General features: G+C 37.7%; 3 protein-coding genes and 2 long non-coding RNA genes across 8 annotated transcripts; 2 read left to right on the top strand and 3 right to left on the bottom strand.

Moving 5' to 3' along the window:
* Positions 1–22,893: 22,893 nt before the first annotated feature.
* On the bottom strand, positions 22,894–24,116 carry LOC131026189 (uncharacterized). The gene is made up of 2 exons (XR_009102209.1): positions 23,510–24,116; positions 22,894–23,211 (listed from the first exon to the last, which is right to left on the bottom strand). It is a non-coding gene; the product is annotated as an uncharacterized LOC131026189 (long non-coding RNA).
* Positions 24,117–30,739: 6,623 nt separating this feature from the next.
* LOC131024828 (uncharacterized) lies at positions 30,740–33,409 on the bottom strand. The gene is made up of 2 exons (XR_009101988.1): positions 32,972–33,409; positions 30,740–31,957 (listed from the first exon to the last, which is right to left on the bottom strand). It is a non-coding gene; the product is annotated as an uncharacterized LOC131024828 (long non-coding RNA).
* A 1,700-nt stretch (positions 33,410–35,109) lies between these two features.
* On the top strand, positions 35,110–40,069 carry LOC131024817 (uncharacterized). Of its 2 annotated transcripts, XM_057954354.1 has the most exons (8): positions 35,110–36,391; positions 36,504–36,569; positions 37,476–37,620; positions 37,716–37,934; positions 38,042–38,240; positions 38,365–38,560; positions 38,683–38,801; positions 39,497–40,069. In XM_057954354.1, the coding sequence occupies exons 1-7, from the start codon at positions 35,235–35,237 to the stop codon at positions 38,795–38,797; spliced, it is 2,097 nt and encodes a 698-aa protein (XP_057810337.1). In that variant the 5' UTR covers positions 35,110–35,234; the 3' UTR covers positions 38,798–38,801; positions 39,497–40,069. The 2 variants fall into 2 exon arrangements, with proteins under 2 accessions (XP_057810337.1, XP_057810338.1); XM_057954355.1 differs by lacking the exons at positions 38,042–38,240; positions 38,365–38,560; positions 38,683–38,801; positions 39,497–40,069 and having other exon boundaries at positions 37,772–37,928.
* Positions 39,233–44,835, bottom strand: LOC131024815 (leucine-rich repeat receptor protein kinase HPCA1-like). 3 transcript variants are annotated; one of them, XM_057954351.1, is made up of 20 exons: positions 44,595–44,835; positions 44,246–44,462; positions 43,543–43,666; positions 43,399–43,470; positions 43,243–43,317; positions 43,088–43,159; positions 42,846–43,007; positions 42,676–42,750; positions 42,502–42,573; positions 42,310–42,381; positions 42,159–42,227; positions 42,005–42,079; positions 41,863–41,934; positions 41,655–41,789; positions 41,086–41,573; positions 40,846–41,007; positions 40,622–40,758; positions 40,309–40,528; positions 39,942–40,183; positions 39,233–39,851 (listed from the first exon to the last, which is right to left on the bottom strand). In XM_057954351.1, exons 2-20 carry the CDS (start codon positions 44,328–44,330, stop codon positions 39,378–39,380), a joined length of 2,883 nt encoding a protein of 960 aa, XP_057810334.1. In that variant the 5' UTR covers positions 44,331–44,462; positions 44,595–44,835; the 3' UTR covers positions 39,233–39,377. The 3 variants fall into 3 exon arrangements, with proteins under 3 accessions (XP_057810334.1, XP_057810335.1, XP_057810336.1); XM_057954352.1 differs by having other exon boundaries at positions 44,246–44,485; positions 44,595–44,783; XM_057954353.1 differs by having other exon boundaries at positions 40,622–40,737; positions 44,246–44,634.
* Positions 44,836–65,566: 20,731 nt separating this feature from the next.
* LOC131026187 (uncharacterized) lies at positions 65,567–69,179 on the top strand. The gene is made up of 2 exons (XM_057955966.1): positions 65,567–66,670; positions 68,559–69,179. The coding sequence occupies exons 1-2, from the start codon at positions 65,884–65,886 to the stop codon at positions 68,981–68,983; spliced, it is 1,212 nt and encodes a 403-aa protein (XP_057811949.1). The 5' UTR covers positions 65,567–65,883; the 3' UTR covers positions 68,984–69,179.
* The last annotated feature ends 2,910 nt before the right edge of the window (positions 69,180–72,089 follow it).

Genomic DNA, 72,089 nt, shown 5'->3' with positions numbered 1-72,089 from the left:
ACACATGTCTAGAATTTGGGCATGTTCATCCTCAGGTATGCATCCCCGTATGACTTGGTCTGCTCCAGTCCTCCAAAGATATGGATCCTCCCAGTAATAGAATCGTGCTTGCACAAGCAACTTCCTTTGCTCGAACCTTGTCAACCCTGGGGGCAACTCTTTAGTGATCAGATAGTTAGCTATATCGGCATACCATGGCTCTTGGTTGGTTAGAGCATACAGTTCTTCTCCTTCCACTCGGGTGCATACAGAGTATAACTTTTAGTCTGGAAAAGTATCAGTAATGGGCATACAATCATCCTCTTCCAGTTGCAACCTGCTCAAATGATCCGCCACAAGATTGGCAGCTCCATTTTTGTCCCTTATTTCGATGTTGAACTCTTGCAAAAGTAGAATCCACCTGATGAGCCGAGGTTTGGACTCCTTTTTGGCCATCAAAGACTTCAACGTTGCATGATCCGTGTAGACCACCGCCTTTGTTCCCAAAAGGTAGGAACGAAATTTCTCTATGGCAAACACCACTGCTAAGAGTTCTTTCTCGGTAGTGGTATAGCTGCATTGTGATGGATTGAGAGTCTTAGATGCGTAGTAGATCACATAACTCTCTTTGCCTTTCTTCTGCCCCAGTACTGCCCCAGTTGCTGGCATCACACATAATTTCGAACGGTAAGTCCCATACCGGAGGTTGAATAATGGGGGCTGACACCAACTTGTTTCTCAAAATTGTGAATGCCTCCTTGCAATCGTCATCAAACTCGAACGGCACATCCTGTTGAAGAAGTCTGGTCATGGGCTGAGCAATCTTGGCGAAATCTTTAATGAATCGCCGGTAGAACCCTGCATGACCAAGGAACGCCCGTATGTGCTTTACTGTTGTCGGGTAGGGCAATTTGGCGATGGAATCAACCTTCGCCTTATCCACTTCGATTCCTCTTTCCGAAATCACGTGCCCCAACACTATTCCTTCCCTCACCATAAAATGACATTTCTCATAGTTAAGGACCATGCTCTTCTCCACACACCTTTTCAACACAAGCTCTAGATGCTTCAAACATGTGTCGAAAGAGTTACCATATACGATGAAGTCATCCATGAAAACTTCAATGCAATTCTCAAGTAGGTCGGAGAAAATGCTCATCATGCACAGTTGAAAGGTTCCCGGTGCATTGCATAATCCGAACGGCATCCGTCGATATGCAAATGTTCCAAATACACAGGTGAAAGTGGTTTTCTCCTGGTCTTCATGTGCCACAAAGATTTGCATGTACCCGGAATATCCGTCGAGAAAACAGTAATAGGCATTACCAGCTAGTCTTTCCAGCATTTGGTCGATAAAGGGCAATGGGAAGTGATCCTTCCTGGTTGCCTCATTCAGCTTCATGTAGTCAATACAAACTCTCCATCCTGTTTGGAAACGGGTGGGTACAAGCTCGCCTTGATCATTCTCCACAACATGTATTCCTGACTTCTTCGGTACGACATGGACTGGACTCACCCATTGGCTGTCGGATATGGGATAGATGATTCCCAATTCCAACAGCTTGAGGATTTCTTTCAGTACCACTTCCTTCATGACTGGGTTCATCTTCCTTTGAGAATCTCGAACAGGTTTGGCTTTCTCCTCAAGGTAAATGTGATGCATGCATTCCGTAGGACTGATGCCTTTAATATCCGCTAAGGTCCAACCAATGGCTTCCCTGTTCTCCCGTAATACTCTGACTAACCGATCTTACTGCACACGGGTTAGGTCAGCACTGATGATAACTGGGAGCGTTTCTTCTGGACCCAAATAAGCATACTACAAATGCTTAGGCAACTTCTTGAGTTCTAGTGTGGGTGCTTTCTGGATTGATGGCAACAGCTTCTCGTTCTGCCCATACTGAGCCAATAACTCTGGTTTGCTTGTCTCCGCTCCTCTAGCTAAGTAGACCTCCTGGATTAGCTCCTTGATCTTCTGGTCTACCTCCAACTCAGCTTCCATGGTATTTTCTCGAAGAGAGTAAAGTTCCATGATGGCTTCCTTCATCTCATCATCCTCCATATGCTCTGCATCTCGATCAGTCAGACCATACTGGATCACTTTCTCTGTGGTATCCCCGGAACCAAAAGCAATTCCATGTTCTTGCACCAAAGGTTCAAACACATCGATCATGTCCACCGTTTCCATTGCTTGCTTTCTCTTCATGGTCTCATAGATGTTGAATTCTTCTTGAACTCCATCGAACTCACATGTTAAAATTCCAGTTTTCATATCGATCTTGGTTCCAGCGGTCATCATGAACGGCCTTCCCAGTAATATGGCATTCTCCCCTGTTTTGGGTCCGGTGTCCAGAACATAGAAGTCTGCTGGGAAAATCAAATCCCCAACCTTGATCAGTACGTCCTCCACCACTCCTTTGGGGTAAGCGTTGGATCTGTCAGCCAACTGTATGACCACACGGATGTTCCTCATCTCACCAATATTCAATCTCTTGTATACAGCCAATGGCATCACATTAATGGAAGCTCCCAAGTCCATCATTGCCTTATCCATGTTTGTTCCGCCTATATTGCATGGAATGGTGAACATCCCTGGATCTTTCCGCTTCGTGGGCAGCTTTCGTTGGATCACAGCCGAGACACTCTCTCCCATCATGTAACGGACTTCTTCCTCCATCTTGACTTTTCTTGAACAAAGGTCTTTCAAGAATTTGGCATACTTCAGAATTTGCCTGATAGCATCGAGTAGGGGTATGCTTAGTTCAACTTTTTGAAACATCTTCATCATTTCACTTGCTTCCTTCTCTTTAGCTTTCTGTCTCAGGCACCCTGGGTAGGGTGCGTCGGTTGGGTTGCTACCTCCAGCTTGTTAATCAGTTGGACCCTTACCATTTTTATTCCAGCTTCCTTGAAGCAGTTCAGCCTCAGCTAACAACTCTTCTTCCTTTTCCTCTCCTTCTGGAAACTCAGTTAACACAACTTGGGCGTGTTCTCTGGGGTTGATTCCTATGGCTGGGAGCTTACCAGCGTTCTCTTCCAATTTGGCCACTGCCTTAGTCAAGTGACTAATTTGCTGGTTGGTTTGGTTCATGCCGGCACGAATTTCATTGCAAAATTTCTCGCTCTCTTTAGCCATGTTTTCGATGGCTTCTTCCCAAGGTGCTCTCCGGTGTGGTGGCTGGTAAGAAAGTTGTTGTTGATTCTGGTTGTGGTGTTGAGGTAGCCCCAGCTGGTACTGTTGTTGATGTTGGTTCGGATTATACTGAGGACGTTGCATCTGTGCTCCCATATTGTTCTGCTGTTGGGGCTGACCATCTTGCTTCCACCGAAAGTTAGGATGATCCCTCCATCCTGGATTGTAAGTGTTTGCAAAAGGATCATACTTCCGTGGATTCCCATAATGTCCTCCAATGGCATTAACATCAACAATATCCTCGCCAAAATTGGGACAGTTCTTGGACTGATGTCCGGTGGCATCGCAAAGGCCACACTGACGAATCTTCTTCGGTATAGTCAGGCCCGACAGAAGTTCCTTGAGTTCATTCATGCTCTTTTCCATAGTTTTCTCCAGCTTGGACATCTCCTCCTTCTCTTCAGTTTTTCTCGGTTTTTCCAGATTTCTTTCATGCCCCTCATCGCGTGATTCTTCTGCCATGGTGCCCAACAATTGAAAGATCTCCAATGGAGTCTTACTCATCAATGATCCATTACAGGCTGCTAGGACCAAACTGCGATCATTTCTCCGCATGCCCTTTACAAAACTCTCCACTTGATCTTTTGGAGATATTTGGTGATGAGGGCAGTTGCTTAGCATTCTCTTGAATCTCGTCCAATATTCATAGAAGGATTCTAGCCCATCTTGTCTTATGCTGCGGATATTCCATCTCATCCGCTCTACTCTTGATGCTGGGAAGAATTCTTCCAAGAAAGCCTGTTGCAGTTGTGCCCATGTGGTGACACTCCCCGCAGGTAGGTCATACAGCCATCTTCTCGCGTTGTCCACCAAGGTAAAAGGAAAGAGTATCAGCTTGACATACTCTTGCTGTTCATCACTGGATTGATGCATGATTGTCATTTCAAAATCTTGGAGATGAGTGTGAGGATCATCTCCTTGGTATCCATTGAACTTCGGTAAAATCTGAAGTAGTAAAGGCTTCAGGTCATACCGACGAGGTGCGAACGGGTTTGCAGGTAAGGTGATTCCGTTCGGTCTCAAATTGAGATTAGTTAGGTATGCCAACTATCTGAGGATCTGCGCCTGCTCGGCTGCTGCTTGCTCTGCTTCTGCTTCTGCCATAGCTTCGCGTCTCTCTATTCGTGCTTCTGCGTGTAGTCGCCTTTCGGTGCGATCAATATCAGGGTCAAACACCAATGCTCTTACAGCTCTACGAGTTCCACGCATACACCAGTAGCGGAAAATGGAATGAGGAGAGAACAAAATTGCTGCGTGTCACTCCCCGGCAACGGCGCCAATTTTGACACACACCCGTCGTGCGGTGCGGGCAAAATACTTGTGTATGCCCAGTACAGACAATACACGCTCCTACGTCCCACAACAAGAACTCAGTCTTAGTGGCAAGTGTAGGGTCGAATCCCGCAGGGAGTGAGGAACCACTTTGTTCTCCAACGACAAACTGAGGTGTCACAAGTCTCAATCTGTATACTCTGCACAAGAATTTAACAAGATCAATAATAACAAAGGGGTGAGGTTATTCGGTTAGGTCATAACTTTTGTTAACATTCGTTTCGGTCATAGGCATACTGATAATCCGTCCGTGATCCATATAAACTCAAGGCGTGGCCCAAAGACATTGGGGCGTTTCAAGGGGTTATACTTCACATTTAGGATGGTTGATCCCATTGTGGTCACTTGGTCCGAAGGTCACACATTCCCCGGTCACAAGGGAGTGCTTCACTCCTCCTTAGATAGTAGTCATACCCGTTACTCACCAAGTATGACCCTCACCAACCTTCTCTCCCGAGGTCCCCAACTCCGCACTTTGAGTGACACATGCCTCCTGGACACAACCATTTCTGGATTGTCAGCCGACCAGTCATAGACATGCTACGGCGCAGAGATTGCTTTCCTCGTTTGATAACTATGGCTTTATGCCTCGTCACAGTTGATGGATAGTCTCTAGAGAAGCCCAAGACTGAGGAAGGACAGTGTATCCCATCAATCCTTTCCCCTCCTTCTGGATCTACAACGCCTTTTGTTGACGCTGCTCAGCCACTCGGTCTTGGGTATACTAGTTGTCAGAGTTCGAGGGTTTTTTAGGACAGTAACTTAGATTGATTAGGAAATTAGGACAATAACTTTCGAACTTGTAAAAATAGGACACTAATTTTTTTTAGAGTAAAATAGGACACTAATTAATAAGTGTTACATCCGCAGGACATTTTTTAGCCAATTATCGGCTGAGAAATGTCCTATTTTTACGACGCTTATTTATTAGTGTCCTATTTTACTCTAAAAAAATAATTAGTGTCCTATTTTTACAAGTCCGAAAGTTATTGTCCTAATTTTCAAATCAATCTAAGTTAATGTCCTAAAAAAATCTCTGACTCCTAGTTGTCACGCCCTGGTATACCCTGGCCTTTGCTTGACACGGACAGCGTTTTACCGAACGGAGATCACCCGTTAGGCCCCTACTGCCCATGGTTTTGAACAGATCCTTCTGGAACCACGAGATTCAACCGAAAGAACAAATGCCTCACGAATGTTTACATGTTAACAACAATTATTTCCACCCCTAAAACCTCACCTAAGGAACTACTCACACGTAACAGAATTCATAAATGCGAAATGAATTAAACACATCATGAAACAAAAGGAAATACTTTAAATAAGATGAAAGTAATACCTAAGGCTACGAGCCTTGAATCTTGTTCGAATGAAAACACAACGGAAATAGGAAATAGAACTGGAATGTAAATTGTTTTGGATGCCACACACGGCGAATTAAAGTAGTAAACTAAAATAAAAACGGAGTTCTAAAGGGTGCCAAGAGCTTCTTCACGTTGCACATCTTCAACCTTTTATACTACCAATCGGTGAAGGTCTAACCCTAGCTGCGCCAGCTTCATATCTTCATCGAGATCTTCTTTCCTTTTTTAGCTCAATCCTTGATTGATCCGATTGAAGATAGCTTCCAGCTGCATGCTGTAGTCAAACTTCCCCTTCTTCCAGATTCTTCCAGCTCCTTCTTCGTTCTTCTCCATCCTTCCTCCAAATCTTCGGGATTTACTTTCCTTTCTTGGCTTTGGCTGTCTGTTTCTCGTTGTAGTGGTCAGACGGATTGCTTTCTTCGGTTTGATTCATACCAGGTGGGTTGCTTCAGGTTCCCAGGCCCCAAGTTAGACTGGAGAGGTACTGCGGCAGAAGCTCCATGCTGGTAAACATGACATAGCAATCTGGGCTTGGTAATGCCCATTCCAACCACATTCTTTTCGTTTCCGCTCCACTGGACCTTCCTTCCTCAACAACTTCATTTTCCCCTGGACAGACCTGAACTGACACAAATAAAGAGAAAAATAGGGCCAAATGGCCCAAAAGTCGAAGACGCATCAGAGGCGAACGAGTCAGTGGAGGATTACGTGCACTCTTACTACTGGTGCAGTTTACTAGTTGACACATACTCTGGTGACGTTAATCACTAATCCACACGACTACATATTGGTGGCGGCTAATTAGTTTATTCATCTTATTTTACAGGTTTATATATTTAACAAGTCATCATGGCATTAAATATAGATAAAACGATACTCAAATGTAATGTCAAAATGTTGGTAAGCAAAACAGTTATAAGGATGAAAATACAATATCAAAGTGCATTCGGGGTCGTGCAAAACTCGTATATGGCACTGCCTATCTTGTGCCTATAGTGCTGAACATGCTCATTGCCCCACGACAGGCTCGACGAGTCTGCGATCAAACGCTCCACGTTCATGCACGCAAAAACACCAAAGCTACATCGGTCGGTCTACGAGAACTGCTCGGCAGGATCGGCATACTCGATCTGCAGCTGACGCCATTGGAGATTCTATATCGGGTTCTCCATAATGCGGGTCCTTTCTAACCAACAGGACACCTCAAGCACCTGGTAGAAAAGGCAGCACAAAGGATACATAGCGAGCATCAGGTCGTGGCGTGGCTGTCCCTATAGCAGATACAAGTTCGGATCGAAGACACGACATTTACCCGTGAGCATATCAATGCTACAGATAACGAAACGGCCCGTGACAAATACAGGAACAATGACCTGTACATGAAACAATAATTGATCAACAATCTTTTTTATTTTGAATCAAAATTATTTATGTTGTATGTATAATTGTGTACCGTAATGACATCCAACCAAGCTCCCCGAGTCGATGAGGTACCCTCGCCATACACTGAATACATCTTGCTGGCGTGCGGCTGCCACGACATATAAGGAGGTTCAGAGCGTAGAATACGCTTCTCTGAAGAAGAGCTAAACATACGGCGCGCATTCTCCATGAGCATATTGTATTCTCGTTCCAAATAACTCTACAAAGAAGAAAAACATTATTTTCAAACAATATTTGATTATAAACGCAAAATATGATAATGCTTACGAAGAATTCCGTATCCAATATGATATGCGTCCTGTGATCGATGTCCTGAAGCAAGTCAGTACCGGTCACCAGCCTATGCCTCAGCGTCATCATGTATGCATCTACATGTTGCACATACTTTAATGTTAATATTAAGTAAACAATCAATACTCATGTAACAAATGCATCAAAAATATTACAAACCTCGGGCTGGAGGTCTTTCTTCCTGTTTACGAGATCGATCCAAAACTCTCTCTTGATCGGGTGCCCACTCTCTGCCACCACCAACTTCCTGTAGCTCCCAGTACGGATACGCTCCACCATACGAGTAAATCCGTCAGTATACTTCTCCTCGATGGGTTTCGGCTCGTGGCTGTGAACGTATGGTGATCTCAGCGCAGCCGAAGGCTGCCGCTCACGATGGCTTCTACGCAGTTGCGCATCCTCTGGTTGTGGTGGACAAATACTGAGGGGAACGACAGGTGTTGCCTTAGAAATTTCCTATATTTCAAATAAAACAACACAAGTTAAAAATTTAAACAGAAGTTAAATGACATGTAATTTAATGCAAAGAGCTTTTACCCCACTATACTGCTGCCAGAACTGATGCATCTCTTCATGAGAATATCCAGCCTCTCTAAGAATCGGCAGGGAAGAACGACGCGGCTCGATCGGGTGTGATGAACTAGAGGGCTGCTCAGTGTACGAGTAGCGTGGCCCCATATACGAACTCGACTCATCGGCAGGGGTCAAGTGTAGGCCAGCCCCAAAAGTCGTAGGCACACCAAAACCAGTATGCGGGCCCGGTGGGGTTTGCCAATCATCACCGGCGGAATGACCCGCGTCCCATGCAGGGGACCTCTGCTGCGATGGGGCATCTGAGGATGCACGCCGCGATGGACGAACTGGGGTCGTGCTCGGGCTTCGCCTCGGGCTCGGGCTCACGTCGCCTCTCCGAGTGAGGTCTTGGAGCAGGTCTGGGCTGTTGTACATCGGTGCTATGCGAGCATCGGCAACGCATACACCCAAATGTCTCCTCGGCCCAATTCTTCAGCCTCGTGAATAGGCCCTCCTCCACACGCCTCGCCACCCTGCCCTCACTCTCGCGCACCATGTGTTCCATGCGCTGCCAATCCTGCTCGCTCAAACCAGAAGGCCCATGAGCACTGCTCTCTCCCCCGTACCTGGGCCTCCTGTGACTCTGTGACCTCTGGCCGGAAGTCATGGGGTGCTCGCCGCTGCCACTCTGATCCTGGTGGCCACTACTCGATGAGGACGAAACCACCAGTGGTCTCTGTTGCTTTCCCCGATCTTCGCGCCTCGAACTGCGACGTCGTGGTTCTGTCTGAATAGATGCCTCGGAGCGGTCCCCACCGCTCAGGTCCGGTCGAGGCTGCCTCTGGCCGAAGACGCCCGGACCTGGAAACTGGACACCTCCCTCATACGCGATCGATAGCCAATAACGCGTCGTCACCTCGTGCTCATCGGGTTGCAACTCATAAATGCCGTTGTCCTACAATTAAAAATATATGTACTTGATGATTAATATTCATAACATAAAATATACTCCCTCCGTCCCAGGCCAATAGGCCCAGTTGATTTCGGCACGGAGATTAAGAAAGTCACTTTTTAGTAGGTAAATGGTGTGGTCCACCAACAATTAATGTTTTAAGTGTTCTCTTATTTTCCTTAATCACATTTGTTCACTTAAACGAATTCAGCAACAATCAAATGCTTCACAGAAATTTAACAGCCACTGCGTATGATTCACACAAATTGAACACAGTAAGAAGCAAAGCAAGATAGATAACAGATCCAAAACCAAATCCATGAGAAACTATAGCTACTGCAGAAATTGAAGAGTAAGAACTGAGAATGAAGAACCCTAAATCAAGAACTGAGAAATCAAACTTTCTACCAAATCAAGAACCCTAAATCAAGCTTAGAGGCGGTGGCAGAGACGGAGAATGGCGGCGGTGGGGGCTCTGAACCGTCCACTGACAAAGGAGAGGCGGCGACGGCACAGCAGGGACTGTAGTCTTGAGGCGGCGGCGGATCTGTGTGGCCTGAGCTCTGGAGAGTCAGTGGCGCCGCTCGTCGTTGAAAGAGAGAGAAGGGGGAGGGGGCGGCGGCACATCAGGGGCTGTAGTCTTGAGGCGGCGGCGGATCTGTGTGGCCGGAGCTTTGGAGAGTCAGCGGCGCCGCTCGTCGTTGAGAGAGAGAGAAGGGGGAGGGGGCGGCGGCACAGCAGGGGCTGTAGTCTTGAGGCGGCGGCGGATCTGTGTGGCCGGAGCTCTGGAGAGTCAGCGGCACCGCTCGTCGTTGAGAGAGAGAAGGGGGAGGGGGCGGCGGCACAGCAGGGGCTGTAGTCTTGAGGCAACGGCAGATCTGTGTGGCCGGAGCTCTGGAGAGGCAGCGGCGGCGCTCGTCTTTGAGAGAGAGAGAAGGGGGAGGGCACGGTGGTGATTGAAATGGCGAAAGGGAAGGGGAAGGCTTCCTGGAGAGAGAGAGAGAGAGAGGGGAAAAATCTGGGATGAATTTTTTTTGAATGAGTAGATTAGGGTTCATTAAGGGGGTATATCTCCTTTAATTAAGTAACTATTGATTTTATTAAAGTCCTAATTATTTCCAATTTTAGACTGGGCCTATTGGAGTGGGACGTCCCAAAAAGGAAAGCGAGCCTATTGGAGTGGGACGGAGGGAGTAATTAACAAATAAACACTTAAATTATTACCTCTGTCTCAAATAGGGGCTGCAAATCTTCAATGTTGTGCTTCAAGAAGGTCCACCTCTTGAATCTAGGGTATATCCCGTCATTACATATAGCAACGGCTCTGCCCAAGCCGTGAATAACCTCAAGACCCCAAGTATATAGAGCCCAAGAAGGCCCATAGAAGTGGTACTTCAACCCTTCTGCGACCCGCTGGAGCCTGAAGTTCAAGCGATCATATGCACATGCACCCCAAGAAAATGTGGAGAACTCCGACAAGTCCTCCACCAAAGCCCACGTCCAGGGCTCCATGGGTCGTGGCAAATCCACTCCCAAAACAAATGCGTGTAGCACCAACAGGTGGGCCACACGCAGTGCTATCCCGCCGTCGGGGTCGACAACATGCACCATCCGGTCAAAAAAAAGTTGCTCAACTCCTGAACTAACATGTGTTGCCCGCCAGAAACTCGTCTGAAGGCTACAACCCTGCTCAAATCGTGCCTGGCTGTTGGATCGAAAGGATGTTGCTCAAATGGCAATCCGGTCACAAGAGCGAAAGCGGCGTGAGAAAGGCAAACCCTCTTCTCGTTGATGTAGAACCACATCACATCATCCTCGCCTTCGTCACTAATCCGCAGATGACGAGAGAAAATATGGTGCAATGCCATGTTGCACCTGTGGCCCGGGTCCCAATCCAACAAATGTCCAAAGCAACCCTGCCTGAACGTATTCTCCAGTGCTTCACCCCCAATGTCCCTCAGTTTCTCTGCTACCGTGGACAAATAACGGGTCTTATAGTAAGAACTGATCTGCGTCCTGGGACGATTGAGTGTACCGGGCCTCCGATAACGAATCTATTCAATACCAAAAATATATCAATTAAAAAGCCAAAATATAATTAATTAAGAAACACCAACTAAAAATAACACAAAATTTAATAATAAGCTACTAGAAACATAATTTAAAAATTATACACACATTCTGACTTTAACAGTAATATGTAATAAATTTTAACATTATGAAAAACATGAAAAAATGTTATTATTCAAATAAATACTTATTCAACATGTTTACTTACAATATACAATAGAAAAATAACATAAAAATTATATAATCATAATTAAATATTTAGCCGCCAGTAATTACGGTTTTTAAGCAGTAGCCGCTGCTTTCGTAAATCCGGCGGCTACTGCTAAAAAACGGGAATTTTATGGCGGCTATAATACTAATTAGTATTATATAATTTTTAATAATATAAAATATATTTTTAAATTCAGAAAAAATTAAAAAAAGGTTACTATTTTATGGCTAAGACAGTAAAAAAACACCTAATTATCTAAATCTACGATTAATTCTATACTAAATCTTTTCGATATAACATATATCAAGATAATATTATACAATATTATTTTCGAAATAACATATTATCTAAATGAATTCTAGCTAATAATCTAAACATATAGAATTAATATATTATTAATTCAACCAAATAGACAATATTATTTTAGAAATAACATATATCAAGATAAATCCACCATTGTTACTTTCGGCTCTCCAAATTCCAAGGCATTCATATCACCACTAATTCAAGTATAGCATGCTTCAAATAATTCGAATTTCAGTAACGTGAAAAACTAATATCCTTGTTCACGAAAATAATTAAACACAAGTAATTCGAATTAAACAATGTCAACAAAATGACTACACGAAAATAACATGCTTCAAACTAATATCCTTATTCACGAAAATAATTAAACACAAGTAATTCGAATTAAACAATGTCACCAAAATGACTACACGAAAATAACATGCTTCAAACTAATATCCTTATTCACGAAAATAATTAAACACAAGTAATTCGAATTAAACAATGTCACCAAAATAATTCACGAAAATAACATGCTTCAACTTGTTGTGGAAAATAACATGCTTCAAAGAATTAAACACAACTAATCCGAATTTAAAATCAACGAAATAGGATACTTACTTGGTTTGAAGAAGAAGCCATGGTGTATGCCTTCAAGTTGAGAAAATTCGTGCCACGAGGGAACCTAGTGAAGTATATGTGAATTTATCAAATAATGTTCTATATAGTTTGATTTTCATTCAAACATGGGACAAACACAAACAAAGCAAAAAAAAAAAAATTATTCCAATTTACCTTCAGTTGTATGGTAGCTGTGAATGTTCTCCTCTGTCTAAAAAATAAACCGATGCTCTTTCTCCTCTCTCTTTCTTTCTCGACTCCCTCTCTCTCTCACTCTCTCTCAAAAAAGAGTTCTTCCGTGAGTGAATGCGGCTAGGTTAAAACTTCCAATTCTTATACATGTAAATGGGCCCCAATTCAAATTCCTTGGTCAAACATGCCTTCAATTGCCTTGTGAATTTGCGATAAAGCTGTGTATATCCCCCCAATAAAGCTTCCGCGATTCTCGCCTATTGTATAGCCGTATGAATTGTCCAATTACCCTTTAAGTTTATAATTAAAAAAAATATAGGTCTTCATGTATAAATAGAAGAAATAGTAGTAAATTAAGGCTAAAAAATACCAATATTCTATAAAATGATATTAAATTTTTTTAAAAAAACATTAAACACATTACCCGCCAGTACTATGTAGCCGTACAATTGATCACTAAATTATTAGCAACAAATTACCGCAACTAACACGGTGCAATTGCAGCACAAAATCAGTAACCGAGTATCGTATCCACAGAGACTATTATAACGAATTACTCTAAGTAATCCTAATTAAACTATAGTAATATTCAGGCAACGAAAGGTAGAGATTGGTTGACGTAAATTAAAACGCAAATAGAAACTAATAAAAATACGTAGATAAATTCAAATATGGAAAACTCTGACCCTAGGGATGTATTTTCACCAATCAACTACATGCATTCAACCTATTGATTCAATTACCAATTTTAATCCAACCCTGATGAAAGATCACTATATTATCCACAAGCGTCTCTAACGACCACCTATGAACGTAGATTAATTAATCCCTTTTCACATTCAAGACTCCAAGGAATAAATTAACTCCCAATAGCACATAAAGAATAGCTTCCTATAGCTTCACCTATCGCATTCAAGACTCAAGGCTAACACTATATCATGCATTCCTGAATCGGCTGAACAATTATCGCATTCAAGACTCAAACTGAACAGCTAAACATGTAAATCATTGATCAGATAATTCACAAGAGATTAAGCACCAGGAATCATGAATCATAAGTTGGAGGGCAAATTGATATCAATAAATCAAAAACACATAATCAATCAGCTATATACAAACTCTAGGTTCAGATTAAAAGACTAGCCAGACATAATATAATCAAACATAAACATAATTAAATTGAACGCAATTGTAAAAACAAATTGTATAAAACCGAATTAAAACGATTGTAGCGGCTTGAATCTTCAATCTTGATCCAAGCCTTGAAAACTGGAAAGCTAAAAAGTTCTAAAGCTATAAAACTGAAATATGAAAATTGAGAACTGAAAAACTAAAGCTGGGAACCCTCAATAGGTACAAAGAAGACCTATATATAGTTCCAGGGTAAAACTAAAGAGTTTGAGCTCGAAAAGGACTTTAAAAACAAAATAAAACGTAAAAAGACGGGCTGACGGCGACCCCGCGGCGGGCAGGCGGCGGTCGCCGCCTTCTTCACACTTTCTCCACTGCGCGCGGCGGGCACCCGGCGGGCGCCGCCTGATCGCCAGCCACGCCGATTTCTCGGCGGGCTGAGCGGTGGGCACCGGCTGGGTCGCCGGCTGCTGCACAATAATTCTTCACAGGCCGGCGGTCGTCGGCTGGGTCGCCGGTTGATCGCCGGCAGCTCCGGTTTTTCCTTTTCTCGAGCTCCTCAAGCTCGTTTCGTCGATTTTCGCATCCGGAACACTTGTAACTTGATATTTGGATCTTCAACATCCATATGTAGCTTTCAAAACACTCAAACCTAAAGCAAAATAACCAAAACCATACCCAAAAGCAATATCACAAAAGAATATGAAACTTAAACCAAATGATATCACAACCAAGCATAATTCTAGCACTTTGAACACTTAAACACTCCTAAAAACAATGCAAAATGAGTGTTTATCAACAATGTAGCCGTGAGGGGTTTCTTACCCACGGCTATTTCAGCCAGCTACACAGTTCTAGCGGGTAATTGTTTTAAGCTTTAATATGTTTTATTGATTCATAATATATGATTCTATAATTTTTTTTATCCAAAAATTGCTATTATTTTATGTGTTACAATATTAATTCATATTCAATCAAATAAACTAAATAAATTTAGACTTATTGAGTTTATTTGTCAATCTCCTTCTCGTGAATTTACTGCAAAGGCATGAGATTCCCACCCTATAAGGCTGCATTGTAGCCGTATGAATTGTCCAATCACTAGTGTTTGTGTATATTATAAAACAAAAATACGAAGGCTTAAAAATTCCAAATTAAGCGTAGTATGAAACCAAATTTTTTTTTGAAGCTAATGCAACATTTTGCCGCCAGTTAATCCTAGCTGCTCACAGTAGCCGGCGGGATCCATTTTCAGGCGGCTACTGTGAGCGGCTAGTATTAACCGGCGGCAAAATGTTGCATTAGCTTCAAAAAAAAATTTATTTCATACTACGCTTAATTTGGAATTTTTTCATATTTCTTATAGATGTTTTATAACACGAAAACGTGTCCTTATTTTTTCAAACTTAAGGCATTTTAGGGTTACAAAGTGACGTAAAGTTGCAAATAATGCAATTTTCTCAGATTTTGAGTCATATTTAAGTACCTCTCTTACACATTATCTTACACAATTGTACTTGCGTAAGAAAAGTGTAAGAACTTTTACAAAAAAACTATGCAAACCTATCACCATCAATTGTGCTTTGGGTAGATTTATAAGACATCTTATATGAGTGAGTAATTTTATAAGATAACTTATCAAAGTGGGTACCTTAAATTCCCACCCAATAACTATTACTCCCTCCGTCCACTAATTCAAGGCCTAGGAGGCAAAACACGGATTTAAAAAAAAAGTGTATTTTTATTAGTTGAGTGGAGAAAGGGACCCACAAAGTGTATTGTTTATTAGTTGAGTGAAGAATAAATATATTGTTTATTGGGACACACCAATTAAAAAATGAATAAAAAGTTACTAAAAATTAATATATAGGCCTTGAGTTGGTGGACGGACTAAAAATGCAAGTAGGCCTTGAATTAGTGGACGGAGGGAGTACTATAATACTTCCTCGTTTTCATAAAAATATACATAATTTTTTCCTTTTCGTTTGTCCCATAAAAATATGTAATTCATTTATAGTAATAATTCTCCCACTAAACATCACAATCAATATGGAACCCTTTCTCTACTCACGCTATACTTTATATGATTTCTTAAAACTCGTGTCGTCCCATACTATACATATTTTTATGGAACGAATGGAATATAATAACATTAAAATTTAACTTTTAATATTTATAATTTTGTACTTTTTTCACAACATAATATGAAATATATATTATCTAATAAATAATATATATATATATATATATAGGGAGAAGATCCATAGAGAATGATAAAATTTTTGAGAATGAAGAATGCATGTAATCCGTTGGATTTCCTAAATCTAACGGTGATTAGTAATTGATTTAAGTGATCCGTCAATATTAATAAAGGCTAATTAGGTAATTAACCTTTTTTTTATAACCGCCCCATTTCCATATTGTGTTGACCATATCTCTTTAGTTCCGGAAGATATGCTCCACATATTTATTCTTGTTGATTTTTTTTCCTTTTATATTACATTTAATGTTATAAACTAGAGAGAAGCGAGAGAATAGAGAAGAGAATACGAATGAAGTGTATTCAATATGGAGGCTAAAGGCCTCTATTTATACAAGTAGGAAGCTAGGGTTTTAGGGATATTTCTTGGTCAACACACATAAGATATATCTTATAGATATATTTACAACACTTCCCCTTGATTGACCAATTCCTAAAACAAAAAATGTTGCCTCATTAAAACCTTGCTAGGAAAACCCAATGGGACAAAACCTAGTCGAAGGAAAAAGAGTACAACTGCTTCCCCTGAACTTGATATCATAGAAGATCTTTGAGTCAACGCATGCCGATCTCATGTACCAACTTTCTGAATGTCGATGTTGGTAATGCCTTGGTGAATAAGTCCGCCAGATTATCACTCGAGCGAATTTGTTGAACGTCGATATCGCCATTCTTTTGAAGGTCGTGTGTGTAGAAGAGCTGGGGAGAAATATGATTCGTCCGATTGCCTTTGATGTATCCTTCCTTGAGTTGCGCGATGCAAGCAATATTGTCTTCATATAAAATAGTTGGTTTGGCCTTTGATGAAGCTAACCCGCACTACTCTTGGATATGACTCGTCACATTTCTCAACCATACACATTCTCGACTTGTTTCGTGGATTGCAATGATTTCAGAATGATTTGAGGATGTTGCAGTCAAGGTTTGCTTCACAGATTTCCATGATGTAGCAGTTCCACCACATGTGAAACGTATCTAGTTTGTGACTTAGCTTCATGTGGATCGGATAAAAATCCTGCATCCGAGTACCCCACTAGAGTATTATCAGATTTTTCTTGATAATATAATTCAAGGTCAATGGTACCCCTTTAGATAATGTAGAATGTGCTTAACACCATTCCAATGTCTCAAAGTGGGTGCAGCGCTAAATCTTGCTAGAAGATTGACAGAAAAAGCTATATCTGGTTTAGTATTATTAGCCAGATAAGTCAACGCTCCAATTGCACTTAGATATGGTACTTCAGGACCATATATTGTTTCACCCTCTTCAATTGGTCGAAATGGATATTTCTTAGTATCAATAGATCTAACGACCATTGGTGATGAATGTGCATTATCCATGTAAAAGCGTTTTAACACTTTTTCTGTATATGTGGATTGATGGATAAACGTTCCTCCACGGATACGTTCCATTTGCAAACCAAGACAAAACTTTGTCTTTCCCAAATCTTTCATCTCAATTCTTTCTTCAAATATTCAGCAGTTTTATTGAGCTGTTCAGGAGTCCCAATTAAATTTAAATCATCAACATAAACTGCTATGATTGCAAATCCACTTTCTGTTTTCTTAATGAAAACACAAAGGCAGATATCTTTATTCTTGTATCCTCTTTTAAAAGATACTCGCTCAGTCTATTATACCACATACGACTAGACTGTTTCAGCCCATACAACGATTTTTGTAGTTTAATTGAATACATGCTTTTGGGTTTTGACTGCAATCCTTCAGACATTTGTTAAATCCTTCAGGAATTTTCATATATATGTCATTATGTAATGACCCATATAGATAAGCAGTTACTACATCCATAAGGCGCATATCAAGCCTTTGTGACACAGCCAAACTAATCAAAATCTAAAAGTAATAGCGTTCATTACGGGAGAGTATATTTTCTCATAATCAATTCCTGGTTTTTGTGAGAAACCTTGTGCTACGAGTTTTGCTCTATATCTCGTAACTTCATTTTTCTCGGTTCTCTTTTTAACAAAGATCCACCTCTATTCAACATGGATTTTAGATTCCGGAGTTAGAGCTATATATTCAAATACTTTCCGGTTATCACAGGAATTTAATTCCCTTTCTATAGCTTCTTTTCACTTTGGCCAATCAAGTCTCTGTTTGCATTCTGCAACAGATTTTAGTTGAGGATCCTCATTTAAAACATGAAGAGCTATATGAAAGGCAAATATATCATCAACAATGATATTTTCTCTCTCTAGTATCTGATGTAAATAATTTATTGAGATAATTCTTTGGGAATTACATCGCTTTCATTGGTTGATTAGTCATTTTCGTCATTGTTTGGTTTCCATCTTGCCCTTTTCTTTTTCTAGGCATAGAATTTTTGGAACCAATTGGTCGACCATATTTTTGACGAATTTTAGATTCATTTGCTGCCAAAGCTATATGTCCTTCAGGGACATCAATTTTAGTTGGAGTATTTGCAGCATGTATGTGAGATTGTGTCACTTTTCTTGTATCTACAAAAGCATCATGAATTTGATTTGCAATCTTTTGCAAATGAATGATCTTTTCAATTTCTTGTTCAATTTCTAGAATCAAAATGTGATAAGTTTTTCTCATTCCAAGAGAGTTCCTTGTACTTTTCTGGATGTAGATTTGTTTATCCTCATGTTGGAAATGTCATTTCGTCAAAATGACAATCTGCAAAACATGCAGTAAATAAATCACCTATTAAAGGTTCTATATACCTTATAATCGAGGGTGAATCAAATCCAACATATATTCCAAGTCTTTGTTGGGGACCCATTTTTTGTTCGTTGTGGGGGGGTGCAATTGGGACTTAAACCGCGCAACCAAAAGTTCTTAAGTGAGAAACATCAGGTTCTCGGCCAAAGATAATTTGTATTGGGGAGTATTCATGATTGGCTTATGTCGAACTAATGTTGCAGCATGTAATATGGCATGACCCCAAACAATAGTTGGGAGTTTTGATTTCATAAGTAATGGTCTAGCAATAATTTGAAGACGTTTAACCAATGATTCTGCTAAACCATTTTGAGTATGGACACAAGCTACTGGATGTTCAATCTCAATTTCAATAGCCATACAATAGTTTTCAAAATGCTTGAGACGTAAACTCACTAGCATTATCAAGACGAATTCTTTTAATTGAATTGTCTGTGAATTGAGCTCTTAATTTTATGATTTGAGCAAGTAGTCTAGCAAATGTTGCATTTCTAGTAGAAAGCAAGCATACATGTGACCATCTATAAAAGGCATTAATTAATACCATAAAATATCGAAAAGGTCCACAAGGTGGATGTATAGGTCCATAGATGTCTCCTTTAATTCTTTCTAAGAAATATGGAGATTCAGTAATATCCTTCATATATGAAGGTCTAATGACTAACTTGCCTTGCGCACAAGCATCACATGGGAATTCATTTGTAGAAATGAACCTTTTGATTCTTATGTTGTGCCCATATGAATTATTGATTATTCGGCGCATTATAATTTCTCCAGGATGTCCAAACCTATCATGCCAAAGCTTAAAGCTTTTGTGTCATTGAACTTCACGTTCATGACATGGTTTGTCTCAATTGCTTTTATAAATGTGTAATACGTTCTAGAAGGTAGTGTTGCTAATTTTTCTTTTTGTCAGCTTATAGCCTGAAACAAAAGAATTTATGTAAAGATATTCATTGCTACCTTCCGCAATTGTCTCGATGTGGTATCCATTATTGCGGATATCCTTGAAACTTATTAAGTTCCTTTTAGACTTACTAGAGTATAGGGCATTTTCAACATCTAATTTAGTATCATTTGGCAAAATGATACAAGCTCTTCCGGAGCCTTCAATGATGTTTGATGCACCTGATATTGTGTTAACATTATTCTCATCTAATGTCAACTTAAGGAAATACTACTTCTTCTTTTGAAGAATAATATGTGTAGTTATTTCACCAAGACAAATATCAGAGGATTCCATATGATGTTAGTGTATAGATGTTCATGCCTTGTTAAAAACCTCTCCGTAAAAACCCCATGGGAAAAATTCGGTAGAGGAAAAGAGTACACGACATATATATTTACTCATATATTACACTAGTTGCCTCGTTAAAAACCTTAACTAAGAAAACCTCGTAGGAAAAAACTTAGTAAGGGAAAAAGAGTACAACCATTCGGCCTTTAGGGCCATTTGACCTTCACGGTTTAATTTTCGAGAGCATGTAATATATATTTCTCTTCAAGAGCATGTAATATTCTTCAGGAATATTACTTGTGCTACTTTAATAGCATCAATTTAAGATCTTGAATGTAATATTATTCATAAATGCTACTTGTGCTCAAGGTCTAATTTTCGAGAGCATGTAATATGAATTTTGCATGTAATATTCTTTAGTAATATTACTTGTGCTACTTTGATAGCATCAATTTTTAAGATCTTGAATGTAATATTCTTCAGGAATACTACTTGTGCTATTTAAATAGCATCAAATAATTTTCAAGATTATTTAGAGAAAAAAAATATATAGATTGCATATACATAGTGTATATTTCATAATATAACATATCAAATCTTGAAATAAAAGCACAAAAATCATAGAATTTGGCATGAAAAAAAAAATAATATCTCAAAAGCATTTTTACAACAATTGACATAAAATCAATTAATGGCATAACATAAAATATCAAAGTATGAATGGTTCTGACGGCAAAATATTTTAATTTGTTATATAAAAGTCACCAAATTAAACCAATTTCAATGCACCTAAAATTCTATTTTTTACAGTGCATCAATTTCTCACAATATGTGTGAAATTATAGTTGATTAAAAAGACAAATGGAGCAACATATTGAAACGCATTTTGTGGATATGCACAAACAAAATATACAATAATCTAAGATGTGAAAACAGAATTAGATTATGCATATATTGACACTGGTGGATAGAGGAAATAGCATTCGTTTTCTCGATATTTTGAAAACCATCAGGATCTTCCAACATGCAAAATTTCTTTTCTCGGTTTAATTTAGAACACATAACATGATATTAGATACACAGAGATAGAAGTGATCGACACATGATAAATAAATAATGATCCACATAATCATATATATTTATGAGATCACTGGGCATTTTAATTCAATATTACAAAAAATAGCTATAATATATATAGCCTAACTAAGTTATTCTGTTTCCGTTTTTCGAAACCAATTGATTGGTATAATCATGTTTTTAAATAAATTGATATGATCACATTAAATATATATATAATATTCTAATACTTCAAAATTTCTCTCATTTAATTGAGATTTTGACGACAATCGAAATATAAAGATAATTTGATTAAACATTAAGCAAATGGTATAAGTTAATGTAATCAAATACATGCAATTAAAATAGTAAGATTTATTGAATGGGTCTGTTGCGAGATTACTAATCATTTGGAGTGAAAAACTAAAATCTCATATATATAAAAATAATGGAGCAACTTTAAATAATTTTTTCAAATTCCATTACTATTCAGAGTAAGAAACAAGGTCTTGTCTTGCAACCAATTGGGGAAAATTCATAATGCAATCATTCGAACTTAAAACATGAGTGAATCAAGCGGTTGATTTTTTTTTTGATAATTATTAAAAGTTTGACGATACAGTTGAGAAATTTATTAGTAAGGCAATAATTTTAAAATCTATTCAGATCTTAAAATTTAAATACGAAAGTAATAAGAGGTTAAAATACTTGCACAAAATTATTCAAAGATCAAAAGTAAATTTCATAAATCTGCTATAGTACCTTGCAGGAAAGACACGATTCTTTCCTAGGGCATATCTCCAAATTTACTCAATTGATTAGAGACTCGGGCATATCTCCAAATTTACTCAATTGATTAGAGACTCTCGTGCTGATATCGTGTTATAAACTAGAGAGAATAGAGAAGAGAATACGAATGAAGTGTATTCAATATGGAGGCTAAAGGCCTCTATTTATACAAGTAGGAAGCTAGGGTTTTAGGGAGATTTCTTGGTCAACACACATAAGATATATCTTATAGATATATTTACAACATTTAACAATTTCTAATGAAGTAAGATTATTCGATATATGTGTTTTGTTTTCCATGTCTAATTTATTTTTTGGGTTTTTTTCTCTTTATTTATTTTTGGTCTGTCTATATTTGTTTTCTTTTTAATTATTTTACAACAATAAATTGTTTAAGTATCAAATTATGTAGAATTTTAAAAAAAATTCCTCTCTTTTTACGTTTATTTCAAATATTTATGTCAATAAGGAAAATTTCAATATTTTATTTAGATGTTTGTAATTTTATTATGCTTGTTCGAATTTTTTTTATTAAATTTTATATGTTAGAAAAAAAATGCAAATATTTTATGTAGATGTTCGAAATTTTATCGCGTTTATTCGAAATTTTATTATGCTTGTTCGAAATTTTTTTATTAAATTTTATATGTTAGAAAAAAAATGCAAATATTTTATGTAGATGTTCGAAATTTTATCGCGTTTATTCGAAATTTTTTATGCTAAATATTTTATGTCAATAAGTAAAAATCGATAATTTTATTTAAATATTCGTAACTTTTTTACGCTTGTTCAAAATATATTTTTAAAATAATTTTATGTAGATGTTCGTAATTTTCTTACGTTTATTCGAAATATTTAATGTTAATTATTTTAGGTCAACAAGTAAAATTCAAAAAAATATATTTAAATATTCATTTTTTTAAGCTTGTTCAAATATATTTTTTAAATAATTTTACGAATAATCACAATTTTTCAATGAACAAAACATATTTTTATGTCAACAAAAAATTCGAATATTTTATTTTAAATGTTCGTAAATTTTAAAGCTTTGTTCGAAATATTTTATGAAAGCTAAAAAAATTCAAATATTTGATTTTGATGTTCATAACTTTTTTGCGCTTATTTGAAACAATTTATGTTAAATATTTTCACAATTCTAAATCAAATATCAATAATATTTTTCAGGAATATAATACGTGACGAATTATCACAATATTACAAATTTAACTTTTCGAAAAAGCTTACTAAAACTAAGAACATCTAGATAAAAATAAAGTATACCATTCATAAATATATTATATAACGAATAATCTCAATTTTACAATGAACATAACATAATTTTTATTGAATAGAATACAATTTTTTTTTATAAAGTGAATATATATATTTTATTGTAAAATTTGGCCTCCAAATGCAGGTGCCAACCAGAAGGTCCAGAACTCTCTTTCCATCTTCTTAAACTGGATTGTGATCAACAGAGCTGCAGCCCAAGACATATCCACCGACCAACCTCTCCAACTCATTCTTCAAGAACTCAACCCTTCCACTCAAACGCAGAAATCCCTCGGTTTCAAACCCAAATTCTTGAATATGTAATGAACAATCAAACTTTTTCAATGAACAAAAAATAATTTCTAAATGAATATAACGTTCGAAAGTTATGGGACCCTCAATACTAATCTAATACTTTAAATTCATATCAAACATCACCATATAAAACAAATCTTTGGTTTCTTCATATAAAAACCTAGATCTCCTATTCGAAAGTTAATGTCGGCAATTACAATCGAATTTTTCCAAAAAAAACTAACAAATTTCAGATCTGTTTCAATATATTCGAAATTTCACAGTGTCATGAACAAGGGTTTTTTCGGAACTCACCTTCTTTCGATTTCGCGTTTCGTTTCCCCAGAAATTGAACAAACCAGGTTGTTCTTCGATTCCGAAGGATAATTCTTCACAGATTTTCGATTCTTAGTGGAGAAGATATGAGTCGTCTGAATTTCAACCCAATTCTACACGCGAATCATCGTGAAGATTTGGCAGAGAGAAAGTCGGAAATCATGGAATCTTCCTGATTTACAGAGATGTGTATTTTACGTTTTTCACCCTTGCACTGTAAAAAATCGGAGCTCTTTAATGTTAACGCGTTTCTTTTTCCTTTTTATATATTTTATTCGTTTTATTTGTAGCCATTGGATTAGTTAGATCTAAGAGCATTGGCAACGGCATCCTCGATGCCTTACTCGAACTCGAGTATTGCACTCGAGTAGGCGTTGCAGGGAGGAGCTACTCGAGTGCTACTCGAGTTTTCGAGTATGCTCGAGTGATTTTCTTTTTTTTTTTTTCTATTTTTTTAATTCTCTTCTCCTTTTTAAAAATTTCTCTCTCCTCTTTAAAAACTAAAAAAATCAAGTAGGCTATCAAGGAACCCCAATGCAGCACTACCTACTCAATAACACAACCACTATCAAGTAGGCTATCAAGGAACCCCATTGCGGATGCTCTAACGCTTAGGATCCATTCTTTATTCTTTATTAAAGTTTAATTCTTCATGGATCCCTCCTATATATATATATATATATATATATATATATATATATATATATATATATATATTTGATTACATACATGTATATAAATTATATAGTGCGATTCGCATCAAGAATTGATCTTCCGCGGTGTGTGTTGTTCTGGAGGCGTTTTGGGTTTCTGATATGGCTTTCGGTTCTTGCTTAAAGCGGTCTTTGTTGTTCGGTGTTGTGAGCTCGTTGATGTTTCAATGTTCGGCTTTCTCTGCTACTTGTCGCAGCTGGCTGTCGTTCGGTGTTGTGAGGTCGCTGCACCACCGTTCGACTTTCGGTGCTGCGATGCTGCTGATTGTCGCAGCTGGATGTTTGTCGCAGCTGAGACCTTCGTGTGCTGGTGGTGATTTACCATCATGGGAGCCCACGGCGACGGCATATAACCGGCCGCAAGGCTCCTCTTTGATGGGTGATACGCTGCCTTCCTGTGAGCTCACGGCGACGGCGTATAACCGGCCGTGTTGCTCTGATTGGAGGGGTGTGTGGTGGTTTTTTCGTTCTGTTTTTCTTATGAACTCACGGCGACGACATCTAACCGGCCGCGTAGTTCATCCTCGTTGTTTTGATACTTGGAGTGTTTTCACGGCGACGGCGTATAACCGGCCGTGTCTACTTTTCTCCCTGTTTTGTGTTTTGTTGGCTTTTAGGCGACGGAGTCTTACCGGCCTTTTGCCTTTGCCTTTGCGTTTTCTTAGGGGGGGAGCCGGGTTTGTTTGGGGACGATGGTTAGGCCGGAGTTCTGGAAACTTTCCCTTCCACTCTTCCCTTTTTCTGATTTTGTCTCTTAGACGGGTACTCTTTTTCCTTTTTGCGGTTTTTCCCACTGGGTTTTCTGCAAAAAGGTTTTAATGAGGCTCGGCCCTTAGTCTGCTTTTCATGTGCTTTCAAGGGTTTTTTCTAGTTTTTTTCTTTTTCTTTTTTAATAAAAATCGCAGTTTAATAAGTATATAAATTATATAGTATATTTTAGATAATGTAAGTTATATATATAAATAATACTCCCTCCGTCCCGACTTTTAGTATCCAATTGAGAGTAACACGAGTTTTAATAAAGTGGTTGTGTGTGCTATGAGTGGAATAAGGGTTCCACCTTTTATATGAGTGTTAAAATAATTAAAGTGGAACAAGAGTTCCACATACTTTTATTAAAAATAGAAATGGATACCAAAATGTGGGACAATAAAAAAATGAAAGTTGGATACTAAAAGTTAGGACCGATGGCCCTCCGTTCACAAAAAATAGTTCATTTTTACCATTTTGGGATGTCCACAAAAATTAATCATTTTTCATTTTTGAAAATTATCTACTCCCTCGGTCCCAAATGCTTAGGCTTGTTTTCCTTTTTTGAATGTCCCATTTATATAGGCTTGTTTCCATAAAAAATAATATTTTTTTTACTCATTTACTATTATATCCCTATTTAATTCTTTAATTTACTCCCACTTTAATTGTTCGTTAATTTCTTTACACGCCGCAAGTGCACGGGTGCAATTGTGTATAATGACAAACAAGATCGAATCCACAGAGACTGATTAGAACCAATGCCTATCCTAGATTATTATTCCTCTATCTGGAAAATCGAAATTGAGAGTTTTGTTTTTAAAACTAAATAAATAAATAACAGGAAACAAATAAATCAAGCTGGGAAATAGAGAAACAGATATGAGAAGAATTTTCCAAGGCAAAGGTTTCAACAGATTCTCATAACTAAAAAGTCCAATTCAATCTTCAAGATGATTCCTAAGGCAATCTCAAAGCTAGTCTATACCCACTCTCATGGCATACAAACCGTTGATTACATGCAAGGCTACCGTCTCCGGATCACAATTCTAATATGCAACTCCTAAAAGCTCCTAGGATTAACGCCCTCACAAATATCAATTCCCTTTAAAATTAAAATAAATGTGTTCCATGTTCTTAGTTCAGGTAATAATTATCATCTCTCGATATCAAATTAAAACCTATGATTATGCTAAATTTGTGATCAAGCAATAAAGCAAACAATATAAACAAGAACATAAAAAGAAATAACAATCTCGATTGATTGAATCAAATAGTCAGAAACTCAAATCGTGTTTACTCCCTAAACCCTGGGAAAAGTGATTCTAGCCACACATAGACATATGAACTAGAATACAAAATCTCAATAAAATAGGAAAACATTCAACAATAAAAATCGAAGTGAAATCGAGAATCTTCAGTTCTTGCTCTGGATGTGTTCTCCGTCTCTCTCAGCTCACAAGAAAAAAAAAAATATGATGAAAGGTCTCGAGAATAAGTTCTTGGGGAGTATTTTTATGCCCTAGGTCTTGTAGCTCTCAAAAATACCCAAAATCGCTAAAAAATAGGATTTTTTGGGCGGAAATACGGCGACTCGTGCGACCGCATGCTGTGCCCGCACGACCTCGCGCGGCCGCGCCCCATGCCCCGCGTGGTCCTCCAGATCTTCCTGTTCCATCGCGCGGCCGTGGCATGTGGCCGCATGCCCGGATCGCGCGACCTCTGACGCGTGCGCTCCGACCCGCGAACTTCCCGACGCTCGTTCTTCCTCGTCCGGTGTCCGATTTGACCTCTGTTTGTGCCTACGGACTCGTCTCTTCAAGTACTTCTCTCTACTATCAGCAAAATCATCCCAATTCGAATCCAAAACCTGTAAAAACAGCACGAGAACGGACGAGTAGTCTATTCCACAAAAATATGCAATTTAAACCATAGGCAACTCAACAACTCAATAAGAAACGCCCAAAACACTAAAGAATAACGCGATAAAAGAGTGAAAAATGCATGTAAATCATTAATACATCATTAAATAATAAATATGGGCATACTAGGAAATTTACTTATATATTTTCGTTTCCAATGATTTTTCTTAATCATTGTGAAAATCCCAATCAGCCTATCCATATGGGACGGAGGGAGTATCATATAGTGAGCCCTATTCTCCACTCACAATACAATTAATTATCATTATAAACACTACCTTTTAAGTGAGACCATTTTTCCACATACAATACAATAATTATTTTTATTGAAACTTGTGCCATCCACCATTAGGATTATTTTTGGTGGACGGAGGGAGTATTAATTAGTACTTCTTAACAAAATTCCTAGTACATATATATGTACCTAAAATGATTAATAGTTTTTAAAATTTTGTAATCTCTTAACTTAAATAGATAAATACTTATTATCTATTTCAAACATTAATAAAATATTAAAATAATATAAATAAAAACATTAATGTACTCATATCTTATTCCTCCCATGAATCCCCATTTTAACTCAACAACCCCTGTAAATAGATAGAGAAGGAAGAGAGAACGAATTCCTAAAATCATTCCTCTCATTTAGGATAAGTGGCGATTTTTTTGTCCTCAAACACTAGAGGACTTTTGCTTCTTCTTCCAGTTATTAGACTTGTTAGATTGTTGTCCATTCAACGTACGTTTTTGCTTCTTCTTCCAGCTATTAGACTTGTTAGATTCCAATTATTAGACTTGTTAGATCATTGTCCATCTAACGTCAACGTTCATACGTAGGAAGGAATAAGCTTGAAGATTCTTAGATTGAATTCAACAGATAAGCTAGAAGATTCTCATGTTGAATTCAGCATATTTTTGCAGGATTCAACAACTGGTAATTTCGTAGAACTACCATAACTTTCTTTAAAGGAATTTCGATTGAGGCAAAATCAGCGACCACGCAAAGCTCTCTTGAAGTAGAAGAAGTCGTATTATAGGCGTCAGATCCAAAGGAAATCGTTTGTGTTAGAGTTAATGTTGACTCCGATAATGTTGGGTCCAATGTTGATAACATTCGTGTTTTCAATGTTGGGTGGAATGTTGATAACATTCATGGTGTCAACATTTCTGCGTTTCAACCAACATTCTGGAGTCTGCCTTGACTCCATACTTTGACTCTCCATTAGTAATTGTATATATTTAATCTTTACCTTCCTTTCACGTTTTCTTATTCTTTGGTTGTGAAATAATAATTTTATGCTTGTTGACCACGTTTCTAATAAGTGAATATACGGTTATGCATGGTTCAAAGTAGTGGGCAACTTGTTGCTATTTTTCAGGAACCATGATTTCGTAACCAACATTCCAAGGCTGGTCGACTAGCAGTTTTTGAAGACGGATTGCAGCAGTTATAGGAAGGTTCTGGAAGTAGGAAGTGGATGAAACTAACCACGACATGAAGGCCTATAAATGCAGCAAGAAGCTTCAATCATTCTTACGTTTTGGAAGTGCAAAATCAGCGACTTAACATTCACTCACAGCCAACTCGTCATTTTCCTACTGCAAACGTGACACCGGTTCTTCAAGGATTGCTTTGACGAAGTAGACTTAGGCAGCCAATCTGTAAAGTCTATCTTTGTATCGACGGGACGTCGAGAGCAAGATTTGAAGTGCAAGGCCATTGGAGCGTAGCAGGTTATTTACTTTGTCCGATTAACTTTTGTTATTCGGCTGATTTGGGTTCTGTATTGTTTCAACATCGTAATACAGAAAGTAGATAGGTTGGTTTATCTTAGGCAGAAAATCTGTAAAGATAGATCTCCAAGATATCCAAATCTGTACTTTGTATTGTTGTTTCAACATAGTGAATTTAGCCTTGAGGCACTCAGTGAAAAAGTATTCATGTGTGTTATTCTTTTCCACTGCATGTTGGTTACAATGTTATTAACATTCTGTTGATAACATTCATTCCAAGTGGCAGTTAATCATCATTCGGCAAAAGGTCATTTCTTAGCTTTTACAAATCTTGGTAAGAAGGAGGATATTTCCTTTCTTACTGGTGTTTGGATTTGTACTCTTTGGTGCTTGTGGAAACAAAGAAATGGTTGCAAGTTCAATAAAGAGTTATGGAGCAAAGATAAGTTGATTGCAGAAATCAAGTCTAGACTGTGGAGTTGGAGGATGACTTTTGATTTCAAGTCGCCGGCAACAGTTTTCAGGTGCTGGTGTGCTGCGGCCAACCTGTCTGGATAGTTCTCGGTATTTGGTTAGTTCAGGTGCTGGTGTGCTGCGCAATAATAAGGTTTGAGTGGTACTGCTTAAGGATTACAAAAGAGATTAATTAATTAAGGCTGTCACATCTATAATTAATTAATGGATGTCGGAGATTTTAAATACGAGGATTTAATAAGTCTAAATACAAGCCCCGACTCATCACCGGCAATAAAGGGGTAAGTCAATATCGGTTCTCTAGTGGAATGAACTGATATTTATAAATTAACTAGTGTGTAACCCGTCGAATTTCGACGGGTATCATTTGGTGTTATAATTTATATAAAAAAATATAAAAATTATTTTTTAATATATTTATAAATTATGAAAATTATTCACTAAAACAACTGTTATTATGATATATGTCTACATTACACATCAAACTAAAATGAAAAAAATGAATTAATGACGACTTTCATCCTTAACATGACTTAGTGAAACGTATATTCGAAAAAATTATTTGTCACCCACTACTATTTACCACCCGTACCCGCAACCCGCGGATACCCGTCACTCGTCGGGTATCCGCCACCCGCCACCTGTTGGATACCCGCCACTCTCTACCTGTCGGATACCCGTTGAGGCTTCAGAGTTAGGGGCGCTGCTACTTCCCGACGTCGACATCCTGCAATCAACCACCCAACAAATGCAATAAATCACCCAATAAATAAATTACCACGAAACTGCAGCAAATTTTAGAAAAAATTTCAACTTCTTGTACACTACTATTTGCCACCTATTACCCGCGACCCGCAGATACTCGCGACCCGTCGTATACCCGCCACCCGTTACCCGTCGATGGAAATTATTTGATGTTAAAAAAATATAGAAATTATTTCATAATATATTTATGAGTTATAGATATTTTTATTTTTATTAATTCAAAACTATAATAAAATTGAAATCATTATTCCACCCACACAACTCACTTAAATAAGTATAACCCCCATTATTATTATTATTATTATTATTATTGCATTTGGACCCATTACTTATTTATATTTATAAAGAATCTAATCAATTAACATAAATTCTTACGATAATTAGTTATTTATCTCAATAAAATTTAAATTTGATTTCAAAATTAAGTGGCAATTTTGTAGTTATAATAAAATTGAATGTTTATTTGTAAATTATATTTTTTTTCTTCTATTTCAATTTTATTTATCTCCTTATTTTTTATTTATATTTTAAAAATATAAAAGTTATATTCATTTAAAGATTATTTTTTTAAAAAAAATCTCATGTCTCCTCTTTTTTTGAATAAATCTATTTTTAAATCTGTTTTCATTTAGAAATAGAATACAATAGATAGAAATTCCTCAAATTCGAAACTCAAAACTATACGCCCACATATCATGGTATAGATCCAATGCGAATTTCTACCACATAGAATAGAAAAAGTGTGGAAAAAAAGAATGTGATTAGTTGATTTCCACAAGCGAAAATGTGTATTATCTTATAGTAATTGCAAATTCAAATTCCTGATAACGTTATATTTCCATAACCCGATATAACACCACAACACACATTAAAATGAATTAAAAAACGCAACTAACGACTGGTCACATCGGAAAAACTAAAACAACAACAAAAAATCAAAAGTTTGCAGCTAATAACAAAGCACAAACAACATATAAAACTCGAGCCACATTACATTAGCAAAAACAACAACCAACCAAGAGGACAGTGCACACACCGAAGAGATGGCAAGCTTTGCGGACGCGATCGGGGCCCCAGAGAAGGTTGAGATGCAGCTGGAGAAGCTTCTGCAGGTAATAAAAGGCAAGAGGAAACAATTTCTCGCCAACTAAGGCTGTAATTAAGTAGTCAGCCGACTTCCGTTGATTATCAATATAAAACTAATTGCATTTCTACTCAATTTCCTAATGATTATAACACATCAAAAGTATAAGCAATAAAAAAAATAAAAACAAAATTCAACTAAATCATCAAAAAAGATAACGTAACGTAGCACCACTGTTTTATGAAGACAAATAATGCATTGAGACCTTAAAAGAAAAAGTAGACTTACTTTAGAGAAAAAGGAACCGCATAGCTCAAGCTGAGTTGCACCGTACTCCTTTAGCAAATACAAACCAAAATCTGAAGCAGCTTAAGCATGTATTTCAAAGGTGAAATTAAAGAGAAAACCACGTGCGCATAGAATTAAATGACACTTACAGTCCAAAATATTAGTCATTGAACCACATAATTCCATTGGTTTCTAAAATTTGACCAAACACGGCGAATTTCGACGTGAATCATTTAATTAAGAGCAAAATTTAATTAGGAGACTGTGGAAAAGCAAACATTAGACACTGGATTTACATGCTAACTCAATTTGACCAATAACACACCATGAATAATATCAGATACAACATTCAGCAAGTTCTTTTCCTCTTTTATTTTAAAAGTCATTATTTAATTACAACTTGTAGCACAAGTTGTAATTATAGATTTAATTCCTAGAAAAGAGCAAACAATATCAGAAAGACCAGAAATTATCTTAGAAATCCAGTACCAGGTAGCAACGGAAGGATTTTATTCACCATTAGTCACCTCACAACTTTCCCTACGCTTACTATCAATCACCTACTCTATCAGCTATGTACAGAATACTATCAATCACCTAGTTGATCACCATTTTCAGCCAAAGCCATACCATGGTTTCAGCTGCTCGAAAGGTAAGATTTAGCCTAACCCCTTCACCATTCCTTATTGATTTCAACCTGCAATTGTTTAAACAAATTATGCGAATTTTATTTCAGCATTTCTTGCTAGCATAACAGCAACCAAGCAAGCAGGTAATTCTCATCAACACTCCTTATTTTACTTGCTAAGTTTTGATGTGCATGAAATCAGAAAAACTCCACGTAGCCTTAACACCAAGTTTAGATTGACAGACATACAATACCAATGCTTAATGACTTGCGAACCTGCTTGGAAGATATCTTCAATAATATCCAAATCATAGTAATGAGCTACTGAAGAGCTCGAAAATGCCCAAGAATGCAGGCAATGAAGTTCTTATCAATTTAAAATAATTGGAGAAATAAGTTAAATCATTCAGATAATTCATTATATAGTGAAGCTCAAGAAGCCTTTATAACTACAAATCTTAATATTGCATTAATGAAAGCATAAGAACGCAACACATCCTCAAAAATTTTAAGAAAATTCATATAGACATTTCTTTTGCACCCATCGTATCTTGACAAAACCAAAAAAGATAAAGGCTCACAGTTCAAAAATACCCAACTGATATGTATAATTCTATTTCTCAAATACAGTTTAATTTGCCAAATTGTTCATCATACATATATTCTGATAATTGAGTAAAAAAAATAGTAATAAAATAAAATTGATATATTCTATACCTTGAGAAATAAACAAAAGGAGCAATAAGCAAGAAGACAGTAGAATGTGCGGCAATAAGATTTCTCATTCAAACTAATGAATTTATAACTAAAATGTAGGTTATAAAGTTTCCATTGTTAAACCTAAACCCTAAGAATTTGCTGATTATTAATCGATGGGTAAATCTTTTCAAATTTTCATATTTCTAAAATTTAGTACTAATCATAATGAAATATAATCTTTCCTAACTTAATAATTTTCCATTGTTAAATCTAAATCCTAAAAATTGGCAGATTATTGATCGATTGGTAAATATTTCCAAAATTTCATTATTCTAAAATTGAGCACTAATCATAGTAGTCAATCTTTCCTAATTGAATACTTACCATGGAGAGGCACAGATCGCTGGCGGCGACTTGGTGACAGGGCAGACGGAGACGGCGGTGGCGGATGGCGGTGGAAGGGAAACGGGAGTGGCGATGTTATCACCGAGACATATTGCAGCAGTGATCAGAGCAGATTTCGTTACTGAGCAGATCTCTGGCAGAGACTTGGTGACGGGGCGGACGGCGGTGAAGGGGAAAGGGGAGCGGCGAGGTGGCAGATCGGGGCTGAGCTTGGGGCGAATCGCCGGGGGTGGGAGGAAAGCGGTGGATACAATTTTTTTTGAGAGGTGGATACAAATTTCGTTTTGCTATTTTATATGTGATGCATGTATAATTTAAATAAATAAAATAACTTAATTAAATAATGTATATATAAAATATAGCTTATGTGGAATTATATTGCCACGTCAGCGATAGAGAATTGAGCTAGAGGCTCTAGAATTGCAGGGATTTTAAACCTTGAATTCTTAGATATGCCACGTAGGACCCCGGATTAAGGAGAGAGCAGGATTCCTTAACCGTATTATATATTTGATTGATTGATTATGGTCTGGGCTGACCATAGATAAATTAATTTATTTGAGACCAATCTTTATTCCTTGTATCTGGTCTCTGTATTGGCCCAAAGTCTCCTAGTCCTAGAAGAAGAGAAAAACGCTTCCTACACGCTTCCTACACTAATTCTGTTCCTACACGTATTTATTTTATTATAAATACAGCTGTCAGCTCTCAAGGAAACACACTGATAAAATATTAGGGTTTTGAGAGTTCTGGAGCGGAGAGAAGGAAAACGTGTGGAGCTCTATTTCTCTCTTGGGACTTTCATAGGTTGTCCATCCAACGGTGAAAACTGCAGTTCAGATCTGAGCTGGAGTCAGAGTCAGATTTTCGCAGGAAATCAAGTTCTGGCAGTCTCCGAAGAACAGCCATAACTTCCTCTACAGAAGTCCGATTGAGGTGAAACGGGCGGCCACGGAAAGCTCTTTCAACGACGAAGAAGTCGTATTTCTGCACAAAATACGATTGGAGGTCGTTTGAGGGGTCAAACGGAGCTCTGAGCTGGAGTCAGATTTTCGCAGGAAATCAAGTTCTGGCAGTCTCCGAAGAACAGCCATAACTTCCTCTACAGAAGTCCGATTGAGGTGAAACAGGCGGCCACGGAAAGCTCTTTCGAAGACGAAGAAGTCGTATTTCTGCACAAAATACGATTGGAGGTCGTTTGAGGGGTCAAACGGAGAGTTGAAGTTGGCTGACCTGTTCAGCGATAGATTGACGAATTCTTAGGAATTTTTCAGGTATTTTCTAACTCCAACTTACACCAATTAAATTCATAGGAGCATGTTAGGATTAATCGTTGTATAATAAATTAATAATAATCCAAGAAACGATCTTCGGGTAAATCGAGTATTAATTCAGTTTAATATTCCTTCATTCCTGGTACCTCATCTTTTTATAAAAGATTTCTCTTGTCTGATAAAAAAAAGATAACATTACTTTCAACATTACTCTTTACGTTACACAGTTTTTACTTTATTGGTAATTTGGGGCACTAAACTATTTCAATTTGAATGATCAAACGGCGATCAAAAGAAGTTTGACTAAACTTAGTCTGCAGCAGCGACTAAAGTATTTAATGACCAATAAACTACAGCCATGCAAATTCAGATCTTGATATTTGCTGAGATTCAATTTGTTAACAATGAAATTCTTGGTAGAACAATGAACCCGTTTAGCAGTTTAAATATAGTAGTAGTAGTTTTTTTATTTTTATTTGGGGGTTAAATATTTTAGTTTTTAAATACTATTATTTCAATAATTAAAAAAAATCTAATTATACTTAATATTCATATATATATATTTAAATTAAGTGATTATGAAATTTTATTTAAATATTTATGATAAAATTTCATATTTTTTCTATGATAATTGAATTAATATTTATTTTATGTATAAAAATATTTTTGGTGTATTTTACGGATGTAAATATTAGCTATTTTTTTTAAGAGCCAATCATTTAATAGTTAGTATTGAATTGTTTGAATTTGTTTAAGAGTATAACATTTTTTTATGTTTTTTGCTGTTAGGGTATTGAATTGTTTGAGTTTGTCTAAGAATATATAACAAATTTTTTTTGCACGAGTTTAGGAAATACGCATACTTTTTTCAAAACCCTAGTTCTTTCTAATCCTCTAATTCTCATATATCAACCCTACTACTTTCAGATCCCCCAATCCTCATTTCCGATCAGAAAATCCTCGCGGCCATGGCTAACGCGAGAGAATCCGATCCGAATTTGGGCTATCTAACGAAGAAGGAAACGGAGGTGAAGCTGCCTCGACCTACCCGCGTCAAGAACAAGACGCCGGCTTCGATACAAATCACTGCCGAGCAAATCCTCCGCGAAGCTCGAGAGCGTCAGGAGGCAGAAATCCGGCCGCCAAAGCAGAAAATAACCGACTCCACCGAGCTCGGAGATTACCGGCTCCGGAAACGCAAGGAATTCGAAGATTTAATTCGAAGAGTGCGGTGGAACAAGAGTGTGTGGGTGAAGTATGCGAAATGGGAAGAGTCGCAGAAGGATTTCGCCCGAGCTCGGTCAGTGTGGGAGCGCGCGCTGGAGGTGGATTATAGGGACCATACATTGTGGTTGAAGTATGCTGATTTTGAGATGAAGAATAAGTTTGTCAATCACGCTCGGAATGTATGGGATCATGCGACGCAGTTGTTGCCGAGGGTGGATCAGCTGTGGTACAAGTATATTCACATGGAGGAGATTTTGGGGAATGTGGCTGCCGCGAGGCAGATTTTTGAGAGGTGGATGAAGTGGATGCCTGATCAGCAAGGATGGCTTTCGTATATTAAGTTTGAACTCAGGTATAATGAGGTTGAAAGGGCCAGAGAGATTTTTGAGCGTTTTGTGGACTGTCACCCCAAGGTCAGTGCGTGGATTAGGTTTTCTAAGTTTGAGATGAAGAATGGGGAGATAGCGCGTGCGAGGAATTGTTACGAGAGGGCCGTGAATAAGTTGGGGGATGATGAGGAGGCAGAGGAGTTGTTTGTAGCATTTGCAGAGTTTGAAGAGAAATGTAAGGAGACAGAAAGAGCTAGATGCATATATAAGTTTGCACTAGATCATATTCCAAAGGGACGGGCAGAAGAGCTGTATAAGAAGTTTGTTGCATTTGAGAAGCAATATGGTGACAGGGAAGGAATTGAGGATGCTATTGTTGGAAAGAGGAGGTTTCAGTATGAGGATGAGGTCAGGAAGAACCCACTTAATTATGATGTGTGGTTTGATTATATTCGATTGGAAGAGAGTTGTGGGGACAGGCAAAGGATTGAGGATGTGTATGAGAGGGCTATAGCAAATTTACCTCCTGCTCAGGAGAAACGCTACTGGCAGCGATACATATACATGTGGTATGCTTAAGTCTTTACGTGATCATGCCCGTATTGTATATTAAATAAAGGGCTTGGCTGTGATATGTTTCTATTTGTTATCTGATTATTGTTCAATTTATGTTATTTTCAGGATTAATTATGTTTTGTATGAGGAGCTTGATGCCCAGGATGTTGACCGAACAAGAGACATATATAAGTAAGATGCCCAGGATTAATTATGTTTTGATAGTCTGCGTCCCTATTCATGGTCAGTTATATTCTAGGCATGAGATTTTTAACTTAATCGAATAGGAAATTGATTTATGGGATTTGGTGATTTGCTGTCTAATTTTTGTAATGCAATGCAATGGTATGATCAATGCTTGACTTTGTTTCATTGAGATGGAATGATGAAAAGTTTAGGCAAACTATATCTGCTTGATGCTTAAGAGTATATTTCATTGCAAAAAAGACTTTTCTCAACATGCAGTAGTTATCTTCATTGCATATATAAGTATGCACAAACTAGTAATGTGAGCAGCAAACATCTATGGAGCTGTCTTTCCCTAATTTTTTTCCAGTTGTTCCTGACATCTTTTGAGAAGAACTCTTGGTAATTTCAAAACCTTTAACCTTGTCAGTGAAAATAAATGAACCTTGAACAATTTGTCCAGTCATAGTGACGTCATGAGAAGTTGATGTTACACAAGAGTTTGTTGAAGTGTATTATCCCTTATATTTGCTTCCTCCTGGATTGATGGATATTAGGACATGCAATAAAATACATGGACATGTATGCTGAAAACAACTTTTAAGTTGATTTTCAATGCTGTCTTGGAATCTTGAGTAGTGGAAATATCACTTAAGAATATACATCTATCTCATTTGACAATGTGACAAACTCACACTGAAGCTATAGAACAAATATATGACTTGTATGTAACCAATATTATGGGGATAGTCCTGTCTGTATTGGATCTATGGTAAGCTCGATTAAGCTCATTCTCAGAATTTCAGTGATGGAACCACCAGTATGTTTATAATTTCTTTAACAGTGGTCATGGTATTATGTGGATAGCTTTCAATGGTTACTGTCTTACTGATACATTTTGGAACTGAGCAGCTTGTGCCTGAAGATGATTCCTCATGAGAAGTTTTCTTTTGCAAAGATTTGGCTGATGGCCGCACAATTTGAAATACGGCAATTAAATATTGATCGGGCTCGGAAAATATTGGGGTCAGCAATTGGTATGGCTCCCAAAGATAAGGTTTGCCACAAATTTCATATAAAGTTTAGATCTGTATTTTGTTCATACTCTGGTCTTCCTTGAACTGCACTCTAAATGTATCATATTGCAAGCAGATCTTTAAGAAGTATATTGAGATAGAGCTGCAACTTGGTAACATAGAACGGTGCAGGAAACTTTATGAAAAGTACTTGGAGTGGTCTCCCGAGAACTGTTATGCATGGAGCAAGTATGCCGAGTTGGAGAGATCCTTGTCAGAAACTGAACGCGCCAGAGCTCTTTTTGAGCTTGCAATTGACCAACCTGCTCTAGATATGCCAGAGTTATTATGGAAGGTACTCAAGTCTCTGCATATTGCAAACATGACCTGTGTTTGATATAAATAGATCTTTAGTGAATTGACTGGATATATATGTATTGATCTTCTACCTATTTGAAACAGGCATACATCGACTTTGAGATTTCTGAATCCGAGTATGAAAGAACTAGAGCTCTTTATGAGAGGCTTTTGAACCGAACTAAACATTTGAAGGTGTGGATCAGTTATGCCAAGTTTGAGGCTTCTGCTATGGAAGAGGTCCTTCTAGACTCAGAATTGTCTGAGAGTGAATATAAGAAAAAATGCCTTGAGCGTGCCAGAGGTAAGAAATAACAATGTTCTTGACGAGTCAATTTCTTGCATTATCTTTTCTAATATATTTGGTAACATCAATGCAAGTCTTATCAATATCATGAATTTGATCTCACACTTCCCCTGTTCTTCAGCTGTGTTTGAAAGGGCCCTTAGCTATTTTAGAACTTCTGCCCCTGAATTGAAAGAGGAAAGGGCAATGCTTTTGGATGAGTGGTTGAACACGGAGAAAGGTTTTGGTGAGCTTGGTAATGTGGATTTGGTTACTGCTAAGCTTCCAAAGAAGCTAAAAAAGAGAAGGCACATAGAAACTGAGGATGGTCCAGCTGGGTATGTATTTGATTTCTCTTTTATGTCCTTTTTGTTTCTGAAAATTCTTATACTGCTGATCTATCTCTGCATGGCCGTTTATTATTATTGTCAACAAATTGTGATGTTTTGATATGGTGCAGGTATGAGGAGTATATTGACTACCTATTCCCAGAAGAAACACAGACGACGAATCTTAAAATTTTGGAAGCAGCATACAAGTGGAAGAAGCAGAAGATTGTTTCTGACGATGATTAGTTGGGTAACGTTTGTTAATACTGGCTTTGACATCTTTGTATGTATGTATGGCAATTTACGTTCTATGCCGATGTACACAAGATTCTTAAGCTGCAAAATGAATTTTGTTTTGTATTTTTCTAATTCATCACTCATTTGTTGTTCTTATCTTTGCCTGCGGATGCACTGCTAATTATTGTTTTATTCGTTTCTTTTAATTCGATGCCTCATTTCATGGACTTGCTCTCTCTTTTGAAGATTAGCTTAGTATTCAAAACTATGAATCTTTTTCTATTATATTGCAGCATGTACGGTCTCAGTCATTTGGAATTGTAAGGTAACATTAACATCATGTGTAAAGCCTTGGGTTGGTTTATATTCCGACTTTCTGTCATGAGAATGATGCGTGACACGAGTTTTATTCATATCTTACAGGAATAATAGATTTCGGATGTAAAAAAAAAATCAAATCGTTCTGAAAAATAAAGCTCCACAAACATCTGAACAATTTCATCTCCATTTACAACAAGAAGAATCCTTCTTAGCTCTAACGTGTAAATACATGAAGGGGGAAATATACACACATATATGTCTGTTTCCCCTACTTGGATTCCGACTTGGCCGGAGAATAATCCCCACTGTATGAAAACAGGCTTTCATTAGCATAAGGATCCTTGGATCCTTTACTGATTCCTTCATAATTGTCTGATGTTGATGCAGATTCATTACTAGGATTCAATCCTGCAATATCCATGATGTTCTCGATCTCCTTCACCACCTCACTCATGTTCGGCCTATTAACGCCCGATTCCTGGACACACCTCAGCGCCACATCAACGAACCTCTCCACGCTCCCGGGCGCCACGTTGGACGCCACTATTGGGTCCAGGACGGGCTCGAGGTTGTACAAATTCTTGCTCTTGTCGAGCGCCTCCTTGACCTCCCTCACCACGTATTTTCCCTTCATGATAGGGGTTCTCGATGTCAGAAGCTCCAGCATCACCACTCCAAAGCTGTACACGTCGCTCTTCTCAGTCAACTGCTGCGTCATGTAGTATTCGGGGTCCAAGTAGCCCTGGAGAAAGAAAAAGCAAATGCTTACAACTTTCATAGGTAAAACCAAACTAGATCAGATTTGAAATGTAGTAGTGTATAATATATTCACCATTGTGCCTTTAACTTGAGTGGTGAGATGACTCTTGTCCTGTTCAGACATTGGCTTAGACTTAGAGAGACCAAAATCTGCTACTTTGGCGTTCAAACGTTCATCCAATAAGATATTGTTTGATTTAATATCCCTATGTATGATGGGAGGGTTTGCTTGCTCATGCAAATAATGCACCCCTCTGCCTGCTCCAAGAGCTATTCTCAGCCTTCTACTCCAGTCCAACCTGATCCCCGTTTTCCCTGCAAGAGAAATCGCGGTGTCAGGCACCATCATCACATAATTGACTTATACTAACCAAATTAGCCACCAACGTGTAGGAGTTTCCCAACACGAGTGTTTCGAAAGAAAAGAAGGGTACGGGTACCGGTGAGACTATCCTTCAACGTGCCGTTGGTGACATACTCGTAGATCAACATCTGTTCACCTTTGTCGAAACAAAAACCGACTAAACCTACGACGTTTTTGTGATGAACCCTTGAGAGAAGCTCAATCTCAGTCTTGAACTCCATTGCCCCCTGTGTTGACCCTTGCTGAGCTCTTTTTATTGCAACTAGCTGTCCATTCACAAGTGTTCCTCTGTATACCTGACAAAAATGCATACAATATCTTCAAACACCAACTTAATAAAATCTTCATTTTGAACAATAAACTAAAATCAAACTCAGCATGCAATATACCTTTCCATAGCCACCACTTCCAATCTCATTCGTTGTAGAGAAGTTGTTGGTGCATTTCTTGATTTCCTCGAACGTGAAGCTTCTGCCTCCTTTCAACTGCGGAACTCCACCGCTGTCTGAGTTGGGGTCCCATGATCCTGCAAGAACGAACTCACAACTATTGTCACAACCATGGAAATTAGGCCAATACATATGTGCGTGTGTGTGTGTGTGTGTTGTCATACCAAACGGATCACTCCTTTTGGAAGCTGTTTTGGCTATTTTCTTCTGACGGAATGCATAAACTCCGGCCACCACCAGCAACAGAAGCAGAAGGCATGCACCAACCGCGGCTCCAATGATAACCTCCTTGCTTAGACTTGATTTGTGCTTATCTCCAATGAGGTCTGCCATGCAAAACAACACATTCTAATAGGAATAGGAATAGGGTCCAACTTGATGTTCAATTTTGTGTTGCTATTTACCTGGAAAGTATTGGTATACATCTCCCTTGAAAAAAAAGGGTCCAAACTCATGTGGAGGCTTGAAAGTTTGATTGCTTAGCATGAATCCTATTTCAACAATCCCTGTCCGGGTGAAGTAAGGCTGATCGGAGGGGAAGATGTGAAGACCCAACACAAGATAGCCAACGGCATTCTTCATTGGATTAACCAATATTGATACTGAATCCACGGGCTGCTCATGTAACTTGAATGATTCAATCAGTGCTGCTTCAAGTGATTCGTACGTACTTGTGCTTCCGTAGTCAGAGAAGGAAGGCGCCCGAAATCTCAAGCTTCCCGAGTAAGGATATGCACATTTGCAGGTTGGACTTAAAATCTCACCATTGCTACATTTTAAATCAGCTGGGCAGTCTTTATTTGGCAACTCGTATGTGTCATCAGACCGGTTTTGAGAGACGGTGCAGTATTCCTCTGTGATTCCTTCATTACATATTGGATTTCCAACAAGACTGAGTTCAAATAATAACCTTATCAGTCAAAATTATATGCCAAAACAAGAGCAACATAGCATTACAAGTAGAGATGCTTACATTATTTCAGCAGTATAACCAGCTCTTGGAGAGAATGCATCAATGAAGTTGTTTTGCAGATCAATCAACTTCAGTTGGTCGTTGAGGTTGGAGCCAATATTCAACGTGCCGTTTATATGATTTTTCCTCAATACGCTAACGAGGTAAAGCAAAAGGAGCATGAATTTCCCATACAAGGCCTAAAATATGGCAAAGGAGAGATGCTTACACAGTTTGCAGCTGAGCAAGGCTAAACAAGGAAACAGGCAGTTCCCCTTTAATGTGTGTGTTCTCCATTATCCTGCAAAATTTATCATATTATTATATCATCACAGATCGATATAAGCACATCAAAACGCAGAAAAACGTACAGTGAAGTCAAGGACTGCAGAGATAAGAACCACGGTGGAACATCCGTTTCTTCGAAAGTATTATTGCTTAAGTCCCTGCATAACATCACACATATGAAAATGCAGCATTGTCACAACACAGGTATGCTAATATTGAGAATGGATGTCGACGTACACGTAGTTGAGGGAATGCATGGCGGTAAGGTTGGGCAAAGGTCCTGTCAGCTTATTGTTTGCCAAGTACCTGCAAAGTTCATTCAGATGGATATTTTTTATGCTACAACCAGACACGAAGCACAACAACAGATTGGAACGCGAAGATTTACAGCTCTTGGATGTTGCTGAGGTTGTTGAGGTTGTCTGGAACAGCTCCACTTAACAAGTTCTTGTCAAGCCGTCTGTTCACCACCAAAATGTAAACTTTTTACTCAAATTTTCATCACAAACTATATTCCAAGAGATATCTAGCTATATTCATCTGCTGCAGAAAATGGGATAGTATTTGTTAGTTTACTCACATAACCTCCAAAGTCTGTACTAGCCCCAATGAGGAGGGAATGCTGCCAGTAAGCCGATTGTTTTCGAGAAGCCTGCTCGAAATAAAAAAAGTTACACAAAGTTCAAATATTCCACAAGAATTAGGATAACTTTTTCTTTTTTTTTCTTTTTCTTTTCTTGATTTTGGTACTTACAAATGTTTAAGAGGTAGCTTTGAGCTGAATAGCTGAGGTGGTATTTGACCAGACAACTGATTCCCTCCAAAATGGCTGCATATATAACATTGCTTCTGGTTTGGTAAAAAGGCTCTTTAAAAGCTAGCCAAAAATATTACAAAAGCAGAAGGCGATGATAATAGACATACAAGTGCTTTGCAGAAACAAGCATATCAAGGCCTGGCGTGCTTCCCTTGGAGACGGGGATGCTTCCGGTGAGCTTGTTATCAGCTATGTCAAGCCAAAAAAGATTCGACAAATTACCAATGGAAGCCGGGATCTCACCAATGAAGTTGTTCAAGTTGAGGGACCTGCAGCCGTGAGGATTGTTTAACCTCGAATGCAGTTTTTGAGTAATCCTAGAGTTAGAAACAGCACAATACATGCTTACAGGTAAACCAGCTTTTGTAGAGATCCGATTGAGGGTGGTATCTGGCCGCTAAATCCACAACCAACGACGATTCTGCAATACAGATAGAGAGATAAGTACCCTTTTAAAAGAAAGGTGCATGAGTTGGTTGTTTTAATCTCATGACATTTTCTTACAAGCTGGTCAAGTTCTTCAAATTTCCTATTGATGAAGGAAGCTCTCCGGTGATGCCTGTGTTATACGAAAGATCCCTATAAAAAGAAGTCGATGATCAGAAGAGTGCAGGAATAGTCAGAGCAAATGTGGTGAGAAAATGGAGAAGAAAAACTTACAAAATCTTCAAGTCAGATAGTTTATCAATGTCTGATGCTAGCTGACCGCTTATATTTATGCTTGCTAAAGTGCTGAAATAAAATGTTATGAGTGTCACAAGTTGTTTATCAACTTATGTATGGTGATTAAAGAAGCTAAATTACATGGAATCAACGCGACCACCGTTGTTGCAGCTGATCCCTTCCCAACCACTTCCACATGGATCAGCGCCGTCCCAATTTGGTGGAAAGTTATCCCAGCCATCCATCAAAGCCCTCAGACCAACATCTGCAGACAAAAATTCATAGATTTCTATTTTGTTGTAGAAAAAGAAAGAAAGAAACACTATTTAAGATCATACAGAGTAATGCATAGAGGTTCCTAAACCTCAGATCTTTAGTAATATCAAGTTGATGAATAGAAATCTAATGAGATTCATCAAAACAATAATTTTTTTTTTGACAGGAAGATTCATCAAAACAAATTATAAGTAGACGATTACTCAAGTATTATAGTACAAGCATATCTTTCCAACAGTACAATGTTCTTGTAAAAAAGGTAACATCGGATGAGGATATATAAAGTTAAAACAAAGAATTTTAACTTTCATTTTCTAATAAATTTGGCTAATGGAAAACCGAAGTGTTGGATACTCTTTAAAGTACTAATTCTGCCTTATATGGATGGTTGTAATATAGTTGTTCTTGCAATATACTAACACACAAAATAGTACTTACCCTTTTGCTATTTCACCGGTCTCCACAAATCATATAACAACATACAAGGAAAATAGTAGTAACAGAAAACTAGAGAGTCATAAAAAGTTGCAACATATATATTCTTGGAGCCAACAATAAGAGAACTTACAATCATCTATATTATTCGTCGAAGCTACTACACCAAGAACTCGAACCAAAGCAACGAGACAACAAAGACGAATCGCCCAACACATGCTTGAATCAAACTAGTAAACCTTATGGATTCCCCAAACTCCGAAACTCGAAAAGGCTGCAAATGATAGACGCTTGTAACTCACAAAGCTTCAATGGTCCATGTTTCAAGTAGCCTTCTCTCTCTAGCTAAGCTGCAGACATACAAGTTTGTTACCTAAATTTGTGAAAAATGTAAATGATCTATACTATATGGATGAGTTTTCGACTATTTAGAGTGCTCTTGTTCAAGAAAATTCTTATCATTTGCAGAGTAACATGGTTACCTTCTCTTGTGCTCAGATTGTTTGATATGTAAAATGGGCCACACTGCATTCATTAACTTGTTAATGACTTAAATGATCCAACACAAACTAAGTGGCAACTTGTCCAGGATTGGTTGAGTACCTTTAATACGAGATGGGATTTTTTCAAGAATATCATTTTATGGTGTCAATTTTTAGAGGGAGACTTTGAGGCCATCTTGGTCCATCGGGCACTCCCCATTAACTAACAAGCACCTCCTCCTCCTCATCTAATCATTCCACCTCTAGGGCATGTTTGTTTGCCAGGAAAGTAATGTGAATTGGGATTGTTATTCCCAGGAAAATGATTCTGTGGAAAATGAATCCTAATAGATTCATTTTCCAGTGTTTGGAAATACCAAAAATATTTATTAGTATTCTGGATTTGTATCATTAAATAAATATAATTAATCAATATATATAAGAATTAAATTGTAATTTAATCTTTATAATAAATTTCTCTATAATTTTTTTAGTAACAACAAAGTACATTATTAAGGTTAATTATATGATTTACAATTCTAAAATTAAATTCAAAATTTTCTTACATAATAATAATAATAATAATAATAATAATAATAATAATAATAATAATAATAATAATAATAATAAAGTGTGATTCATAGCTCTAAAATTTAATCAAGATTTGTTTATAATAATAATAATAATAATAATAATAATAATAATAATAATAATAATAATGTACATAAAGTATGATTTTTGTAGTTTGAAAAAATTAAATTAAGATTTTCTTAATAAAGTATGATCATAGTTCTAAGAATTAAATTATAATTTGCTTAAAATATTATTATTATTATTATTATTATTATTATTATTATTATTATTATTATTATTATTATTATTATTATTATTATTATTATTATTAATTTGATTCATAGTTATGAGAATTAAATTATTATTTACTTAAAATAAATTATGAACTAATTAATCAATTAAATGATGATGATGATGATAATAATAATAATAATAATAATAATAATAATAATAATAATAATAATAATAATAATAATAATAATAATAATATAAAGTTGATACATAGTTACGAGAATTACATTATAATTTGCTTAAAATAAATTATGAACTAATAATAATAATAATAATAATAATAATATAAAGTTGATACATAGTTACGATAATTACATTATAATTTGCTTAAAATAAATTATGAACTAATTAAATAATAATAATAATAATAATAATAATAATAATAATAATAATAATAATAATAGAAACATTAAATTCCAACTAAATAAAAATTATAATTTACATTTTATTATAAAATAATACAAATAAATAAGAATCCTGAGAATGAGGAAAAAGAATACCTAAGAAAAGCTAGGGAATAAGAATCCTGGAAAGTTGCACTACTTTCCTTGTTTTCAGGATTCTTATTACTTTCCTTGACTCATAAAAATTTAACCAAACACAGGAATTTAATATTTTGGAATCAGATTACTTTCCCAGGTCAGAATCCGTGCCAAACAAACATGCCCCTAGAGTACTCTTTTTACTGTGTGTGTGTGTCTGTGTGTATTTTCTTTTTTATGTAAAAGGCAAGTTTATTTTCTTGAAACAAAAAAATTGGGAAAAATTAAAAATGGTGTTCAGATAAACACAAATTCTCTTACATGCTTTAAGAGGACAATTGTAAATGTCCACACATAAATAAGACACTTGCAAATTACTCCCTCCGTCCGCCAAAAGTGGACCACTTTTACTATATTGGGCGTCCGCAAAGAGTGTACCACTTTCCTTTTATAGAAATGGTCTCACCATTCACTTTAATCTTTTATCCTTACAAACACTCTTTATTTACAAAAAAATCACCTCAAATTCAATTTGAACCACACATCTCATAAAATGATGGGACTCTTTCTCCACTACATCAAAATCATCACTAATTTTATTAAATCTCGTGCCTAACCAAAGTGGTCCACTTTTGGCGGACGGAGAAAATATTATATTAGAACATGTGAATATTTAGTTGCATATAGTGCACGGACATAATAATTGCCCAATCCAGCACAGAGTCTTTGTTGCCTTCATAGGCATCTAAAAAAGTAATACTCCCTCCGTCCGCCAAAAGTATTCCACTTTGGCCGGGCACGGAGTTTAATAAAATGTGTGATGATGTTGATGTAGTGGAGAAAGGGCCCCACCACTTTATGAGATGTGTGGTTGAGATTGAATTTGAGGTGGGTTTTTTGTAAATAAAGAGTGTTTGTAAGGATAAAATATAAAGGTGGATGGTGGGACCATGGCTTAAAAAGGAAAGTGGAATACTTTTTGCGGACGCCAAATATAGTAATTGTGGAATACTTTTGGCGGACGGAGGGAGTATTTGTTTGTTTCTCTAAGAAAAGGAAAAGTATTTGTTTATATTTGTTAGTTTGATTGTTTAGTTAAACAAATAAATTGACAAATATACTTTGGTATACAATTAGGTAATGTTCTCACCTTTACGCCACGGCGTGCCAATTGGTTATTTGATTATATTTAAATACTTCTTGTAAATTTAAATCTTAAAAAAAAAACTAGGTAATGTGCACGGAATCACGATTCTCACATTCATTTCAAGTTTTATGGTTGCAATTTTTTTAATTAGGATTCATGAGCGCATGCCCATTTTCATGAGAAAGGGATTAGCCATTCATCTTATCTTTCATGGTATTACTCATTCTCAATTATCATTATATCTTTAAATAAATTTTAATTTTTCATTTGATAAAATTATCCTTATTAATTTTTCCTTGACAAGTTACATATCTTATACAAAAATCAATTGATAAGAACATAATTTATTCTCAATATAAAAAAAAGATAATTCTTTTGGAAAACTTAAACAAATATTGTGCTTTTAAGTTCTATACAGAATAGAGTCAGCAAAAAATTTCAAGAAATTCATATGAAAAGATTTATTCCATGTGAAAAACTCAAATTTTTAGTGAAAATTAAAAGAATTTGATGGCTAAAAAAGTATAGAATATAATAATAAAAATATTGTACAGTTTTTGTAAAAGCTGATTAATAGCTTATACATTGTACATAGAATTCAATAATTGAAAAACTATAGCTTAAATTATTAAAAAAAATTACAAAACAAATAATTGGAAAGGATGTTTATTTGAATTTCCCTAAAGCATTCATAATTAAGACAAAAATCGCAAAACATTAAATAATTTTTTTTATTAATAATGATAATATATCTCATATCGTATTGAATATATTTTAAAAATCAATATTTCAATTTCTTATTTCCCTAATTTTCTTTATCTGCATCGTCGTTTCTTTTCTTGATTTCTGCCATCGATTCAGAGGGTAGGGTGTTTGGCTAAAGCTTATTTTTAAGAGCTTATAATCTCCAACAACTTATAAGATGTTTAAAAAGCTTATAAGATGTAGTTTCTTAAGAGCTTATAAGTTGTCAACATATTTGGATAATTGAGCTTATAAGCTAGAGAGATAATTTTTTGCTAAAGAGAGATAATATTTGTTAGAGAGAAATTCGAAGAACAATGAACTTGAAATAATATATGATAAAAATAACAAATTATAGTTAAATAATATTTATAAAATAATTATTACATAGGGGTTAATTAATATATAGAAGTGTCCACTTTCATATTATAAAATTAAAATCTAGCCTATGAAATAAAAATATTAAAAAATGGCCAATTTTTGTGCAAAATGTCAGAAATACCCCTTACATTAAAATTTAAAAAGTGGCCACTTTCCTCTATCTCTCAAAGCTTCGAACTCTTCTCACAGTTTTGACTCTCTCTATCTCTCTCCACCATCTTCTTCTTCGTCGTCCCGTCGCGCCGCCCCCTCCGGCTGCAAATCGCCGTCGAGCACTGCCGACGTCACGTAAGGTTTCTGGTTTCGCCGTCGTCGATTGCTCCCAAAAGATCTGAGTTTTCGTCGTTTGCAGCTTAATCCTTAGGTCGCTGGTTCAAATCTGGCAGGTCGGCTTGTGGTCGTGCCACCGCCGGGGTTCAGAGGTGAGGGGGAGCGATGGCGGAGGCGGTCTATGACTGTCGACGTCGGGAATCGAAATTGGAGGCGGCAATTTTTGATTTAGGGCTGAGTGTTGAAAGAGAGATGGGTGAGAGATTTGGGGGAGTTGTGATGGCAGCAGCTCCGTAGCTGCTCGCTGGAAAATCTGAGAGAATGGGGGAAGACGACGACATTTGGATGTGTGAGTCGTGAGAGTGTTGGTATGTGATTTGAGAGATGTAGTTATCTGTCCCTAATTTTTCGCTAATTAATTTTTGCAAGAGTCAATCTATACTAATAGAAAAGGAGCCTAAGGCATCTTAAGGCACAACTTGTGGATTGCCAATTTTACTCATATTACATATTTTATGTTAAGGTTATTTTACATATTATATATTTATAAGAATATATTAATTCATTAGATATTACACTTAATTTATGTGATATATATCTATAGTTGTTGACAAGGCTTATAGATAAATATACCCATTCAATAAATTATCTAATCAAAAGTAATGAATTAAATTTTCTAAAATAATAAATTATCAAATTATATAACATTAATTACACGTACAACGTACAACGTACGTTCTTTCTACTAGTTACACCTAAAAGCAAGCAATCAGCCTTGCCTTGTGGCTACTCCATGAACTCGATTGAATGGGGTGCGGTTTCCACCATTCATGTGACGCCGGCAGATGGCTTCAGCTATGCAAGTTTCAAAATAGTCGGCTATTATTTTGAATTCACAATCAGATCTGTAAATTCACAACTTAATTTTCTTAAATTCACAACCACATTTATGAATTCACAACTTAATATTTTCGAATTCACAACCAATTCTATGAATTCACAACTTAATGTTCTTGAATTCACTAAAACTCAAATTCACAACTACTTGAATTCACAACCAAAATAAATTTTGGTTGTGAATTCACAACCAAAAGATTCTGATTGTGAATTCACAACCAAAAAATTATGGTTGTGAATTAAATTTTGGTTGTGAATTCGACTAGTTGTGAATTCACAACCAATAAATTCTGGTTGTGAATTCGACTGGTTGTGAAATGCGCAAATTTTTAAAGGGATGATGTTTAAAGGGTAAAATGGTAACATTGGCCATTTTTTAGTTTTTTTTATCTTAGTGGACAATTTTTAATTTTACTAAAACAAATAGGCTATTTTCAAAATCTACTCTATTACATAGTATAAGATTATTGAGAAAAAAACCTTCAAACAGTGGAGAAGAGAGTCGTTGAATTTTTTATTTTTATTTTTTTAATGCATAATAACATGTGATTGGGCCGTGCTATTCACGCGCCCAATTAAATTGCGCTCTACACCGGGGGGGGGGGGGAGGCCAGGTGCGCCAGAGGAGGGTGCAGCATTGGGGGAGAGCTCGCGCGAGCCCAGTGAGCACTAGCTCCCAACTCCCAAGCCCCCCATTGTGAATGTTCTTATGAACTCACCAAACACACCCTCTTATTTTTCTCATCGATCGTTTTTTCCTGTAAAAAAGTAAAATAAATAACCATTGCAGCTGTAGAAATGGACATGGCAACCGAATGTTGAATTGCTTGTATTGATAACAAATTTCTTATAATTCAACTGAAACAAAAGGATTTGGGCAATGGAATTCTTCATCCAATTTTGATATTTAGTCCTCCTCAAGTTTTAATTATAATTCCCTTCGTAATGGATTCCATTTTGAGTGCGAAGTTGGTAGAAAAAACAATAATTTCTTTTTCTATTTTGAAAAACATAGTATATTCTTCGCAAGTGTGCTAAATAATACATTAAAATACTCTTGCATGTTGTGATCGAGAAACTGACCTGATCAGTCTAATTTATTATAGCCGTTAAATTTTGATCCTTTTAATTTCTTAATAATTCAGAAAGATAATGCTGATTCTGATTCGAATCAGGCTAATGAATGTAGAGGTTACTAATGGAGTATTAAAATGTATTGTTGGCCAAGATCATTTAAATTAAAAGTTATGTCTTGGTGGAATGCTCTATGCAGTGCAACTGCAACGAAAGACACATCCAAATAAACCCGAGAGAGGAAACACTAAATTCTAATTAAATATAATTGAGCGAATGCATGATGCATCCAAAATGTAAAATGTAAGGTTAGAATATTTCGCAAGACTTACTTAAATTGTTATATTTCAATTACTAATGCCAGCTAACTGAAATGATCAATTTGTTACAAATATGCTACAAAAAAGTTTGTTAAAAAAATTGTGATTTATCAATATATTAAGACACATTCGCGATCACGACCTTCATTCCAGTGCTTTCATTTGAAACACGGTCGTTATCTACGTATCTATAAGATATGAAGAAAGTTTAAAATGAAGAAATAATATAAATTCTATTTTAACTTTTAAGACAGACTGTGCGGTCGATCTGCAGCAGATTCAATCAGCATGCTCGCGGAAGTGTATGGTTTTGCTAATAAAAGCCTTCTCCTTTCGATAGCTGAAGACGTTATTAGAAATATTAAAACCACTACATTGGGAGAATAAAGCAGTTGTGCAAATATTTCAATGAGATAGTAAAAACATGTTAGTATAAAAGTTATACTTACATAACAAATGCGGCTACAACAAAACAGGACAAACCAAAATGTTGAGCTATTTCCACTTCATGTGGAATGGCCCCACAAAGCCAACACTTTTTGACTTTAATTGTGCAGATGAAGTGTTGCATTTATTGCAACAGTTGCACCATTTACTTTGGAATGAAATTTGCAGCCTCAACATTGCTGCAGCCCACCATGTATCTCGGCAATACTGCGGATGAAAGATGTACCAGCCTCCTCCTATTACAGCATTCTACAATTGCGGCTATAGGGGAAGACATTTGCAGCTCAATTTCTCTATAAATTGAGCTCATTCTGCAGAAGAATGAGAGTGTGCAGAAGTGCGAGAGGTGTGAGGCAAAACAAGAGAGAGTTTGGTGAGTGCATTTTGAGAGAAGAAAATTGTGAGGAAAAATTATAGGATTTTTCATCTTTCTTAAAATAGTAGCTCAATCCACTTGTGTTTTCCAAGTTATTAAACTTGAGATTTGTGTTTCCCCTATTTTGTGTAGGGAGAATTTTGTAAGCCTACTATATACATAGTGGAAGATTTCTAGACTACGGTCTCGTGGTTTTTGCCAATTTGGGTTTTCCACGTAAAAATTCTTGTCTCATATTTTCTTATATTTTGCACCAAATATTTTTCTTGGTTTGGATCCCATTTTGTAATCCAGCAAGAGGGAAAAAGAATTATCCTGGTTCCGCTGTGCAAGTGTCATTTATTTTGACACTCTTGAATATTTATTCACCACTTTTCCCAACAAGTGGTATCAGAGCCACCTTGGTTCTGAGGCGGATTAAAAATGGAGGAATCGTCGTTGCTTGGTGGTATGTTCAAATTGAGCGGATCAAATTACTCAATTTGGAAGCCGAGCATGTTGGATCTTCTCTATTGTAAGGATCTCTATTTGCCCTTACATGGAGATGATGCCAAACCAAAGGATATGAGTGATGATGAATGGCTCATCATGCACAGGAAAACAGTTGGTTACGTCCGGCGCTTCATTGAACACAATATTTTCCATCATTTTGCTAATGAGGAAAAAGCTGATGTTCTTTGGAAGAAAATGGAAGCTATGTTTGAAAGGAAAAACGCCTTAAACAAAGCTTCCATCATCAGAAAAATCGTTCGTTTGCGATATGCGGAGGGTGCCAACATGACGGAGCACCTAAATGCATATCAGGGTCTTATCAACCAATCCATCAACATGAAGATTTCTCTTGATGATGAAGTCGTAGCTTTATTGCTACTCAGTTCGTTGCCGGACAGTTGGGACACTCTTGTAGTGCCAATCAGCAACTCGGCTCCAGGTGGAGCACTGACCTTGCAGATGGTCAAAGATTGTCTTCTTAATGAAGAATCCAGAAGAAAAGATCAAGAACGTTCTTCTGAGACAAAGGCGATGATTGCTGAAAATGGAGATCGAGGGAGAAGTAAAAGTAAAGGCTCTCAATACTCGAGAGATAAATCCAGGGGGAAGTCTAAACCCAGAAAAGACTTCAAATGCCATTATTACGGTGGTCCAAACCACTATGAGAGAGACTGCAGAAAGAAGAAAAGAGATCAAGCGCGTGGAAATAATGAAAAAGCTGAGAAAGACACAACAGCAGTTGCAACTGATGGCGATGTTGTCGTAGTTTGCGATGATGCTCTTGTGAGTTCGTCATGCCAACAAACAGACTGGATCGTTGATTCGGGTGCATCATATCACATTACACCACATCGTGATATGTTTGCATCCTACACCGGTGGCAGCTTTGGCAAAGTCAGAATGGCCAATCATGGTGTGACAGAAGTTGTTGGTATAGGAGACATTGTCCTGCTTACTGACACTGGATGTAAGCTTACCTTAAAAGATGTCCGACATGTTCCTGATATCAGACTCAATATTATTTCCACTGGCAAGCTCGACGATGATGGCTACATCAACCATTTCGGCGAAGGAAAATGGAAGCTAATCAAAGGTTCTCTAATTGCAGCAAAGGGTAGAAAGCAAAATTCGCTCTACATGATGCATGCAACGTTGTCCAATGGAGAGGTGAATGCAGTCGTCAAAAATTCCTCCATTGAGATATGGCATAAGAGGCTTGGGCATCTGAGCCAGAAAGGTCTAGAGATCTTGGCTAGAAGAAGCCTCATCCCGGAGGTTAAAGGAATGCACTTGGAAACCTGTGTTGATTGTTTGGCCGGAAAACAACACAGAGTTGCATTCAAGAGCTTCTCTCCCTCAAGAAGAGCTCAACCTCTTGATTTGGTGCACACAGATTTGTGCTACATGAAAGACAGAACTCTTGGTGGCGCACTATATTTCGTCACTTTCATTGACGATTTTTCGAGGAAAGTCTGGTGTTTTGCCTTGAAAACCAAAGACCAAACGTTGGAGGTCTTTAAGAATTTTCAAGCAAAAGTCGAGAGATAAACAGGAAGGAAACTAAAGTGTGTTCGTGCAGACAATGGCGGTGAGTACCAAGGCCCGTTTGAGCAACACTGCAGGAACCATGGTATCAAGCTTGAGAAAAGCGTCCCAAAGACCCCTCAACACAATGGCGTGGCAGAAAGGATGAACAGAACAATTTGTGAGAGAATCAAATGTATGCTGTCGCACTCCAAACTGCCAAAATCCTTTTGGGGTGAAGCTATGAGGATCGCAGTGGACTTGATCAACCTTTCTCCATCAACTCCTCTAGATGGTGACATTCCAGATAGAGTTTGGTCCGGGAAAGACGTGTCTTACAAACACTTGAGAGTGTTTGGCTGCAGGGCTTTTGTTCACATTCCAAAAGATGATAGATCCAAGCTTGATGATAAAACCAAACCATGTATCTTCTTGGGATACGCTCATGAAGAGTTTGGTTATAGATTATGGGACCCAGTTAACAGGAAAGTCATCAGAAGCAGGGATGTTGTATTCCTTGAAGATCAACTTCCTGATGATGCGAAGGAAAAACCTGAATCTAATTCAGAAGTTCCTGTCAACTTAGATCCAATTCCTTCACCGACACTCCAGAATTACAGGAGAGATACCCAACCGGAGCATGGTGATCCAGTTGATGGCGAAGCAGGTGACGATCAGACTCCACCTGTACAAGATGATGTCCCTCCAGTTAGAAGGTCTACCAGAGAAAGACAACCTTCTACCAGATATAGCCCACATGAGTATGTAATACTCACTGATGGAGGAGAGAGTATTACACTGATGGAGGAGAGCCACCGAGTTTTGTAGAAGCCATGGTGCATGACCAAAAGGAGAAGTGGTTAGAAGCCATGAAGGAGGAGATGAACTCCTTAGTTGAAAATCACACCTATGACTTAGTGAAGTTGCCAGCCGGCAAGAGATCACTGAAAAATAAGTGAGTCTACAGATTAAAGGCTGAGGAGAATAGCTCACAACCAAGGTACAAGGCGAGACTGGTTGTGAAGGGTTTCAGTCAGAAAAAGGGTGTTGATTTTGAAGATATTTTCTCACCAGTGGTGAAGATGTCTTCAATCAGAGTGGTGCTCGTGATTGCTGCCAGTTTGGACCTGGAGATCGAGCAACTTGATGTGAAGACTGCATTTCTGCATGGAGATTTAGACAAAGAAATCTACATGGACCAACCTGAAGGTTTCAAAGTCAAAGGAAAAGAGAACCTTGTATGCAGGTTGAAGAAGAGCTTGTACGGCCTGAAACAAGCTCCCAGATTATGGTACATGAAGTTTGAGTCCTTCATGTCAACCCATGGCTACAACAGGACCACCTCAGATCACTGTGTTTTCTTCAAGAAGTTCGCAGGAGGTGATTTTATCATATTGTCTGTCTACGTTGACGACATGTTAATTGTAGGCCATGATGCCAACAAGATTGATAAGCTGAAGAAAGAGCTAAGCAAGTCTTTTGCGATGAAAGACTTAGGCGCGGCTAAGCAGATCCTTGGAATGAAGATCTTCAGGGACAGGAAGAGCAAGGAGCTCTGGTTATCTCAAGAACAATATATTGAGAAAGTTCTTGAAAGATTTAGTATGAGCAAGTCGAAGCCAGTCGCCACTCCACTTGCGGGTCACATGAAGCTAAGCTCAGCACAATGCCCGACAAGTGAGACAGAAAAGGAAGAACTGCAAAAGGTTCCATATGCTTCTGCGGTGGGGAGTCTAATGTATGCTATGATATGCACTAGACCTAACGTCGCTCACGCAGTTGGTGTGGTTAGTCGATTTCTCGCAAACCCAGGAAAAGAGCACTGGACAGCAGTGAAATGGATATTTCGGTATCTGAGAGGTACTTCTAAACTTTGTCTGAAGTTTGGTGATAACCATATTCTACTTGAAGGATTATGTGGATGCAGACATGGCTGGTGACATAGATTCCAGGAAATCCACGTCTGGATACCTGATGAGACTTGCAGGAGGAGCTATCTCGTGGCAATCGAAACTTCAAAAATGCGTGGCATTATCCACAACGGAAGCTGAGTACATTGCTGTGACAGAAGCTTGCAAAGAAGTGTTGTGGTTGAAGAAGTTTCTACAAGAGTTGGGCTTGAAGCAAGAGAAGTATGTGCTTTACTGCGATAGTCAAAGCGCAATTCACTTGAGTAAGAATTCGAGTTTTCACTCGAGATCGAAACATATTGATGTGAGATATCACTGGATTCGAGATGCACTTGAAAGAAAACTAATGCAGCTCGAGAAAGTCCACACCGATGAGAATGGTGCTGATATGTTTACCAAGTCCTTACCTCGAGATAAGTTTGAAATCTGCAAACGTGAAGCAGGTCTAGTTGAATCTCCACATGACGTGGAGGGGGAGAATTGTTGAGCTATTTCCACTTCATGTGGAATGGCCCCACAAAGCCAACACTTTTTAACTTTAGTTGTGCAGATGAAGTGTTGCATTTATTGCAACAGTTGCAACATTTACTTTGGAATGAAATTTGCAGCCTCAACATTGCTGCAGCCCACCATGTATCTCGGTAATACTGCGGATGAAAGATCTACCAGCCTCCTCCTATTACAGCATTCTACAATTGCGGCTATAGGGTGGCTATAGGGGAAGACATTTGCAGCTCAATTTCTCTATAAATTGAGCTCATTCTGCAGAAGAATGAGAGTGTGCAGAAGTGCGAGAGGTGTGAGGCAAAACAAGAGAGAGTTTGGTGAGTGCATTTTGAGAGAAGAAAATTGTGAGGAAAAATCATAGGATTTTTCATCTTTCTTAAAATAGTAGCTCAGTCCTCTTGTGTTTTCCAAGTTATTAAACTTGAGATTTGTGTTTCCCCTATTTTGTGTAGGGAGAATTTTGTAAGCCTACTATATACATAGTGGGAGATTTCTAGACTACGGTCTCGTGGTTTTTCCCAATTTGGGTTTTCCACGTAAAAATTCTTGTCTCATATTTTCTTATATTTTGCACCAAATAGTTTTCTTGGTTTGGATCCCATTTTGTAATCCAGCAAGAGGGAAAAAGAATTATCCTGGTTCCGCTGTGCAAGTGTCATTTATTTTGACACTCTTGAATATTTATTCACCACTTTTCCCAACACAAAAGAGAAGTGCACAACAAAGGTATCTCGGTCGAGGTATATCCTTTGAAAGATGAAGGTGGCGACACCCGAAAACGAGGAAAAGGAGGAAGACGACGTACAATGAGTTGATGTATAAATTGTAGATATGCAATATGCATTATATATGAATTTATGATCATCATATCCAGAAAGGTCGCTTCAGACGTAGTCAAATTAAGTTGCATAATGCAAGCATACGTTGAAAAACTTTCGGATAGATCATGTCTTTATTGACGTCAAGGAAGAAAATACTTCAAACGATCGATTAATCATCACTGTTGCTATGGGAGCAACTTGATTACTAGCACTATTGCAGGTATTGGCAGCATTAAGATTATCAAACCATGACAGATGAGCTAACCAAGGAAATGGTACAACACTCAAATCGACAAATATAAATCTCTATGTACACATCTCTAAAACAGAGAAGCCATAGAAATCAAATTAATCGGAGTGCAGCATGTAGAAAACTACCACTTGAACAGTATTCACATGAAACACAAGTTATGACTGATATTTCAACTTCTGCTGAGCCAAAGATAGAAAATTAACCATTACAATATCTTGTAAGCCCAAGATCATCATTTTAACTTTTAAGCACGACATTCAAGAACATTCCAACAGTAAAACCAATAAACTATATGGCAAAGCTTCACATGATAATAGCTTAAATAAACATATGTGAAGCTCAAGCTACGTAACATAATAAGCTTTCATCAAGAAGCAGTAAAGCCGATTAGAAATACCTATGGAGCAAGCTAATGAGAATCAGAAAATACTCAAGGAATTTGCTAATATCAAACCAATTGCACCGGCTGATCTAATAAGTAAGACATTTGAGACTAGGTAAACCAATTAGAAGACCAGTAATGAGTCATTCGATCGTTTGAGTTGACTCTCTGTTGCAACTGCATGCAAAAATGCTTCGGATGTTCCTGATAGAAAAGAGAAAGATGAGGGTTTATAATGTCATATTAGAAGCTCTGTATTACGGTGGAAGATTTTCATTATGGCAAATTACTTTTAGTCATACAGTTGCCATTAAATAGTTAGAAACCGTGCAATAGATTTTGGTTCTGAAAAAATATAATCAAAGAGCAGCATAAAACCCAACCCCACCAAGAAAGCAAGAAAAGATAAAGTGCGATCCAGAGGAAAGATGAGAGAAATATTGAAAGAGTAGAAAGTACAATCACATACCATTCATGGCTAAAACTATCACGTAAAAAGCAGTAATACTGGAGTGCTGTTGAAGCTTCTCCATCACTCCATTTCCTGCCATACAACAATCTGATGAAGGAATAAGAATAACTCGGACCAAAAGAAATAACCACCAAGCCTGCAAAATATAAGAACAGTAGGTTTGAGCAAAGAATGAAAGATACATAGCTAGCAAGCAACACCATTGCAGCATACCTCGTTGATTGCAATAATCAGCTAGACTGATTTTACAGTGTTTGAGTACTCTCTTCTTCGATTCAAGGTTTTATCTAAGTAAATGCTGGCTTGTGATTTTGACAGAGCTTCAGCGTAAGTCTTGAATCGGTGTTGATTGTAGGCGTTCCTCAAGCTCTATTTATAGGCGAAATCTTGAATAGATCCGTTGGAGAGATGATCTTCAGGATTTCTACCGTTGTGAGAGGATGTCACTTCTTGGGCTGAGGTGGCAATCTTCAGATACTCCATGTAGCAAATATTTGAATTGTCTTGTCCTCGGAGTATGGTGCTTCTGCATCTTTACACGTAAAGGGAAGCTCTAGTACTTGCAAGGACGATCTTCAAATCTTCGACATTTAATGCTTTTGTACTTGAGCATTTAATGCGGCGTGTTTGATACTCTTTACTTTAGTCTGATAGAGAAACTCGACTGGTACTTGACTTGAACTTTAGTTCGGCTATGACATGAGTTGCTTGAGTATCTCTGACTGGTGACTGATGATTTTCAGTCAGGGTGCGTCCTTCGGTGGTCCAGTTCCACATGCTTCAGTTGTGCTGCCTTCAGTCTTCGGTCTTCAATCAGTTATTTGATCTTCAACCTAAACTGATGATGACTAAAACATTTAAGTCCATAAGATGAATATAAGAAGGGGAAACTCTCTAATAGTTTTGGTATCATCAAAACTTGGACAAGAAAGTTTCATTTATTTCCCAACAATAACTTTAAGTGAGCTTCAGTTGGTTAGTGCTTCAGTGGGGGTTCTTCAGTCAGGTCTTCATCAGTCTTCAGTCTTCAAGCTTTGTTGCTTCAGTCTAACTAGAAAAAGAACTCTAACATTTGAGTTCGAAAAAAGTCTAGTCTAGAAAAATAAAATCTAAGGGTTTTGGGATCATTAAAACAAGGGTAGGATATTTCTTCTATATTCCAATAATTTTCCCCTTTTTGATGATGCAAAAACCTCACAAGTTTTCAAGGCAAAGCGACTTAAACAGGTTTCTAAAGAAAGAACATATCAGTTCCCCCTGAACATTATAATCCTATAACCTGCAGTCAAACAGATCTTAGCGACTGAAAACACTGCAGCTCAAACAAACAATTCATAGTCAGGCAAACTCATGCAAGTAACTGAAATTTAAAATCAGTGCTTAGATAAAAAGTTATTGTCATCAGGTTGATGTAGCAATTCTTTTTCTTATAAAATCTTTGAAAAATTGATAAGCTATCAATTTCAAAAGAACATACACTGCCCACAGCAGAGAAGAAAAAGCTATAAACCTATAACCTAAGGTTTTTAGTCTTCAACAGCTTGATCTTGTTCTCCATCTTCATTTTCGGGATCTTTTGGCAGATCTTTCTCCTTGTTCTTTCGTCATTTATCTTTTTTCTTGATTCTCTTGATTCTTTTCCTTAGACTTTGCCTTAGTCTTTTCTTGATTGTTTTCCTCATTTTTGGCATCATCAGAAGGGGTGACATCCGTTTTCTAATCAGTCAAGCGCCGGAGTTCCATCACTTGTATCTCAAGAGCATGGAACTTAGCTTTCAGATTAGTCAACTCATCTTCTTGTGCTTGTACACGCCGTTCAAGCGCAAGATCCTTTTCCATTCGTAGTGGCTTGGTCGTCTTCAGCCATATCAGTTGGCGGAATTCCAGTTCCAGTGTCAGCAACATCAATATAGTCGTTAGGACCCCTACAAAGAAAATCATTTGCCGAAAGATAATCATGGATTATCGCAAAATATATCATGTATGGCATCCCACATATTGGTGATGCCGAACTTGATGAATAGCTCCGACTCAGTAGAGTCTAAAACATAATCAGACAACACGACATTCAGGTCACGTATCTGAGACCGAGGAGCAGTTGTGATGAAGGAATGGAAGAGGAGATTGATTCACTACATCTTGGTATATGTCAGGATGAGTCTCAGGGCAAAGGATGGAAATGTATATACTGAGACTGTGTTTGGCTAGACTTAGGAAATAGTTCCTAAGTTCCTCTGGACGTGATGCACTAGACCTTGAAGTGGAAGGGACGAAGGGGTTTGAAGCTGAATCATTTGTGAGAAATGTTTCAGTGCAGTGTTGAAAAATCCTTCGTTGAGGTGGCAAATGCTCATTGATGGGTGAGAGAGGAGTTTGAGCAAACTGCTATTGGAATGAAGGTAGTTGAGTTAACTGGGGAGACTGAGGAGAAGGAGAATGATGATCTTGTTTAGGTTGATAGATGGAAATATTTTGCGTTGATGAAGGGAGAGGAGAGGCTCGGTGGGAAAGAAGTGGCTCTCGAGGTTGGTTTTGCTGAGCCTCTAGTGAATGAAGTAAAAAATGAGGCGTTTCAGCAATTGCATCGAAAGAAGTCTCAGGACCAGGTGCCTTAGACTCTTCGATCGTAGGATGAAGATTAGTACGATTGACTGAATCAGTGAAAGTCGTGAGGACTGGCATTATGGATTTACCTGCATCACATCTTAATTGAGAAGATCGTGTGCGACAATGAATACCAGCCGACGACGATGGAACATGCATCACTGCTGATGTTGGAGGCGATGCAGTGGATGCACGAGAGGAATTTGTTGCTCCCTTGAAGAGAAGATTGGCATCAGTCACTTCAAGTTTCTCTCGCCAGAAGCATTTTAGCTTCTTGGTGCTGTGCAGGATAATGGAAGACACCCTGTTTCCTTGGCGGAGATGTAGGGATGAGCGAATCTGGTTTTTCTCCTCAGCGAGCACTTGGAGATAAGTTGCTTCCCAGTTGTATGGCCCTGCTTGCATCAGAGCCGCTAGCACCGTCTTGTGTGGTTGGGATATTTGATTCGGAGATCCCAACGTGCCAAATCAGTATTTCTTGATGATCTTGGCGAGGATCGTGTGTTGTAGATGGAGGGTCATCATCCAGAGGGTGCTTTTCACCTGAAAGATCTCTGTGCCATCGACTTTTATTTTCAGTTTGATGGCTGGTAGGAGGAGTTCATTGGTGACTTCATCGGAGAAGTCAAGAGGAGGACCATCGGAGGGGAGAGCAAACAGTTCTCTCACAGTCTGAGAGATGTTGATGGTGTGTCTCCTTGAGGCAGAGAAATCAGCTACCATGAAGATGGTGACTTGAGCATGGTATTGGCCGGAGGTTTTGTCGAAGACAATGGAGTCGTAGAACTCCTTGATTACTTCGTCGTCCAGGAAGTGAGGAGGCACGAAGAGGATGAATCTCGTCCGCCTCTTGATGATGATCATGGCCCTTCATGCCTTCTTTAGAAACTGAAGACTCAAAGCACATCAGTTTCTGAGTGCATGCCATTGGAGTCTTAGTTTTGCCTATCTTCGGAAGGTGATTGTGAAAAATTTCTGCAAAAGAATAATGTGTTTCTCACAGATGTGACTGTGGAAGATGATTAGTTGCAGAGAGAATATTTCACAATAGATTTTGGCTGAAAATAGATAAGTGAGGAAGATCTAGAGCTAGATATACGGAATAGCGAATGAATATAAAATTTGAAACCGAAAAAGAACGTGGGTTTGTGATTTGACGGGGATGGTTCGGTTCTTGCGCCTATACCATATTTGATAAACATTTCACGTCCGTAATTAATATGAATGACGTGTGCCTCAAAAGTAGTAAAAAGATAATAATTAGCTAACGTCATCCGAGCAAAACTTATCGGATAAGAAAAGTAAAAAAAATAAAATTGAACTGAAGTGGGAAAACTGAAGGAATAGCGAGATTGAAAACATGTAGGCTATTTTAAAAAGGCTATTTTAAGATAAATAAAGTTTTCCCGAAAAGGATATTTCTCCTATTTTTCAACAATAAAAGGCTATTTGAAGAATTGAAGCGACATTTAAATCAAATAAAAGTCACAATCATAATATTAACTTACTGGTCGACTGATCATCGTAGTCAGTCGATACCACGAGTGTCATGAAAACTGATAACTTTAGTTTCCCCCTTTATCAGTGAACTTCAAGTTTCTGGCTCCATCTTCAGTGGCTTTGCAAACCTTTGTCAGTTTTCCTCTTCTGGATTCAGTAGACCTAATCTCCCGCAGAGGTCGTTGAATTTGTCTTCTGGAAGAGCTTTTGTCAGGATGTTTGCTCTTTGAATTGTCGTGTGGATTTTATCGATTCTCACGTATTCACAGAGTTCATGGCAACTTTGGTAAACCAAATTTTCATCATTTCCCATAATATTTGGTATGGCTATTTCGTAATCTCAATATTACGATAATTTAGTGCACGCGCAAATTGTATTGGGGTTATCGTCTCTAGGACAATCCTCTTCAGGAGGTTTTTGGAATGATTTGATTTCTTTATGTATACTAGTTGCCATGACACATTTCACACCAACACTTTAATTCTGTGTTTTAAGATACAATTGTTCGATTAACTACATATTACAATGTTGTTTAGAAGATATATAACATGTTAGAAGCTAATAAAAATCGAATAAGAAGTTTTTAAATTTACAAATAGCATAATCACACGGTCGTCGGCACAATCATGTCCACGATGGTGGGACACGGTCGTGCTTACGATGCCGTACCCACGATCATTGGCACGATGGCTTGTGCGAGTCATCATGTGATTATTAAAATCACTCCATTTCGCGTTAAAATATGATTATTGACTTGTTTAATGTATTATATTGTTTTTAAAACCATATTTTGCTAATTAAGTTTGATTTGTAATCAAACAATGAACAAATTGAAGTTATATACATTGAGACCTATGAACATCTAATTAGGAAATATATATATTTTATTATGTATACTAGTTGTCATGACACATTTCACACCAACACTTTCATTACGTGTTTTAAGATAAAATTGTTCGATTAACTATATATTACAATATTGTTTAGAAGACATATAACATGTTCAAAATTAAATTAATCGAATATAGCGTCATTGGTTTAAAAAAATGATAATCACATGATCGAGTGCACAAACGTGGACACGGTCCACGATAGTTGGACGGTCGTATACACGGCAGTTTATATTTTCACCAGTTTAACAAAAAACATACAACACAAATTGAATCCCAAATTAAAGGTAAATAATATAAAATAAGTCTCAATAAGTCTCAAACTTAAAATCTAGCATCAAGGTCAGGTAAGCCAAAATATTCTAACATCAAACTGGTCCCATTTGTCAAAGCTCATCATGTAATACTCATCTAACTCACTCTCTGTAGGTTCCAGTTCAGAATATACCTCCCACTGCAAAAAAAACATAAGAACATGTAATATATTATTATTAGAATTTCAATATAAAAATCATATAATAAAATAAAACGTACCCGCTTATTATCTAAGAAACTAGTAAAATCAGTGCTCCATCTCAAACATCGGGGCAAAATTTATTCGGCTCTCGAAAGCCACATTAGCTTCCCAAACTTGAAACATCCTAGTACGACCAAATCTGTAACACAATGCCCCAAACTTGAAACAGCCTAGTACGGTGTCTATATAGTAACACAATGCCCCAAACGTGTACGAGCCCCTTGGAAAGACATCCCAAGTCTCAAAGTCCTCAACTAATGTTTATGCCCAATCCTCAATCACTGGATTGTCCCGACATCGGAGGAACAAATAGTAAACTAGCAAGTTTGTTGCCTTCAAATAGTCTTCCACGTCGTTGCCAAGTCCCATCTCATTGAATCTCTTACGCAACACATTTACTTTTGTGGATGCACCCTTGAAGAATCTATAGAATATACTATTCGGCGGAATCGTATGAGTTGCATATGGATTAAAAGTACAATTGCCGAAGTGAAGTCCCGTAACAAAGGCATACTCTGTTGCCCCTAAAGTGAAGGGTTCTTACACCAATTTGAAACCAAGACTCATCACATGGTATATCACAACCACTCAATTGACGAGCTAGAAAGTGATGTAGGGCATTACTCGCACTATGATTTCTCTTCACATCAATCAACCTCCCCACAACGCTGAATTTAAATATACCCAAAGCCGCATTACCGTCAAAATTAAACAAAACCTTCTTGACCTCCTTGAATACATCGACCCTCGTATAAAGATTCACTCCACGGGTGACGTAGAACAAGGTAGGTTTTTCCAATCACAATTATCCTATAAAATCAATGTATAAAAGACATTAGAACCATAATCATGTGTTTGAACCAAATAATACAACAACAGACAACAAAATACATTGATAACGATGAGGGCTACCGAGATCATGATGGGAGGCTCCCATCGTGGGCACGATAACAGCCATCGAGGGCCACGGTCGTACCCACGGCGGCGCCATCGTGTTCACGATAGCAGTCTCCCATTGTGTCCACGATGGGAGGCACGACAGGGAAGAGACGACGAGGAAGGAAAAGAGGCGACGGAGAAGGGAACGACGGGGAAGGGACGACATGACACAACGTGGGCACGATCGTGCACCACAGTCGTGCCCTCGCCTTGCCCCCGTCGTCCCCTTCACGTCGTGCCTCCCATCGTGTGCTTGATGGAGTCGTCTTCCTCACCTCCATCGAGGTGAGGAAGACATATACACATTTAACTAAGAATTTAAGCTTCAATTTTGAAAATAAATAAATGAAAAAAGTGAAAATTAGGGCTCATTCAAGGAATAGGATGTGCGAAATTCTCCTCGTCAGAGCTCGTCACCGATACCGACGCCGTCTCGTCGCCGTCCCGATCGCCCATTTTCGCCGGACACAATGAGCTTCGATCGTGAGGTATGAGGGTTGTGAGGAAGAATCGTGGCTATGAGTTATTGCTTGTGTTTTCGAAATTGTAGAGAGAGAGAGATGAGAACCAATTTTGAATTTGGGGGTGGGGGTGGGGACCGAAATTAACTTAGGTTTTTTATTTTTATTTTCTTCTTTTTAATGGTATAATATGAGAATATTTTAGTGATTTGGTATACAAAAGAGTGAGTTTTAAGTTGAGGCTAATAAACACTACACTTTTAAAAAGAGGTATTTAAATACTTGAGCCCCCATAAATTATAACATTAGAATCAAAAGTACCAAGTTATTTAATATTTTTTTTTTGTTTTGTTTTCTGTTGGTACTTTTGGCACAAATTATAATATTGCCAAAAGTACCACCCGAATCCACGCGCTCAACCTGATCCGATCCATCTAAATTAAGGGTAATACAGTCCGAAATTGTAAAAAATGACTAAAATTTATGTTTTAAAAATGTATTACCAAATATTGAGTTCCATTGCTTAATATAATATAGTTATCTCAAAATTGTCTCATATTTTAAATATAAATTTAATTTCAAAGAAAATCATACACTCTAGATCCTAGATTAAGCAGAATAAGCATATGAATCTTGAAATATTCAATAAAAAAATTCAAAATAATTCAATGATAATAAGGTAAGTTTTCATCATTCCATCTTCGGATCTTCCCACTCACCAACACTCCATCCATCCGCTCTCCCAGACACACTCTCTCTCTCTCACACGCACGCGCACACACACACACACACACAGTGGGAGGCCGGAGTGCGCAGAGTTTAATATACTAGCAAACACACATTCGCCATTTCCCCAACGTTGTTAAACCTGCGAGAATCCTAAGCCCTCATCTCTATCACTACCGACTACCGTCTCGTTTCGCACAGAAAATATATCTCGACTTTCCAAAAACAGAAACCCTTCTCTTTTCCACGTTATCTTTCTGGGGTGGTTTGTTACGACATACATTACTCATGGACCCGATGATTGATCCTGGCTCATCAATTCCTGAACTGATCAGATTTATTAAGCACTCATTTCGCGAGTGCGAGTTTGATGAGGTGCAGAATATATTGATGGAGCGGGAAAAGAGTATGAAAGTTGAAATGGAAAAGCTTGTCAGAGATTGTGATGAACTGAAGAAACAGGTTGATGTTCTGGAGCGCTCTAAGGTCTATACGGAGTCCGAGAAACGTGATCTGGAGGGGAAGCTTCAGAAGAGAGGCGAGGAGTTAGATAAAATGATCGTCCAAACGAAGGAGAAATTTGAGAAATTGAGTAGCGAAAAACACGATGTTGAGGAAAAGCTGGTACGGAGTAGTGAGAAATGCGAGGAGATGGATGAACGGCTAGTCAAAATGGGGAAGGAGATTGAGGAATTAAGGCGAGAGAAACTGTCTGCAAATAAAATCATTTGGGAGTTGAAGGCTAAGGAGATTGAGGCTGATCGCGTAGTGCAGGAACTGAAGCGCGAAAATGATGAGGCTGTTCATACCATTGATGAGTTGAGAGCGGAAAAGATGAAGTCTGATAAGGCAGTTGGAGTTTATGAAAATGACTTAGATCCTAGGATTTTGAAGCTGGAGAGATCCATCGCCAAAATGTTGAGCGTGAATGTGGAAGATCTTGCCAGTTTGGCAAATAGCGACGGTTTTGCTGCTGCAGCTATTGACGCTGAAGTGGAGGAGAATTCGCAGAATGGCGAGGTGAACCCTGAAGAAGATAGGGCTATCGTGTCACCTAAAGTTCCTGCAATTTCTGGTAATTCACAGCCCTTATTTTGTTGATTTATTAATTGGGTTTTGTTGAAGATTTTTGTTGTGGATTTTAGGATTGCCGATTTTGTGAGGGACTGATGATTCATATCAGACTAAATATGGCTGATTTGATAAACTGGAATGAAAAGGGTTTCAGGGAAGATTATGATTAACTTGATTGATTAGGATATAAGCAAAGTAGTTGGTTAATTTCTCTTGATTTTATGTTGATATCTCTATTATTAATATGTAATAATAAAGCTTATGAATTCTGTGTGTTTGAGAAACTACATTTGCACCATCAAGGATATAAAGTCGAGAAAGGAAAGAAATGGATAAGAACTGGATTGCTCATCAAGGTTGTGTAGATTTCTTTTGGATTTTGGTATCTACCATATAATGTTGAGTTGTGTGTTTGCAATATTGTGGTCCTCGAGCATAATAAAAGGGTGTTAATACTCTTCTCTGTCACTCCATTCTTGATTGAGACCTTCGATTGCTGAGATAGGCTGCTAGGTCAAATGATGAATTTATAAAGAGCAAAACATTGGGGAGTTTAAAAAGACAATTGAAATCTTATTGAAGAGAAGATGGTTAAAACAAGATAAAAAATTTAAAAGATATCAGGATAACTACCCATCATCACACTATGTATAATCTGCCCAACTAGAAGCTGAAAGCCAATTTTACTTCTTGAAGGCCTAATCTTATTGCTGGTACTGATATTTAGATTGATTTTATTACATAAATGCACGTGTAGATGGTATGCGTGAGAATAAATAAATATGACTGATGTGCCTTTCCTTTTGCTGAGTGCGTGGACAGAAGGAAACCACATGTCCTCTATGATAGATTTTGTGGCTTTTGCAAAAGTACATCTTATTTTAGTTTTATAAGTTGTTTGGTTTATAAAGTCATAGAGTACATAAACTATCTTTAATATCAGTGTGCTATGCCTATGTTCTGAGCATAGATACTCGTATGAGGCAAATTCATATATAGGAAGTTCTATGCTACCAGTTCCCATTATTTGTTGAAGATTTGGTAGCATCATTAACATTCTTTCACTTTTTCTTGTTTTACTTGTGTTCAAAACTGTTCCTCGTTTCTCCTGAAACTTCAGTTTAAAGTTTACTTGATGCTGCATTTATAATTTCCATTCATGTGCATGAAGCATTTTGCTTGCTTTTGAAGGCTTTGCTGTGAACTTCTGACTTTCTATGAAGAACTCCCTCCGTCCCACCTATCTTGAGACAATTTCTATTTTGGGCGTCCCACCTATCTTGAGACCTTTGTTTATTTGACAAAAGTTTTACCCTTTATTCACTTTTTCACTTTTTCACCCACACACAAAATACTACTTTCTCAATTCCTATGCCCAAAAAAAAGGTCTCAAGATAGCCGGACAGAGGGAGTAAAACTCTAACATAAATATATTTGGTACAGACTCACTCTTTCTATTTCCCTTGCTATTTTCTTTTGAGGGTTCCGTTTCTGTATATGGATTTATGATGAAGCACCAAAAGCTTTTCTAGTCTTTTTTCGCCTTTATAAAACCAAATACTGATTTGGTTTGGTTTATTCTGTTAACTTCTAAATTTTGATTTTTGGTTTTTCGGTAGCCCAACGGGCTGAATTCACACCCCTACTTATTACCAACTCTTTACCCTGCCATTGAAACATTTGTATCTGATATGCTGATTTCTTCTGTTCAAAAGGGCAACTCATGTTTCTGGCATGTCTTGATATTTTTTTTTCTTTCCTCTCGCATCTGAGTTCATAAATTTTCTGAGCACAAAAAGCAACTGTTTAGTCTGTGATCATGATGCATCTGTTTGATTTATGATGAAGCACCAAAAGCTGTAACCAACTAATTTGTACATGTGGTGCAGGTTCACACACAAGTGTAACGCAACCGGAGAAGACAGTGCCTTCATCTGGTGCTGCTGAAAATGTGCCTACAGAGAAGACAGTGTCTTCATCTGGTGCTGCTGAAAATGTTGTAATAGTGATAGATGATAGCGACAGCGATGACGAAACCTCCATTCCGGATACGTCGTGTGGGCAGAGAAATAAGGATGAGAGGAAAGACAGCAGAGAGGACTCTGTCATGAATTGTAGTAAAAGGAGGAAAATAAGCACATCTGCTACACCATCTCGCTGTAGTTCATTGTCCAGCAGAGTTAAAGAGAGAGATGGTGCTTGTGCTGCAGTTGGCGTTGATTCTACAGATTCAGATGATGAATTGATCTCAGATGCCTACATGAACAACCTCGTTGCGAAGATTCAAAGGATAAGAGGGAGCAAAAAGGATTAGTCGTGGTAGTGGCTGCTTGGTATCTGTAACTATGCTGTTCTTGATTGGGGAGTTAGCTATGCGTATGCATATATGGTTTTTGATATTCGAATGATCATGCCAAGTAAGCATTCACTAGTCGTGCTCCCACGCTAAGCGTGAAATTGCATGTTATTTTTTAAAATTTAAATTTAGAACAACTTAAATTTGTTAAGTATTACTAATGTCTATCACCATCCTTGGCTGCCCCGGGGAGCAAGTAGAGGCGGCGCGAGGCGTGGGATTTGAGTTCAAGCGTCGAATTCAAGACTTCTTTCTGCCTTGATTCAGAGACTGGAACCCAAATTTGTTAATTAGCAAAATATGAATATTAGCTAGTCAATTTTATACAAAATAGACAACTTTACCCTTCTAATTAACTTTTTAACCCATTTTTATTGATTTTAAGATTTTATATACTCCCTTCATCCCTGAAATAACTTCATCTTTTTCCTTTTTGGGATGTCCCCAAATAACTTTCTCTTTCTTTATCTCCATTTTTGGACAACTACCTCACCACTAATAATGCTTTATTTATTCTTACTTTTCATTTTCCACCCCTCCCAATACTAATTACTCACTCCGTCCCAATATTAAAGACACACTTTCCTTATTGGGTTGTCCCAATAATAAAGACACACTTCCTAAAATAGAAATAATTAGACACAACTTAAAACCCCTAATTTCAGATCTTCTCTCTCAAACTCTCTCCACTCTAATTTCAGATATTCTCTCTCCAACTCTCTCGCCGCCCCAGATCTTGCGCCACCATCCTCCGACCTTCGAACGCCCCTCGCCAGTGAGCCTCCGACCGCTCACACACACACTGACGGGGGCAGAGGGCCGCCGGACACCCCTCTTTCTCTCCGATTTTGAGTTCGGCTCTCTTGGAGCCGTCGCCGCCCTGACCACAGCGCCATCGCTGCCCTGACCACGGTGCCGCCCCACGAAGACCGGCGGTATCCACCCTCTTCTCGCCCTCTCTCTTTCTCTCTCATTTGGAAACAGGGCGAGCGCCCCTCTCCTTCTGAAACCGCCGCCCATCCCCCTCTGTTCTCCTTTTCCGGCCACCGCCTGCTTCTCCATATCCGGCCGATGAGCCGCCACCCATCCCCCTCTCTTTTCCTTTCGACGGCACAACAGCGGTGAGGCCACATCTCTCCTTCTGAAACCCTCCATCTCCGCCGACATTCTCCCACTTTCGGCCAATTTTTGTTTTAGAATGGGAATGGTTTTGTTTGGTATGAGAATTGTTTGTTCTTTGCCAATTTTTATTTTGCAGTCACAGATTTGCAATTTTGATGCTAATTTTGAATCAGTTTTTGGTGCTAAATTTTTTGGATAATTTGTGATTTCTAGTTTTGATTTTCTGGGTTTGATTTTCGGAGGTGGTGGTGGTGATGGTCGGCGGTGACGGTGGTGGTCTAGTTTTGATTTTCTGGGTTTGATTTTCAGAGGTGGCGGTGGTGATGGTCGGCGGTGGCGGTGGTGGTCGGAGAAGATGAGGAGAGAGAGTTGAGAGTTGAGAGTAAAGTAAATAAAGCCCCTAATTAACTCCTTAATCAAATACACTAATGATGTGGGCCACTACACTTTATTCCCTAAATTACCTCACCTTAACCTCCGTGCCCAAATGAAGTGTGTCTTCATTATTGGGACGGAGGGAGTATAACACATTTTCACAACTTTCAATAATAATTATAACACTTTTCTTCCACTATCAATACACTTTATAACTTTTCCTTAAAACTCATGCCGTCCCCACAGAGGAAGCCATTTCAGGGACGGAGGGAGTATAAAATTGTAAAAAATAATTAAAATTTTAACCCATTTTTATTGATTTTTTTATTTTATAAAATTGTAAAAAATTTATATAATACATTATATTAAAGATGAGTTTTTTCCTCCTTTTCAAAAAAAAAAAATGAGTTTTTTCTTTCTATTTTTTTCCCTATCTTTTTCTATTTCTTCTTCCATCAATTTTTCCCTTTCTTCTTTTTATAATTTAATTCTTTTCTAAATATTGTCAAATTTAATTGAGTAAAATTTTGAAATAGCCAAAATGAATCATAAAACACAAATTATGGTCACTCATTGAAAAAAAAAAAAATTTGGCCATTTTTATAGTTTTAGGACGTTTTTGCCCTTAATTGGGCGGACTGGGTAGGGTCAGGAGCGCGGGTCGTGTGTCGGGTAGGATCAGGTACGCGGGTCGGGTTAGGCACTTATGGCACTATATTAGTGCCATAAGTCCCAACGAAATTTTTTTTACTCCCCCTGCTCTATCTACCCCCTAGACCCCCGACCCCACCCACCCCACCTCCCCCTCCCCCCACCCACCCCCAAGCCAAAAAAAAAAAATAATTACTCCCCCTAGATAAAAATAAATCAAATTTTACTTTTGTTATTTTATTTTATGGCACTATTAGTGCCATAAGTGCCAACGAAAATCTAAAATAAAATAAAGTAAAATGATCTTTTTAGCACTTATGGCACTATTAGTGCCATAAGTGCCAAACATGCAGAACAAATATAGAAACAACAGCATCATCTAAATCCTAAATGGAACATTTAAACCCTAAATGGATAATCAAAAACTTAAATGGAACATCTAAACCCTAAATGGATAATCTAAACCCTAAATGGAATATCTAAACCCTAGGGGAAGCATTTAAAAAGGTCATTTTGGCACTTATGGCACTAATAGTGCCATAAAATAAAATAACAAAAGTAAATTTTGATTTATTTTTTATCTAAGGGGAGTAAATTATTACTCCCTCCGTCCACCAAAAAAACTCCCAGTTGGGGTTCGGCACGGAAACTAAGAAAACTGAAAAAGGTGGTGTAAAAGACTAAAAGGGTAGTGTTTATGTATTGTGATTAGTTTTACCAATTTTTCACTAGCTATTTGATAATAGTAATAATAATAACAATAATAATAATAACAACAACAACAACAACAACAACAATAATAATAATAATAATAATAATAATAATAATAATAACAATAACAATAACAATAACAATAACAATAACAATAACAATAACAATAACAATAACAATAACAATAATAATAATAAAAATAAAT

This window comes from Salvia miltiorrhiza, chromosome 5, assembly GCF_028751815.1.
Source record: "Salvia miltiorrhiza cultivar Shanhuang (shh) chromosome 5, IMPLAD_Smil_shh, whole genome shotgun sequence".
Lineage (NCBI taxonomy): Eukaryota > Viridiplantae > Streptophyta > Magnoliopsida > Lamiales > Lamiaceae > Salvia > Salvia miltiorrhiza.
This window is presented reverse-complemented; position numbering and strand designations above follow the sequence as displayed.

Bases quoted from the DNA above. Each gene is read 5' to 3' on its own strand.
- LOC131024817 (XM_057954354.1), top strand. From the start codon at position 35,235: ATGGCTAACGCGAGAGAATCCGATCCGAATTTGGGCTATCTAACGAAG. The intron at 36,570-37,475 runs GTAAGATGCCCA...GGAACTGAGCAG, and splicing joins CGAACAAGAGACATATATAA to CTTGTGCCTGAAGATGATTC. The intron at 37,621-37,715 runs GTTTGCCACAAA...TATTGCAAGCAG, and splicing joins GTATGGCTCCCAAAGATAAG to ATCTTTAAGAAGTATATTGA.
- LOC131024815 (XM_057954351.1), bottom strand. From the start codon at position 44,330: ATGTGTTGGGCGATTCGTCTTTGTTGTCTCGTTGCTTTGGTTCGAGTT. The intron at 43,160-43,242 runs GTAAGAAAATGT...TCTGTATTGCAG, and splicing joins TTGAAGAACTTGACCAGCTT to AATCGTCGTTGGTTGTGGAT. The intron at 42,228-42,309 runs GTAAATCTTCGC...TGAACTTTGCAG, and splicing joins CTCAGCAACATCCAAGAGCT to GTACTTGGCAAACAATAAGC.
- LOC131026187 (XM_057955966.1), top strand. From the start codon at position 65,884: ATGGACCCGATGATTGATCCTGGCTCATCAATTCCTGAACTGATCAGA. The intron at 66,671-68,558 runs GTAATTCACAGC...CATGTGGTGCAG, and splicing joins TAAAGTTCCTGCAATTTCTG to GTTCACACACAAGTGTAACG.